Source organism: Channa argus, chromosome 11, assembly GCF_033026475.1.
Source record: "Channa argus isolate prfri chromosome 11, Channa argus male v1.0, whole genome shotgun sequence".
NCBI lineage: Eukaryota > Metazoa > Chordata > Actinopteri > Anabantiformes > Channidae > Channa > Channa argus.
In genome coordinates, this window is record NC_090207.1 from 10,683,299 (window position 1) to 10,750,719 (window position 67,421).

General features: G+C 38.0%; 3 protein-coding genes across 11 annotated transcripts in view; 1 reads left to right on the plus strand and 2 right to left on the minus strand.

The window, feature by feature from the left end:
• ipo11 (importin 11) overlaps positions 1 to 31,277 on the minus strand; it is a 106,463-nt gene extending 75,186 nt beyond the window's left edge. Inside the window, exons 1-14 of one of the 3 annotated variants that reach the window (XM_067522249.1) lie at positions 30,348 to 30,490; positions 27,864 to 28,013; positions 24,831 to 24,931; positions 21,638 to 21,710; positions 18,213 to 18,416; positions 13,612 to 13,744; positions 13,266 to 13,324; positions 10,453 to 10,501; positions 7,597 to 7,667; positions 7,249 to 7,441; positions 5,810 to 5,962; positions 4,869 to 4,912; positions 3,109 to 3,199; positions 2,256 to 2,303 (exon numbers count right to left, since the gene is read on the minus strand). In XM_067522249.1, coding sequence (XP_067378350.1) covers positions 2,256 to 2,303; positions 3,109 to 3,199; positions 4,869 to 4,912; positions 5,810 to 5,962; positions 7,249 to 7,441; positions 7,597 to 7,667; positions 10,453 to 10,501; positions 13,266 to 13,324; positions 13,612 to 13,744; positions 18,213 to 18,416; positions 21,638 to 21,710; positions 24,831 to 24,931; positions 27,864 to 28,013; positions 30,348 to 30,377 — 1,399 coding nt within the window. In that variant the 5' untranslated portion in view covers positions 30,378 to 30,490. Of the gene's footprint in view, positions 1 to 2,255; positions 2,304 to 3,108; positions 3,200 to 4,868; positions 4,913 to 5,809; positions 5,963 to 7,248; positions 7,442 to 7,596; positions 7,668 to 10,452; positions 10,502 to 13,265; positions 13,325 to 13,611; positions 13,745 to 18,212; positions 18,417 to 21,637; positions 21,711 to 24,830; positions 24,932 to 27,863; positions 28,014 to 30,347; positions 30,491 to 31,138 lie in introns of those variants that run through there. The other 2 variants (XM_067522247.1, XM_067522246.1) reach the window with 2 other exon arrangements.
• Positions 31,278 to 33,310: 2,033 nt separating this feature from the next.
• hsd17b3 (hydroxysteroid (17-beta) dehydrogenase 3) lies at positions 33,311 to 42,447 on the plus strand. Of its 3 annotated transcripts, XM_067522257.1 has the most exons (12): positions 33,667 to 33,805; positions 35,996 to 36,199; positions 37,976 to 38,022; positions 38,143 to 38,218; positions 38,335 to 38,442; positions 38,571 to 38,638; positions 38,756 to 38,800; positions 39,011 to 39,045; positions 39,161 to 39,242; positions 39,326 to 39,391; positions 39,498 to 39,647; positions 39,831 to 42,447. In XM_067522257.1, coding segments are annotated over exons 2-12 (807 nt in total). In that variant the 5' UTR covers positions 33,667 to 33,805; positions 35,996 to 36,198; the 3' UTR covers positions 39,960 to 42,447. The 3 variants fall into 3 exon arrangements, with proteins under 3 accessions (XP_067378356.1, XP_067378358.1, XP_067378357.1); XM_067522255.1 differs by lacking the exon at positions 35,996 to 36,199 and having other exon boundaries at positions 33,311 to 33,805; XM_067522256.1 differs by lacking the exon at positions 33,667 to 33,805 and having other exon boundaries at positions 35,825 to 36,199.
• A 5,992-nt stretch (positions 42,448 to 48,439) lies between these two features.
• Positions 48,440 to 60,170, minus strand: ercc6l2 (excision repair cross-complementation group 6-like 2). Of its 5 annotated transcripts, none has more exons than XM_067522251.1 (20): positions 59,917 to 60,170; positions 58,881 to 59,302; positions 58,650 to 58,766; positions 58,294 to 58,487; positions 58,030 to 58,123; positions 57,811 to 57,878; positions 57,475 to 57,682; positions 57,198 to 57,338; positions 56,912 to 57,028; positions 56,697 to 56,816; positions 56,527 to 56,598; positions 55,970 to 56,115; positions 55,723 to 55,818; positions 55,465 to 55,564; positions 55,218 to 55,370; positions 54,754 to 54,840; positions 52,405 to 53,458; positions 52,167 to 52,321; positions 51,789 to 51,946; positions 48,440 to 49,935 (listed from the first exon to the last, which is right to left on the minus strand). In XM_067522251.1, exons 1-20 carry the CDS (start codon positions 59,942 to 59,944, stop codon positions 48,702 to 48,704), a joined length of 4,764 nt encoding a protein of 1,587 aa, XP_067378352.1. In that variant the 5' UTR covers positions 59,945 to 60,170; the 3' UTR covers positions 48,440 to 48,701. The 5 variants fall into 5 exon arrangements, with proteins under 5 accessions (XP_067378352.1, XP_067378351.1, XP_067378353.1 ...); XM_067522250.1 differs by having other exon boundaries at positions 51,789 to 51,949; XM_067522252.1 differs by lacking the exon at positions 58,881 to 59,302 and having other exon boundaries at positions 51,789 to 51,949.
• Positions 60,171 to 67,421: the final 7,251 nt, after the last annotated feature.

A 67,421-nucleotide genomic window follows, 5' to 3' on the forward strand; every position in this document is an offset into this window, starting at 1 on the left:
AACTATAAAAGGTTCTTTCAGGCAGAAATTAGTAGCAGTGGCAAAATGCAGAGGATGTCACTAAAACGACAGAAATCTAAAAGAAGACATGATATAGACAGATAAAGGGACAAAATTCAAAAGTGGAATAGATGTCGGTTACTATTTATATTATTTATTTAATAGTAATGGACAGAGAGAAACAGAGACAGAGAAAAATTACAAAGCTGCAGAGAAATAAAAACTTTTTATTACTTCAGTTCCTCTTCAAGTCTAGGTATAGTGTGAGTGTAAAATTATCGTAGTAACATAATAATGTAATACTAGATCGTAGTAAATAGTATAACATAGTAAATAAAACACTAGTAATTAGTAAAGTAATAAAAAAAAATTTTTAAATGTGAGGTTATGACAATTCATTTTCCACAACACAATATAGTCCATGCCAGTATCCCAGACCATGTGATCTCCCGTTGATACACACACCTCACAAGTTTTTAAGCAGCCCAACAACTGCTTCGGGATTTACTTGTATTTGTCTAGAAGACAGAGCTGACCTCCCAAGTTTGGCTGTGCCGTTGTATATTCCAGAAGGCAAGGCAATATCTATGAATATCTACTATATGGCATAGACAAACAATTATGTCCTGATTTACAGCACAGACATGACTCAAGCCAGCTAATATAGCCACCTATCATCTACTTTACTTTAAACTTTCCCTGGTATGATTAGGGTCCTAGAAGAAGGCTCAGTGCAAATCAATCTAAATTTGTCCTGATAACCTTGATCATATGTCAAAATAAATCTATCCTGATGAGAGCTGAGAGCAGGACTATGATAAGACAAATACTTACCATGCCCTTGTGGGGCTTGATGAGTAAGAATATCATTCAATTGCACAGTGGCCTAACACATTACAAAGACACTTTATAGTGGTGTTCCTTTTAATTTGTCACCCATCTGTAATAAAAAAAACCCACACACCTACAGCACAGCTATATTATTCCTGCTCCCTTAAATGTGATGTTCATAACCTTTCAACTGTGATTAAGTCATCCCGAGACAGACTGGTCACCTGACCGGGGTGTACCCCACCTCTCGCCCAATGACAGCTGAGAAAGGCTTGTCCAATGGGTGATCCGAAAATTGCATCACACATTACTAAAAGTTTACTAAAATATACTAAGTAGATCTAATGAATAATATTTCACAAAGAAAAACTTAATGCGGCTGCCAATGCAATATGATGGGACTGATATAGGTGCTACAAACATTTAAACACTGCATCATAGATGTCTGTGGTAACACAAACTAAAAAGTCTTAGCATGTGGTTGTGGTTTGGTCTATAATGTAAGATGAATGTCTTTACAGAAATAAGAATACAAAAATACTGCAAATACTGCCTGGTTCAGTGTTCTAACTTAATAGTGCAAGCTTAGGCTTATGTCAGGCCAGGGCTCCGAGGAACACTGGAATACAGCAGTATTTGTACTAATATAATTATAATTTTATTTTTTATTACCTTGAAAAAGAAATCTGCAACTGCTGTTATTAAGTGTTCCTTTAGCTCCTCACTCAGCTTCATTTCAGCTCTCACAGACTCAATTATCTGCCACAGCTGCTGCTGCTACCACAGCAGTTTCATCATCCAGCGATGTTTGCCATTTTATCAACACTGTCAACAAACTGCTGAGATCTCTACGGGCATCCAGCTTTAACAGAGGCCCCTCTTAGCAGGCGATCTCAGCTGTCTGTGATTTAGTTGTGTATGCCTTAAAATCACTAGAGTGTCAGCCCTGACCTGGCAAAGAGTTATGAATACTACAAAGAGGTAGAGAGAGGGAAAAGAGTGTCTGAGAAACAAAAAGCAAGGGGGGAAATGGAGGGGGCGTAATAAAATATATCCATGAACACGACAGATTCATTGAATAAAATCCAACTAAAAGGACGAACATTTGGTAAAGATTTGTTTTTATTCTGATGTTACATCTTATCCTAAATGGTTGTTGTGCATTTTGTATTTTGCTTTATTTAAATTCATGTTCCTTTTTACCCTGTTTTCACTCTTGCTCCGTTTACACTATGCTTGAAATTCTCCATCCATTGTCCCTGTCACCAAGCAAATCTGACAATCTATTGTGATGAGAGTAAAATATCTGGTTGAAAATTAGACTTTGATATTCTCATAAGCTAAGATCGGCTATTTAATACACTTGCCATGACAGACGATAGCAGTTATTGAACCAGCAAGAGTCGCCAAAACATTTGACTCACCTGCATCCTTCATTAGCAACTGAACAGGGTCTTCCACACTGGTTGGGCCTACAAAATAACACACATTGAATCAGCGATAAGACATGATACTTTTATACTGTGCTAGGTATAGTATTGTAGTAATATGTGTAGTACAAAATTTGTTTTCTGTGGCAGCAGAATATCTGTCACAACTTAAAGAGCTATAGACTCCACTTAAACATTTTAATGGTTTGTTTTCTCGTTCTCTAATTATCTTTGTTCAGGTTGCTCAAGTTTAAAAATCAATAGCTCACTTCCGTTAACCATAGGATTAGAGAGAACCCACTTCCATTCTATCACTTGAACACGAAAAAAGCTTCTGAGAGAGGCATGAAATCAGAGCATGCTGTCTAGCAATAAGAATATTTCCGCAATGCTACTTTAGCAACAGAACAAGAGCTACGTGCAAGTGCCACCAAGAGACCAGTGTGTGTTGTGTGGGTTGTGACTAAGTAGAGAGTTGGAAGTCGCTCTTATAATGGAATTTGTCACTGGAGAACTTGTGCTGTTAAGCTTTAGGATGATTCATATTTTATGTGCATTGTCGATATGGTTCCTTTAAACCAAAAGCAACTCAAAATACTGTCTTAATGCACACACATTAAATGAAACATGAAATACATCTAACTAACCTTAAAAGATATAACCCATCTGGACAACATTACAGACCTCTCAACATAACCATAAAATACTGTACTACTGCACCAAAAGACTTTTTGCTGAGCTGTATTAGAATTACAGATTTAGTTAAGTGTGCCTAATATACTACCATGCTGAAAAGAGAGAAGGCTGTGCTGGCATGTAATAATACTTGAATAGAGATTTTACTGACCCTGGAGATTCTGAACCATATCCAGTAGCACCGGTGTCAGGGTCTGGCTGTAGTTGTGGAAGATATCCAGGAACAATACTTCTGTACATGGCTAAATAAAGGAACAATACAGACCCAAGAAAGTGTTTTCACATAGTCATTCATTTGCTTTTTCTCCTGAATCACAGCTTTAACCAATCACACAAACAAATGACATTCGTGCTTACTCTCTACAACCAAATATGTGTTCAAATACATAAGTATCTGACCACCCACCTTTAGTAGCTTATTGGTTTCAGATATAACAAAAAACTGAATGTTAAATTAATGTGTAAGAAATCTAATAACATGGTCTGAGCCAATTCATAAATACATGCTGTGTCCAATGTAATGTACTCTGAAAGTTTTCTTAAAATCCAGAAATATACAATTATATGCAGATGCTATGTTACTCCAAAATATAAACTAAAACATTGTGCCCTATAATTAACCTTCCCTGCTTTGATCTGCAAAGATGTCATTATAACAGAAATTTCAATCATAAGTGACTATGATGACTTCTGCTTTGTGAACTCCCTTGATATAATGAACTCAATTATAAAAATGCGGTACATGAGAAAGGCAACACAAACAAATACTAAAATAGAGTATGGTAAAAAGAAAAAAAAAAAACTTAGGATATACATACATTTATAATTAAAGCACTTTTAATTTGAAAGCTGGTAGTCAGCTTATGTATTTGGACAAAAACTGTCACTAAAAGACTGCAACAAAAACTGAACTATTAAAATGAAACACTAAATTTAAAAAACGAGAAATCATTATTAAAACTAATTTGTAATTATTAGCTATTTAATAAAAACTTTTAGACAGCAGGGGCACTTTACTTGTGTTTCACTCTGCTAAAAACAAATAAGAGCTTTTACAACAAGACCTTGAGGTTCAGTGAATGAATGGTTTAGCATACTTCAAAGAAAAAAAAGCAGGGCAGTGATTAAGTGATGAAAGTAAGTACAACGGAGTGCAACACAGTTAGGAAGGGAAAAGAAATGAGAAGACAGTAAAAATAAGACAGTGGATAAGAAATTATGTAATGACTCAGAAAAACAGCTGAAGATAAGCCTCCACCAACTAGCTAGACCCAGCCACAGAGGCAACCTATGCAAGGATGCTCTGATGTATGGAATTTGCTCAGTGCCACCACATTGACACTGCTTTTTCTTTAGACTATAGAACATAATATAAAAAATTAAACAATTGTTTTAATTGTCAAGGTTCAAGTGTCCTTGAGCAAGACATTGAACCCCCAAGTTGTTCTTCATGTGCATCTATTGTTAGTGATTTGTTAGTGGCTTTAGATAAAAGCATGACTTAATGTAACTTTATTTTTCTTTAAATGTACATTTAGCATTATAAAGTTCTGTTTTTTATTTAACTTATTAAAGTTTAGTCCTGCTACACTAGCCATTCAGTTTTAGACAGAAATTCTGGGGACATTTGTGGTATCCTCTTCCATCTGGAACTACAATATTGTATAGAACATTTAATTTTAGGTTATATGTTGGGAGTTTATTTTGATTTTTTTGATAAAAGTCTACTGTGACCTCAATAAATAAACAAACAAAAAACCAACAACAATCTGCATTATAACTAAATGCTTATCAAGACTCATCTGAAAACCCCTGATGCCTCTACAACACAGACAGAGGAATGTTATTCGTCCAGTCACTCAGATAATTAAGATAAAAGCATAACATGATCGAAGGTGTGTCTTTACTTACCCGTAGACTGTATTTCCAAGAGTCACCACCTGTTTCTTCAACAGCTGGATAAAGGACAAAAATTAGAAAATTTTGAGAAATGCTGGCCTGGATATTATGGTTAAGGCCGCACAGCAAAACCATCATACATACTATCTAAGCAAAGCAAGAGAAAAAGATCAACGGCTTTTCATCCCTATAGGGATCGCCACAGTGGACCATGTGTCGCAGACCGAACTGGCACACCGGATGCCCTTCCTGCCACAACCCTCCCATTTTATCCGGCCTGTGACCAGCGCTTGGGGGTTAGGCAGGGCCATGCCTGGTGGGGTGGGATTTGATCCCCCTGGCTTCTGTATCCCAACCCAGTGCTCTATCAAGGGAGCCACTAGGCCCCCTCTGCAATGTTACTGTAAAACTGATTCCAAATTTCAACACTATGAATCAGGGCACTGGGCCCTTTTGTTTTCATTTTCATGAAGTGTTACATCTGAGGGTCAGTGTTGTTCCATCAAGTCAGTGAGGGCACTCGTCTGACAGGAAAATAAAATCTGTTTTCAAGCGTTCAATTGCTGTCAGAGCTAAGACGAACAATGTTGCTGCTTTAGATAAATCATTCTCTGACCATCTTTTATATGCATAATGACATGCTCCATTACATTAAACAACAATGGATTAGCAGTGTTAATGTTAAATGCCTGTTGGTTCACATTCATCTGATGCTGTTCAAGAAACTATTGATAGGCTTATTATTTAACCCTCCTGCACTGATACAACATCACAACTACATAAATATATATATCTATCAATATAATCAATGATCAAATCTGGTAAAGCCAAATTGCTGATTTAATGGACAGTATATGTTCCTAAAGCATGCCTTTGAAAACATCCTGCAATAGCATGCTCAAATTAGTCCACACATTTGGCTTCAGCATATGAATCTGGGGATGTGCTATTACCAAAGCTCTCAGGGTCCTCTTCCCACATTGCCAGCTCTTCCTCTGTGAGAAGGAAGTAGTGTGAGACGAGCCGGCGTCCAATCTCTGTCAGTGTGGGGTGTGTGAAGAATTCCGTCTTGATCTTGTGAGCTTCCAGACTCTCTGGCTTGCTGTCTAAAGATGGTAAGTAGGGAGAGATAGAGGGGTAATGTTGAAATTAAAAAAAAACAAACATTTGCATTACATTTTCAAACTGTTTAATACATGTACCTAAATACAATCCAAACGTTGCAGTAGAGTCATATCACCAGTATTATCCTATGTTTGTACTTTAATTTTACAGTGGAAATCACAGCAATGTCAATACAATAAGTACATTTAGTATATAGGATTTGTAGTGAAGAAAAAGGACTACGTGCCAACAAACAATTAATGTGAGGCAAATGCCTTTGTTATAAAATGGTAAACAAATCGGCCAAAAAAGCAGTTTAGCTAATCATCAAAATAGTAATTTATTTTAGTCACAACACAAACTTGAAAAATGATAGTATATTTTATTACAGCTTGTTGTGCAAATATCCCTGACCTGCTGCTCATCTTGAATTTAAGTTAAAATGTGGATAATTTAAGAATGCTTACTAAATGCCAAAAAGTGTTTGCATGTAGGGGGGAAAAACTGACAAATAAATAAAATGGATTCTACTTCCAGAACCAAGCCACTACCCAACCTAACACATACTGCTAGCCATTTGCACTTTCAAACCTTCCCTTTACCTGTGACCCCAGACCCCTATGTCACTACTAATGCAGGCATGAGGACCATGTTCTAATAATCTGACATACATGGATCTTCCTTGTCTGTCTATTTGACTGACAGCATAGGCCTAATTAACGAGTTAGTCTACTGCTCTGAGCTGATCTATGTCAGTCAAGGCTGAACTCTCTCTTTAGTTAAGTAACAGATCAAAATGCTTTGTTTTGCTTTTTGTAAATGAGAAAATGAAGGTAACCCTAAGGTTGCACAAAAAAACAAAACAAAAAAAAAAAAACACATTGGAATGTAACCAAGGCATTAAGACAAGAACCACAAAAAGGTGGCTCGGCTCCCTGTCAAATAATAATAGCTTAGGGGAACGATCTGCAGTGAAACATACCAAAGACCATACTAGCTGGCAGAATAAAGACAGGGTGCTGTGCTCTACAGCTAATGAAGCACTGGAGGCTTCTGACAGCTTGAAATAAACATGAGGCATGGTGAGTATTGGTGATGGTATTACAGCTTTGTGCTTTCAAAACACTGTCAGAGATCAGCTTTGAGGAGCTAGTGGCATTTTCCACTGGCTGCTCAATCAGACTTAATATTATGATGTGTTGGTCTAGCTTTTATTTCAAAATCTGAAGTTCTTGCTTTTTTCTCCCAACTTCCCTCTCCTCTCTTTTGTTAAGTTTTCGTATCCTACCATCAACGTTCTTGGCAGGTTTGTAGGCATCATTCTTTACTATCATCTTGATGAGGTTCATGCACTGAACAATGAAACGTTCAAAGGTCACTCCCTCTCCTGCAGGTGTGAATACATAGCTGACAGCAAATTCCAAGGAACGCTGGATTAGGGGAATAAATGCACATGGATGGTACTCCAGGAAATCTAACAACTACATGAGAGAAAAGAAACATAGGAAGGAAAACAAACATAGAAAAAGAAAGGGAGAAATGTAAATATTAATTATAACTGGTCTGCAAAATACTACCTATTCATTAATAAAGATTTGATTTCATTATTATATTATTAATATACAAGTCAACTCACAACTTTAGTGTACAGTATGATCGTCTTCTCTAGCTTTTCTCTGCATGTGCTCTCTGTACCAACTTGCCGACCTGAAACACAGAAAAAGCACAAGGCATTGTTACTTAACAGGAGCACTTTATTTCATAACCAGCACCATTGAAAGGAAATAATTTGGCAAAATAAAGACAGTCCAGAGTAAATTATGTAGGTTAACATCAATATTTTCCAAAATGTAAAACTATAGACATGAAAATACACCACAATATTCACTTAAAGACATTATGTCTTTGGGCAGTGTTGGGCTCTATATAACACTTACTCTACGCCTTCATAAAAAAGCAAGGCATTTTAATGGAGGCACAGGCCTCCATTAAAAGATTGACTGCATCAAATGTTGATAATGAGATTTTAAAGTGAGTCACAATTAATGCACAGGAAACCTTTTTAGTAGGACATGGAACATTAAATGAAAAATGATAACCGGTGTCCAGATCTTGATCTTACTCCTGTATGTAAAAGGGTAGAAAAAACTTCTGTTGTACGAAAAAGTAGGATGGTAAGACAAAAGGATGATGAAGAAACTTTCAAAAATTTAAATGTATTGATTTACCAAAATAACCTCTTTTCTCTTTTTTAAGATCAAATGCCCACTAAGATACAGTAATAAAAGAACTCAAAAGTGACTCACTCCCTCTGATGTAGATTTTAATCCATAAAACCACCCATGATGTTAGAGCCAGTATATATGTCCTATATAGTTTACATCACTGTCAACTGTATTGATCAAGTTGGCAGAGGCCTTAACAGTCTCTGACATTCCTCCAATCAGCATCATCAACAGTGAACAGTGAGGGTCACAGTTTTTTCACCCTGTATACATACATTGATTTCTTTCATCAAACCGTGATCTAAAGTGACAAAGGATTGATTAAGAAGGTTAAGCGTCTCAAAGATTGCCCTGTCTTGCTTTCAGATTTTAAATAGTTCAGTGACTATGCAGATCAAAACTAAATCAAACAATTTTACTGACTGTGTCAATGTCCTTTTTTTGCTACTTTGTAGAAGTGATAAAGCTAGTAATGTAAGCGCATGTTGTGCAAAGTAATCATGGCAACAAGATGATAATCAATAAAGCATACTAATCAAATCCATAAAGATGGAAGATAAAAAAGAAACTAAAGGGTATTAATTATGACTACTATAGAGACAGAAAAATTTTTTTAACAAGGCTGACACAGATAGACCGGTGACCTTAGTTTGAAGACAGACACAAAACGGAACAGCCAGATATCTGAATGAACCACAAAGGCTGTTAAAAAAAACAAAAAAAAAAACACTGGTTTACTGTATAGAGCTGACCTTATCAGACTGTGCAAAGCCAATATTTCTCCTCAGTCCGGATGTGAACTGCCTTTCTGTTTCTTCTATCTGCCAAGACCAAATATCAACAGGACCCTAAACCCTGGCTCCACTGTGATCAGGAGAGATTACATATTGAAAGTGAAAGTTGAGGCTCAAGTCTCAAATTATATTTTTTTGCGTGGACCGCTTCCTATAGCATCTCATGGAGTTGAAGCTGTAGTATCTCACTCACTCACTAAGTGTTATGACAAATGTATTTGGAAAACAAGAAATAACTACTGATATTGAGATCAGACAGTGGAAGTGGGCTAACCTAATGCCACTCAGTAGGTGTTTCCTGTGAAGGAACTTTCCCAGAGACACAAAACCTTTTTCTCTATTTTAACCACAGAAAGGAAATTATGGGTAGTTGCTGTGTGCTACACCAAACAACAGAATCAGGAGTGAATTATAATTAATTACAATCAGTGGTTTAGCAGACATTTTGACCCAAAGCAACTGACAGTAGAAGTAAGGAGCACACACCAGGGGCAATTTAGGGCTTTTAAGTGTTATTCCCAAGGACACTTGGAGTCAGGAGAAACATGTAGCCAACATGCAGCCAATCAACTGAGGTACAGAAACAAATACATAGAACAAGGGATTTTCTAATTTAAAAAAAAAAAAAAAAAAAAGTTTCTTTAAATTGCCAAAACTTTATGGTTTGATGTTTTGGAAGCACAAAAAATGCAAAGGGATGCTTGGTGTTCAAGTCTTGCCCTTATGGAAATTGAATACCTTGAGCTATTTGTTCTAAAATGGACAATATTTGCAAGTGGCAGAAGTAATTACCACTCAAAGTGTGTCACAAAGTAAAATACACTATGATTTGTCTCCTTGTTACTTTTTTCCCCCAACATAAGGACAACAGTCCTTCGATTGGTTCCATGGGTAAGATCACTGTATCCAAACACAATAAACAATATTAACTGAGGAAGTTACAAGTTTATGATTATCTTTTAAGTAAAAAAAAAAGTCTATATTAAGATGACGAAATTGCTGTTGAACCAGGAGGTTGGGCCACAACACACCACACACCGAGATTATTTTCATGCATATAACTGATAGAACATTTGTGAAGGAGAATCAGCTTTATTTGATAAAAGGCATAAGGGTACTCAATCACTTTTTGATAACTTTATTGCTTAGATTTTAGAAGAAAGTACATTTTATGTGTTCTTTAATCTGCTCCAGCAACTATAAAGACTCTCGTTCCTTCAGTGGTGATAGAACTAAAAGTAAAGTGAGAGCAACTTGTACTACTTTGTGTCCTTTAGGATGACTCAGCCTAAACTTTGAATGTGGCATCTATATAATGCTATGCTATTTGGGACCCTGCACTTTGGGTATCATGAAGTATCAAGGACATAGGCTTAAGTAGCTGGTTAGATCCGGCACTGGTAACTAAGTTTGTTTACTAAAGAAAAAGACTTGGATCAGAAATTGAGGACAGAGAAAGAAACAAGTACTCACAACACTCCAAGAACTGTTTTAGCCTTTCAAACACTGCATTCAGGAAACCCTGAAAAGAAGGAGATGAAGATAGAGTTAGATACAAAATTTAAACTCTTGGCATTTTTAAGAGTTGAATCACTCATGATTGCTTCATGAATTATGCCCAGAAGTGAATATATTAACAAGGGAATGACTTGTGTGTGTGTAATAACTGTGTGTGTCCATGTGAGAGTGGGCACACATCTGTAGGGAGTATAAATAAAAGCTAGCAATTTTCTGTAGCCCGTTGTAGCTTTCCCTTACCATGGGAAATAAGGTGATAGATGGAGATGAAATCTGTTTAGTTCTGCATTAATATTCAGCCATGAGGTCAACAACAGTGTCATTAATCAAACACCAGCCTACACAACCCAGCCACCAACAGTAGCTCCTACCAGTGTGTGTGTTAAAAAGACGGGGTCACAAGGGGAGCTCATAAGAGAAGGTGGGAACTGATGGAGAACAAAGTTCATAGAAGATAATTGTTAATCTAAGTGTGGGAACAAAAAGAAAAAGGGGGACGCAAGGTGGCTGAAACAAAAGTGGCGAAAAAACTGCTGCAGCATATATGAAATTATAACTAATTTGAAACAAAGTACAAAAAAGTTTTTACAATAGATGAAGGGGAGTGAGGCTAACAGAAATGCAGGGGGAAATTCATCCAAGAGGACCAAGATAGAAGAAACAGATGGAGGCATGTCAGCAGTAGTGAGAGAAGGTTATTATATACACAATTTAAGTATATAACTGAATCATTTAGTTGTGTGTGGTTATGGCAAATTGCTTTTGAAAGGCTCAACTGAACGTGCCCTTCGTAATATAACATTTTCTTTGTCGGCAACACAAAAAAACATTTGCCAACTCCTGGATGTTGCAAAAGTTACCCACAATTTTGGTTCTGATGATGAACAGGCTCAACTGACATGTCTATGCCAACATCCCTTCTGCAGTGCTGGTTTGACAATCAAGGTTGGGAGAAAAACATTTAACTGCAATATACACACTTCAGAATTTGAAAAATAATTTTATCTAACCAGAATACTCCTATCTCCTTGCAGGAGGTCCACATGTGAGTACCATAAACCACTGCAAAAATACTGTAACACCTAGTCCAATACGGTGCCTAAAAAGATGGATGGCTACATTGCCTAGACTGGAATTTGAACACATTGCACTCTAACTAATAATACAAACAGAAAACATGTGAATGAATAAGAAAGAATGAACCAGAACGTAGATATTGCGCTCCAAAGAACATTACAAAGCAACAACCTAAACTACATAATCAGTCTGCAGTGAATGACAACAGGAGGTTTGACATGCTAAGAATACAACTTGAGAATTTCACATTAAAATAACGGAAACGCATACAAAAACAATCTAGAACATCTTGAACAAGTACTCACACAAACAATGGGCATTTTAGGTACCAGAGAATCAATCATAAAATTCAATTTCTTTAAATAATTACAAACTACCAAAAAAATTAATCAAATAGCCTGTAGTGACAGTGTGCAGGTCTGGTAGCACTGCACTCAAAAACACCTGTGGAATTACACATAAAGAAACACATTTCAGTGCATGTTGGATATTTCCACTTTCCACTGATAAGGTAGTGGAAATGCCAACATGGCATTTCTGTCACTCTTGAAATATACCCTTGAAACAGATTTAAAAATAAATAATGTAATATTATTTAACAGCTTTTTTTTCCAACATCACACCCTTCAACACAGGGAGAGCAAAATGAAAGATGACATGCCATCAACACCTTGAAGACCTTATCAGTGGGAGTGTGACACATTTTCAAACCATCACAGAAAATATCTGAAAAATAGTTGATATTTTATCTCTTCAAACACACCAGTTTATTTACACCATCTGACATCATACAATATTAAAAGGAGCAAAAAGAATTTCCACAGAAATTCACTAAAATTGTAAACTGATTTAAGGTATAACCTGACTCTTGGGAAAAGACCCCAGTTAACAGTAAAATTAACTTGATCCAATTGCAAGAGAGAGGAAAAAACAAACAAATCTATGAATTGAATATAGAAGTGCTACAATAGAGAGAAAACATCAGAGAACAAGGGAGCCCAGCAGAGTAACACTATAAGTAGGCTCGTATTATTAAGGTAGCAATGCCGTGATTGCATATACTGTACTTATCTGAGCATACAGTATTTTTTGTACTTGATTGTCTTAATGTGTTGTACTGCCTATTAAAACTTAAGTTGTAGTGCGATGTCATGCACTGGGAGCTAAAGACACACAGTTGAAGGCAAAGCTTGCATGGGAACAGGTGCAGAAACTATTACAGTTACAATAGAAAAGTCGTGATTTAAAAATCAGAATTTCAAAGTGACTCCAGCTTCTTACTTATCAGCAACATTGTTTTACTAACTTTCTCCAACAAAAATTCAGCTACAGACGTTTGTTCACCAAACAGAAGTAGTCAGAATGTGACTAAAGTTGAAAGAACTGCAAATGATTCTATTAACAGTGAGACACAAGTGAACCAAAGCCCCATCCAGACACAAGTTTAAGTTTTTTTTAAACTAAGAGATTTAGAATAAATTGAATTAAATGTTTCATGGATTTGGACTTTCTTCACAGAAAGTTGGAGAAGAAGTCATTCAGAACTCTTGACTCTTTGAACCGAGACAAGGCTTAAGGCACTTTCAATCATCACAGTCATCCACATTTGGCACACTATGACTGGAGTCATTTTCCACCCAAAGACACTAGCAGAAAAAGATCAGCTTTTCCAAAATATGAGTGGTTCTTACCATAACTTCCATATTCTGTTGTGGCTCTTGAAATCCGTGGACAGTCAACTTGCGAAGCACTAAGATAGGCAGACAGGGAAATAGGTGGAGTATAAAGATTGTCACTGACTGCAAATTAACTATTAACAAAGAAGCACATATAATTATTACCAAGTTCACAACTTGTCAGATTTATTAAGTTTTTGATCGTAGGTGGAATTTTGATAAAATCCCCATCATGGAATATGCAGTTTGTTGTTAAAAGCAATGATTTATTTAACATTTTTTAATCATGTAGAAAAACCACAGTGTTTAGAGTGTTGTTGTATATCACCATGTGAGTTTGTGTGCATTTAAATGTTGCTACCTTTAAGAGAAAGCAGTGTCCTCTCCAGTGAGCTGAGCGCTGCAGCTTCATCTCTGGCATAGATCTGCTGGAGGAAGCAGTCGGTGTGATGACTCCACAGGGAGCATGCAAAGCTGTAGATGCCCGATGCCAGCTGCCAACATACACAAAAACACAACAGTCAATCATAGGCAAAACAAAAAAATAAATTTTAAAAATTGATTCAGCATCAGTGATCATTCAGCAAAAGGCACTTAAGTTCATAGTTAATGAGTTCAACAAATTGAACTTAACTGCAGACCAGATTTACATACATGTGGCAGAGGTTCACAGCCAGGTACAGTAATGCAGATGTAAATATAAAAGCAGTAAAATAACAGAGGGACCTCTGAGTCATATGTGTCATTTAAATCTAAATTAATATCCTGTAACATTATTTGAGGCCAGACCATCTTACATCTTTCCATGAAGGCATTCACCTATAGAGGCAAAACAAGATCAAAAAGGTACACAAAAGTGCACTTTGCTCCATCAACAGTGTAGAATGCAGTCTGGCCCAGGAAGTCAGACAAGAGAACAAATCAGGCACAAATGACCATTGGATTTTGCTTTGGTTGGTGTTTTCATACAAAGAATATACAGACCAGCAAAAAGGTAAACATTTCATTCCAGTACCTATTCAAACATAGTGATTCAATATTCAGGCATTTCAGTGTGATAATGCTTAAAAACTGAACTCTCTGTATCTATACTGTTTACTGTTAACTTCAAACTTGATCAAAGGGTCCTTAGAAACTTGTATTGGTAATACTACATAGAAAAATTGCATTTTTTAATTAACATTTAAATCTACAACACAATAAAATATTTTTTAGGAATACTATCTGCAGCCTAACCATGTGCTCTGAGTAACACTAAAGTGTCGAGTGGGGGAATTCTGCGACCCAGATTGGTGGGGCTGGTGAAGTGTGCCTGCTAAAAGAGAAATCCCTCTTTTGACAGCACAGCACAGCCTTGATAGAACCTTAAAAGAAAAGTGCAAGAAGGGCAAGTTTCATCTTTGGATTTCCATTTCCCATTTCCCAGATACCAGACTAATCCAATGTAAGGGACCTAAACTGGAAACAATCGCAAAGTCTTTTCTTGACTTCCTAACTCTGGAGGTTCTGTTTTCAGAGAGTAAACTGATATGTGGGTAAATCTTTTCTTTAAAATTTTTCTTTAGTATCTAAACATATTTTAAGTATATTCCACATGGCAAAATAAATCTGCACTACTGGATATGGCTACGAATGATAAAGGCTCAATGCACAGCCTTTCCCAAATGCTATTGGAAACATTACATGAATCACCTATTGATGCCAGAAATTATGTAATCAGTCTACAGTTGTCCTGTAGTGGACCTCCCCTCTATTTCCTCCACAGCAGAACAAAGGTTTAGCTCCTTGTGCCCCATTTTAACTTGCCAAGCCAAAAGCTGTGCAATGGTAGCCCCATAATATAAGGTACTGCATTTGCAACAAACACCCAGGTTTTTATAATAAGTAGAAGTTGCTGTTAACTACAACTAAACAAATCGCTCACAACAAACCCCAGACTACATTACATTAACACCACAAAAGATCATAACAGTGGACTAGTAGTTTGTCATAACGAACACTATAGCCTGTTTTACATATGAACTTCAGTCAACATCAGGAGAAATGAACCCAGACATTGTCCAGAATTGCGTTTCACATTGCGAGAGATTGCACAAGTGAGAAGACCCCTGACAGAAGGCCTGAGTGTATGCATTTGTTTGCTCCTCTTTACAACTGAAGTCAGAGACAAATTTCAATAAAAGACAACAATTTCCTCCATTTGTGAGGTTATTCCCTATTTGAGCAGGGACTGAAGTCATTCAAAAAAATTGCAGTATATTTCATTACAATATCTGTTTATGAATACCCATCATGTGCATTATTTTTCCTCCATTTCCATTTAAACACGCAAAGCCAGACACTGGTTATTATACTACCTATTCCTATCATAAAGCAAATTAAACTAGTACATGCATAAGACTTGAAATCAATCCACTCTGCTCCACATAGCCCTTCTTCTCCCGGCTTGGCTGTGCCATACTCAGCACTGCAGGTACACATTGTTCTAAAATTACAATAGATGAGAATGCCCACAAACGACAATTTAGAAGAGTGAACCATGCTCAAAAACCTTTAGACATAAAACTCTCTGCTGCCAGTACTATTAAATGATTCATGGTCACAGGAGGATTTACCTGGACATCCACATTAAGTTAAGAAGCATTTTTTTAGTAAAATGTGTTTGAGCCCTATAAAAAGCTATGTACACAGATATACACTGATCAACCACAAGATTAAAACTGGTGGTCTTAATCTCATGAAGAAAAAGGGTCAGCATGGCCTCTGAGTAGTCTGTGGCTACAGCAAAATGTGATACATTGTGTCCGTAGTTGGTAGAAGTACACAAGCTCAATCCTCAAGTAAAAATGCAAGTAAAAATCTCTACTGCAGCTACCACTTGAAATCTTAAAGTGGTTAAAGTACAAAGCAGATTTTCTACATTTCACATAAAGTACAAAAGGTAAAAGTACTCCATTAAGAAAACAATGTATTTTAAACAATGCTGATTATGGTAAAACATGTACAGAAGGTAATAAAAAGAAAGGTCAAAGATCACGTTTGGTAAATGAGGAGCTGATTTTAACCCTGATAGGTGGTTCCCCCATAGTGAGTGCGTTTACATGGACTTAAGTAACCAGGTTACAGAAAGCAGCATTTTCCGGCATTATACAGTTAAAATCTGTGTGCCAGGCCTCTAAAATAAGTCAGAGGTGGAGGAGAAATTAGGTTTCTTAAGTGCATGTTAACGCCGTTCCCCGATCACCTGAGAACACTGATTTCTCCAAGTTCCCAGGTTACTGCAGTGAGTGATACATCAGAACTTATTAGTTAAGAACATTGTAATTAAAACCATATTATTTATTTTTATATTAAAATCACCAGGTGGTGTTAATGGTGTGGCGGACTGATGAAGTTGTTTTTGTAATTTGCTTGTGGTTTGTCAATTTGCATTTGTTTTCTCAGTTTGCAGTGCTTTGAGCTCTCAGGGCCACCGTAGAATAGAGAATTTCAGCAATTAAAAAAAAACAAAAAAAAAACGCTTTTTAGAGAACATGTTCAACAATATATCACTAACAGAACAAGTGTTTGTGATGAAAGAATAAGAAAGTAGTCTCATGTTACCCCAAGTACTATAAAGGGAAGTGAAGAGTGCATTGAGGGAAGCATTAAAGGGAAGCATTAAAGAGTGGGTATGAGAATAGGGCTGTGCAATTTGATCAAAGTTTTACATGCCAATACACTTCAATACACTAGACTGTTAGCATGCCATCTAAAATTGGGCAATTATGTGTTGTATTTAGAATTATGATAAACAGAGGCTTACCATAAGACAGATAAGGGAGTTTTGACAAGTCAAGCAGCATATACAAACAACCAATGTAAAAAAAAAAAGAATAACAAACAAGGTACAGAAATGTTGACATTAAAATGTTCCAATTAATAAATAACATCTTCACATCAGTAAATCTTCACTTTAAAAACAAAACTTAGAGGTGAAGAGTGAAATTAACAGTGTAGCGCTGTCCACTGTCTCATCAACTTCAGTGAATAATGTGTGCCCTCACACACTGGCCACCAACCAGTACAGTGACAGGGGAGAGAGCATTACATGGGCCATTTAGCATCAAAGTCATCAGTGCATCATTTAAAAACTGCACTGTTTAATGAGACTCTTACTGCCTTTATTCCTCATATTGCCTAAGGGCACACATTTTGGCATAGAGAATGCCTCTGCATGACATCCAACTATTTGGTCTCAATCACTGCATCTGATTTTCACTGGTCTGTCACTGTCAGTCTCTTTCTCCCTCTGTTGTTCACAGTCTTCTCTCTGTTGGTCTCTTTGATGATCTTATTCCACTAAACCTGTTCCCTTCATGACTGCTGAAGTGTCACATTCTTTAAAGCTATAGATGGCAAAAAACAATTATTTGTCTGATTCACTGCTTCTCTGAAAGTAGCAGAACTCATACAACTCTCTATATATTTCAATGTCTCACACACACACACACACACACACACACACACACACACACACACAGAGAACAAGAAAAAAGAAACACAGTCAAACCGAAATATCATGTTCCAGTTGTGCATGAAGACACACTCACATACACTCAGAATCTGACTGCTATAAATCTCATTTTAACCAAACAGCATCTCCTACAGGTAAATTATTTAAATAAATAAAAAAAGAAAAACACACTCTCTAAAGAAAATCTTTTCTTATTTGTATTCAAAATGTTTTGTGGGAAAAAGAGCAGCATGAAAGGAACATGACCTAACCAGTGGACAGAACGGAACAGCACAGGAAGAAAGCAAACTACAAAAGAAGCATAGTTCGCCTAAAGTCAGCTGGTATTCACATCTATGCAACTAATATATCAAGTGTAAAGATGACAAAGCCAGAGAAAGTGCAAGCAATGAGATTTAAAAAAAATAAAATAAAAAAAACTAAGTTTGTAAAAACCATGGACTTACATCCTGGAAAAGCCGTCTGTCCTGAGCCAGACGTTTGGACGCTAGGGTTTTTGTGACATGATAGAAGGTTAGAAGTGCTCTGTGCTGCTGCAGGCCATCCTGACCCTTCACGGACTCAAGCAGAATAGGGATGAGCTCTGGCCATTGCCTGGGGCAGTCCAGACGGGCCACCTTGGCTATCAGTACAGCAATCTGGGTAGCTATCTGTTGAAAAACACAGAAAAGAAATATTACCAAATGCAAAGCATCAAAACAGCAGAAAGTGGTTAAACTTCAGGGTTATTTCACTACATACATAGCATTCTGAATGTTTGATTATAGTTTCATTGTTATAAACTAAACATTAAAGTTTAATTTAAAACAAGTGGTTAGACACAAAATATGAAATCATATACAGCAGTTAACATCCTATCTCTCCTGTTACAGGTGAAATCAGTCAGATACAGTAGAACCAAATCCTCTTCAAAGCTGTGCTTGTACATGTTCATGGCCCATACTACAGCAATGAAGAAAGATTATATCAAGTCTCAAAATGTGTGCTGAGACACTGTCATAGCTCTACTAGTCAAGATTTTTTGTTGCAATGCTAAATGCTCTAGCTGAACAATTATCATTCAAGCCCGCCAATTTCTTTGACATTAGCATGAATATGCAGTTGTACATTTGTATCTACATGTAGTGGAGATGAGGTTTCTGATGTCAACAACAGATTATCTACTTGAGAAGAGATTTAGCTAAAGGCAATGCAATCTAATGCAGCAGCCCTGCAAGAAATCCTACAGCTATAACATTTCCTTTTTGTTCAAACAGTTTTGTGGCGGTGCTTAAACATTATGCCATTATCATTTCATTTCCAATAATGACAAAAATAATAATAACGCTGTTACAAACTGAAAATCCCAAACAAAATACAAAAAGCATTGCTCAGTCAGCAGAGCAGGTATCCCACAAACTGCAGGGTCTGTAAATTGATCCTCAGCTCTTCCTAACCACGACCATGGACACGACACTGAACTCACAACTAGTGTACTCCAATATGTCTAAATGCAACAACTTTAACAATCTGAACTAAAAAATACATAATAACTAAGCATGCACATTTAGGTTAAAGGTTTTTTGTTTTTTGTTTTTAAAGGCCACACACAAAACTGGATTACCGACACATGTATAAAACCCTGAAGTTTTGTTTTGACAAAAAGAAGCTGTGGAGCCATATATGATGTTAAAACGGCATTCACCAATTGACTTAGAGACCAAGACCCTCCACTGGTGATATAGAAACCAAGATGTTGATGTCCCCATGTATTACAGACTACTTGCTTTTTAAATTATCTGTTTGTTGCAGCATTCTCCTAAAAGACAATCTCTATATGCACAATTAGTGCTTGTAATCATCCTATAAATTGTTTGTTTTGTTTTTATTATTTGTGTTTAGTGCTGAAGTCGAATTTGCCATCGTTATAAGCCGGGCCTTGTGACTGTTTTCATATAGTACATTACTAGCTGATAAAAACAGCAAAGATGTCTCAAGACACAGAGATGGACAAGGGCACATTTTAAAAGCATTTGTATGAACTACAATAAATCTAATCAAATGGCTGATTCTTCTTTACTTCTATTCTACTGACATGGTAGATGCTAGTTCTGTCCTCACCAGTGCTCATTATACTAATTACTGCAAACTGTGCTAAACATAAACTTGTCCATAAAAAAAAAAAATTATTTTGCAGGTTTTGAGGGTGAGACCAACCAGATCCTCCTCACCAGCATTAGAGCACTCTGTTGCAGTTGCGAAGGCATGTAATTAATTTATGGGTGGCAATTACCTCAAGCAATCAGTATCACATTAAGCTGAAGACTCTTACACTTATTTTAAAGAATGTCATTCATCTGAAATATTCATAACTGCTGTATTTAAAGGAGATGGGACCTGCTTTGTCAAAGTCTACTTCATTGCCCTGGCAAGGTCACACAATAATTAAAGAGCAGCTGGGATTACAAATCAAGATGGTGTGTGATGTCATAATGTACTCTATGTTAACTTACATCACTGCATAAACACACGACTAGATTCTAAATGCAATATATAAAAAGGTATACTTCATGTTTATGACTACTAAGCCTTTATTAGTGGAACATCTAATTTCTTACAATAAAGACTTTCTATGACACTGTGGAGTGATTGTATTACTATGATTACTATTGTCTTCCCCTTAGACTAGTAAAAGTACAGTAATATTGCCAGCATTGTTTACATTTTATGTAGGATAAGTATAAAATCTGTTAACACAACCTTCTATTCTCTCTTGGCGTCAAGGTCATTATAATACAAAGGCAGTGTTTTCCACAGTGTAAATTTATTTTGGCCCACATAGATTCACACACTACTTTCTTAAAGCAGCAGTGTGCAACTTATGCTAGTGCCAAGATGAGGCTTGGAATCAGAACTCGCTGCTCTGAAACAGCTTTATTTCACTAACTCATCAGACTCTGCACAGCCCTTCAGGTAGTTTTAGTTATCAAATTACAATAGTTAAGAATGCTAATAAACATATTAGTCAAGCAGAAATCCCTGCTCTTTTCTGATTAGTCAGAAGGGAGACTTTCACTCAAGGTGACCAGTGCTGTTAAATGAGTCTGTGTCATAACTTTTGAAAATGTGAAAAACATTGCATACTGTAATTTAAGTGGGAAGAACTGGGCTTTTAAAGGTTTGTCATCACCTCTCGTGGTTGTGAAAGCAAAATGGAGGCAATGGAAGTTTTCAATTAAGTTTAGTCCAGGTATAATTATAATGAAGTCAACTTTTTATTACTGACTTTAGTATTTTAACAAACACGCAGGGGCTTATAACTTGCTCAAAGTGCATAACTCATTATGTGAGTATCAGTATGTCAGCTTGCCTAAGGCCCCAATCAGAAAGAATGCATTTTAGCAGTCTGGGACAGACTGAATGGGATGTGTCCAGTTGAAAAAAAAGTTCTGAGCAGAAAATGCCCGTTGCAATTAATGTTCATTTTATAATCCAATCAAATTATTTGAGAAGCTTGATGATTGACAGATTCAGACAGTTTAGAAGACTGTACTGAATCATGCTAAAATAAGCCAGAAGCCAACTATCACTTATGCTCTGTACTTTTGGCTTTTCTGTCTTATGTACCCACTTTATTTTTGTGTCCAGCATAGTTGAGAGTTTCCTCTCACTCTTAATCAGAGTTACCCTCCACCTGCCCAGAAAACATTGTATGGTAACCCAAAGCTCTTTAAGGCAAATTTGAAATGTTGGGTTTTATAAGGCAACAGGAACAACACTTTGACAGCTTTATGATTTTACTTAGTTTCTTAGACTAAATTTCAAGGTAATTTAGTCAGAATCAATGCTTTATTCAATATATTATGCTCTAACATTTTTTCCACTCACTAACCTGATTGACAGGCTCATTGAAGTTTGTGATGAGTCCAGCCCGCAACGACATCTTCTCTTCTTCTGATAATGCACTGTGAAGAAATCAACCAATATATGTTTAGAGGAAGAATACACTGGTCAGAAAATGGTGACATAGAGAGACAGAGACAAGATCCTAACTTAATACAGACATATACACACAGAAAATACAGGTATTAATAGATGTAGTTAAGTAAGCAGTAAACAGAGTTAAGTAAAATTGTTTCAGTGAACTTTATCTTGACATTATGCTAATAAACTTTTTAGTATAAATGACCACAAAAAGAATACAAAAGAGTGACAGACCCAAATATTTAGAAATGCAGGGATAATTGCAACTTTTTTTTTTTTTTTTTTTTTAAACAGGGGAAAAAAATAGAGACCATTTTCAAACTTTAGATCTTGCTGAAGACAAGCTTGCTAACCACTGAGCACCACATTGCATTATGGCAACAGGGTGCCAGCTGTCCTGGCATTGCTGAATGAAGCTCATGTCCTAAATGACTCCGTACAATTTAATTGCAAATTCTAGCCATGCAAATCACAAACATTAATATGGTGAAGCTATGAATCTGCCAAGTTGTTATGGGATCAATTAAATCCCTGTGAAACACTCTATAGAGCAGGACCTGCCAGCTGCCTGATTTAATCAGTAAGCTTTGGATAAACCCACTGTTCTACTCTAAGTCACATCTTGTAGTTTGCAACACAAGTGTTTGCAAATGGAGTAGGGGGTGTGTTTAAAAGAGTGACAGCGTGCATCTGTCCAAAAAATAGAATATTTTCCTATAATTTACTTTCCCTCAATTAAAACTGCTAGAGCTAGAGACAGATTTTGATAAAGTGGGAGGGTGTTTGACATGAAGAAGAGCAAAGAATAAATCATGCTACAACCTTTGGCAGAGTGTGTGAAGTAACAAGACCAGATTTACTTAGCACACATTTTGGCAGTCCAGGAGTAAGGCGGGCTTTAAAGAAATATGGAAAGAAAGATTAAAAGCTATATTAACATAAGAAAGTGTGTGCGTAATTCTTGTTTTTGTGTTTGTAAGCAAAATGAGCCAAAGAATCTAAAAAGTTGGGGGGGGGGGGGGGGTTAAACCCAAGAAAGGCACAAAAAGATAACCGGGAAACATAGTTCCACTTTTGATGAGACAGCTTTTAGTTTTTTAGCTCTGGGGCATTGGTTTGTCTGCCTGGGGATGTGAGAACAGCTAAACAGCATTTTGATATTTTAAGACATAAATATAAACATTAATTCTTGCCTGGGTTGATTAGAATGGTTATTACTTATCTCAATTATTTATTTATATTCGTCATTATTTTTATTTGCTTTCTTTTACTTAGTCTTTATCACTGTCAATTCATCCCTAAATGGTCTGCACTTAAAAAGCGCTTTTCTTTACACTGCTTCTCATTCACCTACTCGCACTCACAATCACACATATACAATCACACACCAACGGGGGAGCTGCTATGCAGCTGGCCTTCACTCACTAGGAGCAACTAAGTTCGGGTTCAGTGTCTTGCTAAAGGACACTTCCACATGTGACTGGAGGAGCTAGGGATTGACAACTGCTCTACCTCCTGCACCCCCACATTCTAGTGGTGCTAAACAAATGTTTTTATTCAATGTTCACAAAATTCATGACTTACAATTAAAATAAATTCCAACCTCACAATTTTGACATTATGAACAAATGGCAGGCCTGGGTACAATCCCGGATAACATTAATAAAAAGATATGTTTTATATATTTTATATATTATATATATATATTATATATATTTTATAACATTAGTTAAGCATGTGCTTTTTAGCTTAAACATGTCAAAACACCAGTTTAGCCAGTGTGTCCTGATACTTTTTTCCATGTATTAAAAATAAAAAGGCCTTTTCAAAGCAGCGAAATCAAAGTGAAAGGAGGTCCTGTTTAGTTCTTGCTAATTAAGGGGCTGATTCAAATACCTCACATTATTCAGTGGTGTTGAAATTATCAAATTCATAATTTTATTGTACCTGCAGAAGGAATATTTTAAAGAAATCACATGTAGTCATGGCTTTTTGTTGTCAAAATAATAGCATTGTTTGTACTATCGAAAAAGAAAAAAGGTCTTTGAGGAACAAAGAGTGTAGTGCAAGACGTAGAAGCTACCATTGGATGTTGTTCAGAGTATGTGGGTCATGTTCTGAAGCAGGCGGCTATTAGCCGAGTGTGACCATCTGCTCTGCCTACGATACAGACACTGACATTACTGCTTTTTTCATTGGCTTTATCAAATTAATATAAAACTAAGAGGTGCCACTATAAAAGCATTTTTTTTTTATTTCTCCTTTCTGATTATGTTCTTAAAGGACAATAATTGTTTGTTGCTACCTTAGATGCAACACATTACTGTAAAAATCACAGTAATTACGGAATATAAATGCTATGTCATATGGCCTGTGCACATCCACTGTGCTTTCACATGGAGTAGCCAACTCATGGATTAATAGCAATGTTCCCAAGGTAATTGGATAAATAACCCAAGGTTCAAAACCCCCTACACAGCACTTGCATTGCAAACACAATTCAGTTTACTGAGCTACTGATCAGAGTAAAAAACTTTGGTCAGATGAAAAACTTTAGAAAGAAAGAAGAGAATAACAATAATCTGAAGTGGTCAGAGTGGCCGCAGAGCACAGAGGAAGCGCTGATTACCTTCGCCCTGCCAATGTACTGCAAATTTAAGAGCAAACTTTCAATTCAAATCTAACAAAAGCCAGTTAGTCAGGTGCCCAAAGACAGGCTGTAAGCTTTGAATATCCAAAGCCTTGTCTACCACCAGACAAAAGAGACACCAAGTATAAAATCAGAGCACAATGATATGAATAATCAGGGTGGAAGGTAAAAATGAGAAAGATGAAAGCTAAAAAGTGCTGGAGACAGAATTGCAGATGTAAGCTATATAAATGGTAAAGAAAAGACATTGTAAAAACAAAGACGACAAGGAGACAAAAATGAAAAGCACAAATACAAATTTGAGATAAAAAGACCTGAGGAGAATGGCAAGGCCTCCAAAACAGACAGAGAGATTAAGCCTGAATAGACAGCATTAGTGAATGAGACAATGAAGAAAAGAAGACCGAAATAGAGGACAGGAGAAGAAATCGTCTAAGTAGGAGACACTTACTGAGGCGCTACTCTCCTCCAGTATCTGTCAATGCCATTTTTGAAGTACAGCACAGCCAGCCACCTGACGTTCACATCCAGCATGTGGTTATTGAAGATATTCTGTGAAAATGAAAAAAAAAAGAAGTAAAAAAAAGAAGCTTGTCCAGTGTAATACAAGGCACACCAAGTTTGTGATCTAAAGTGTCATCGCACAAATTTTGGTTTACTACCTACAAGTACAAAAATTTCTGAAGTGTAAAATGTTGATATAACCCTAGATGACCTGCGTGAGTACTGTCACACTACTCAAAGTCATTCTCCTATTCACTGCAAAGTCAGGAGCTGTGCAGTAATATCAAAGATCATATTTTCTGGTTTAGGGGTTGCGGTGTGGGAACGAACATGACTTTTACATTAAAACAGATCTGAAACATCTCTATCGAGGGAATAGAGGCTACTGACAAACTGGCACAATGTTTACCTGAATACCAATTAAAAATCATCACACTACCTGTAGGAATATATTTGATGCATCAATTCAAATGAAATTTAGCTGACCTGGCTGGTACTTGATTTACTGATACTGTCCCTCCTGTATGACTCTGTAATTAGGTGCATAGACATAATTATCATGAATGAAAATAGGTAGGGCACATGTGCAGCTTGGCTTAATTGCTTTGGACCACAGCATCAAAGGCAGCCACACAGACACTGAACAATACGAACCATAAACACAATTTTGTCAAGAACATCTTCTAAAATGTCAGAGCATCTATGACTACAGAGACAACAAAAAACTAAAATGTGAACATGATCTAAGCCTTCACAACATCAAACCGACCCTTCTTTTATCAAGATGTCCCATAAACGTTCAATGACAAATCATTATTATTATTATTATTATTATTATTATTATCATTATCATCATCACTTTATCATTATTCGTGATTATGATAATAAAAAAGTTAAGATTAAGGACAATTATTTTTTGTGTCTCTTTTCCATAATGCATCCATGACTAAAATACATGAAATAATACTAGTCTTAATGCTTAGCTAGGCAGAAAACATTCTATGCAAATTTTTCTACTGAATGCACAAGGATGAAATCGAAATCCATCTCATCATTCAAGCCTGGATGAGACAGTAATGCACATTTCTCAAAATTAGTATTTATTTATGGGTAAACATTGGCTTTAGGAGAATATAGACCAAACATTAAAGTGGTACTTAGGATAAAAAGAATGACCACAAATTAAGCTGTGGCTTTCTTCCATATGTTTTAAGTAGCAGGCCCCCTACTGACTGCAATGAGTATCAACATAGGATGCTTATAAATGGAGCAGCTGACCAATCCACTCAGCAGAAGCAGCATACAGCAGAAGGTTAAGCCCATCCAACTCACACAAATGTAAAGTTTTTTCTTGACTCACTTCTTTGCTAGACGCAGTAGAAATTGAAAACAATTCCCAGAACTGAGAAAACCAAACTGAACGTTTCCAAATGTCTACAGCAAAATTGATTTTTACAAGCCATGGTGAAGGGTCAACACAAAACCTAGTCTAACACCTGTGTGGAGGCTAATCCCTCCACCTTTACTTGATAACTGTGTTTTTTTCCCCTCTTCACTTGGTCCAACATTGAAAAATAAAAAATGTGCTCATAACATCTGAATACATGATATATACAATGCAGATTTGAGTACTCCTTTAGCACAAAGCAATCCCCAGCCGCCTGCCCTGTATCTCTCCATTTCCCTACTTCAAACAATCTTGAGATTTGTTGCTGTGATTACATATATTGTCTAAAACTGCCAAGATTGTAACACATCAACAGAATACATATAACCACTCACTCTGCTAATTCTATCCAGCTTACAAAGTATGTATGTGTATTTTATGTTGGCATGCCATTGAGAATTCTTGCTATTTTTTGCATAAATATGACCTAAAATATTACATGATTGAATAACAAAAATACATATGGCCATGACAATCATGTGAGAATCTGGAAGCCCCTGCCTTACGTAAAGAAGAGAAATCTAGGTTTTCACTGTCAGAGTCTCACTTTGACAACACAGGTTTGTAGAAGGGTGTTATGGTATACAGAAAAGAAGACCTAAGGGGAGGAGCTGGTGATGCTCACCAGGTTGGAAAGGGTTAGAAAAGAATAAAGAGAGCAGAGTCCAATAATCAACTGTCAGGTTGATCATGTAAAAACAGAGAACATTCAGTATCACTACTACCCACCCCAGAAGCAATCAACTAACAAAGATCACACCAAGAGCACAGAGGGCAGTAGCCTGAGAGGTCACAAGTATCCTATTGTAACATCTAGGAAATTAAAAGCTTCTCTTGCTGAGGCTAATGTCACAATGCCACACAAAGAAGACAGAATACATCTAAAAGAATTATCAGTGGATGGACGAGATCAAAAGAGAACTTTCTGGTTTGAATGGGAAGCATTTTGCATTGACCAAATACCCTTTTTCCAATATAGGAATCTTACACCATCTGTGAAACATAGTGGTGTCCCATGATGTGGGTCTGCTCTTGCCACTATTAAGCTAAGAATTCTAAGTTGTACAAACAAATTCTATAGGAAAATGTCAAGATATTTATTAATGAATTGAAACTCAAAAAATATTAACCATAAATAAGTTCTGACCCTAATTCTATAGAAATGCTTTAGAAGGAGCTGAGAATGTAAATAAAATGAAATACTCTAAGCCCATGTGCAGGGTTGATATACAGATTACCAGAATCATTTACTTATAAGTGCAAAAAGGGGTTCACGTCAGTACCACACGAACATTTTTGTATAATTGTCCATATTAAATTAATTAACATGTGTAATTACTTTTCTCATTTGCTTAACTGCGTTCCCTTCTACATGGCTCAAACTATTAGGCATTACTAATGAAACTCAGAACATACAAACTAAATTACACTTTCCTTTCAGCTAAATAAGCCACATTCATTACCATCTACAATTAATTTTTCAAAGTTTCCACTCTAGCAGACCTATTTCAATTATTTTATAATATCTCTCACCAGAAGGACTGAGTAGAAGCCTGGCTGGGTCTCCCACTGTCTGAGCTGTTCCTCTGCAGGCTTCAGCACAGCTGTGTCCTGGCTGGTAGCTTGAGTTAAGGCCTGCAGCACCACTGTACTGGCACTGTCCATATCCATAGCTGGATATTTCTGCAGGAGAATACAAAATGAATAGAAGGAGGGAGAAATAGACAAAATGAAACTTTTATTGCTTTTGAAAAGTTCTGGCAGATATAAGGATAAAAAAAACAAACTTAATATAACCATAGGGATAAACAGCATAATAAAACATTATCTGAAAGCAGAGCCAGTCAGATTACATCTACAAAAAGGAAATTTTCTTTTCTGCTCCATCTGGCTATATCTACCCCATTATTGTATATATCCATGGACACAAAAGTCACTGTCAGCTATAGAAGAAAAGCACATTAGATAGAAACATTGCCAGTCATCTCTGCCATTCAATGAGTTGTTCTATATAATGATAGCATTTAACCATCCCAGCTTCAGAGACTCAAAGGCAAAGGTTCAAAAGTTTCAAAGGCAGCACCTGATTCTCTAGCTTCTTCGGCTCAAAAAACAAACAACATTTGCAGAATAAAAACCATTGTAGTAGCAGCCCTTCTTTAAGATTGTGAATAATTTTTCCATCATGTAGTTATATCTTTAATTATGGAGTAACTAACGTGAATGTGAACAAAAAACTTACATGTCATACAACATATAAACTCCTTCAGCTTTTAGTGCATTCATAGGAGGTTCACTGAATATTTTGAGAAGTATGCGATAAAAATGTAAAAGCTTCAAAAGCAACACATCCATTAGGTCTGTCCACTATTCATGTCAAATTACTGCAGTCAGGAACTATAAGAAGCCGTTTATTCCATATATTGTTAAAAACAATGTTTGGAGAAACTGTGAGATCAGTAGAATTAGGGTGGTGGAGGGGAGTTTTCATTAGTAAGTTTCAATAAGCAGAGGGAAAAAAATTGAACAAGGCTGCCATCTACAGCCCAGAAAAACATATTCATTACCTAGATCAACTGTCTGCGTTTGTAAATGTATGTGTATTATATCTCTGTAGCATGTCCACACAAATATTTTTAACCAGACCTGCTGTCACATAACAGTCGTAAAATGACATCAAATAAGACGGACACTTTGAAGGTCTAATTTTGGTTTTAGAGTGTGATCATAATAAGAGTAGTACCATTCCATTCTTAATGAAATAAGTAAGAAGAAGATTTAGGTCACTGGTGATAGTCACACAATACTTGAAATGCAACAGCCTCCAGAAAAATGATTTTCTATGTAAGAGAGGATCAGATAAAAATTAAACAGTGAAACAATTCAGTGAACACACCATACAAACCCAACAACATCGTGTTATATTTCTGCTTGTATATAGTATAACAATTAAAAATAGTAGTTTGCGGTAAATGATGTTAGCCATTACCAATTACCTGATGTTTTATATTTAAACAGATACAGAGAGGATCAGCATTGTCTGGCTAAGGAATGGGAAGCTGCAGAAAGAGGATGGACAGAACATGATACTGTCAGATTAAATGTTTTTTCTACACTAACGTTTTTATCTTTTTGTAGTAACTTCGTACTAGCAATTATTATTTATTCTATTGTAAACAACACAAGACAAAGCTTGTGAAATTCAGAGCAAAGTGTAAAATATAAATATGACAATATTTTTAAATAAAAACTTAATAGGAAGAAAATAGTTGCAGTGCACACTTTTCGTTTTTGTGTGCAAAGCAACTGCACTAACACAGATTTTGCAAACTGTCTTTGCATACTGCTGTCCTCAGCTGAGTGCTTTTCATGCATACATACTTCACAACACAGGCATTGAGGACTTTGGCCAGAAACACTGGGTTCCAAGATTTTTGTAATGAGATTAGGAGCGTTATCTTTACATATTTAGAAAAGCATAGTTACATCTGTAATCTGTCAGGTTTTTTGAGGCACTGTCGAGACGAACAAACAAATTAAACCATTACTTTGCAAATTAGGCCTAATACATGCAGTAAAACATACAGTTTTGGTACCTGTCCTAAATAAGTCTCACTAATCTTATGTTCTCAGGGCTGACACTGTCCTCATGAGACCCATAAGATTTTTTTTAATTTGCGAAGGATTCAATATTTTACTCAGATGGAAAAACTTTTTAAAAACAACAGGCAGTTAATTGCATCACTCAAATGCAAAGGATGAAAATGGCAGTTTTTCAGACCACCTTTAACTGGCAATGGGGGATACTTGTTCATGTACAAAAAAACAAATACAGTTTTATCTTTGGTGAGTTTTTCATGCTGCCTTCCTAGCAGTCGAGACATTTTGACATGTCATGGTACAAGAATTACTGACAGCTAAATGCCGACAATACCGACATTTGCCTAATACATTCTGTGCTGTCTAATTCTGTAATAGCGTGTCACAAATGCCACTCCGATTTTTTCATGTACTTACTCTTTCCTTGGAAGCAAGATGAAAATTCATACAATATAATCTACTGCAGAGCAAATATGCAATCGCTACACGTTACTTAGAATAAGTGTCTAATGTTTTCATATGCTTCTGGCTTCTGTCGCAAACACTAGCTAACTTAGCTGTCAAATGCTGGCGGAGTGAGCGAGCAAGCTAGCGGCACCACAACCTAATAGCTAACATTAATGAGCGTCACATGACGGTAGCGTTAGCTCGAACCACTACAACATGATGATTGATGTGACAGAGGCTAAGTTACCCTAGCCTGGTCCTAGAACAATGTTACGTTAGCTATGCGCACGTAACAGTAGCTACACAGGCTTCTCCCCTCAGCAAAGATACACTGTTATGGTGGTTTCAACATCCTGACAAAGATACACTACGATACAATGTTTACGAAGTGGATTAGCTAGTTTGCTATTTAACAACCAAAACAAACCAAACAAGTGTGGGCACACAGCGGGGCAACAATAACATCGTTACATTGAAATCATCTTGATCCACAGTTGACCCTGAAATATTTGCAAAGTCTTTCAGCTTACTGTGTGTGACCGCCTATTAAAATACGACAACCGCCCATTCAGTAATGAATAGGGTGACAGAATTTCCAAATCATACCGTTACTTGCCCACAAAGCTAACTTTGGGCTAACTAGCAAGCTAAACTTATTCAATGCGAAACGAACGGCCGAGAATGTCCGAGGTGTGGAACAACGCACCTCCTCTCAATATCACTCATCTGTGGCAAAACAAAAATTAGAATATTAGACTCACCTAAAAGGAAAAACGACACAAAAACAAAATATATGTTTGTAATAGTGGCTACTTATGCGCGGCCAATGATAATGTAGTGAGAAATGGAAAACACACGTTTGTAGGAATGGCGCGAGCTACACCGCCGGCGCGTACTGATGACGTGGGGGGCGTAACAAGAGTTCTTCGTCATGAATGAAGGCAGCAAGCTTCTCGTGTGAGCTGTATATATGAGCAGATCCCATCACTGCTTCTCATAATCACTGTTGTCTTTAAGAAACTATACCTAGTGTATAGAGTATTGTGGAAGTATTGTAATCTTAAAAAGCAGCTGCAATCCAATTCATAAAACTGCGTTTAAAAAACAAGTGCCATTTTTTTTTCTAATCAAGCAGTGTAGTCTTAAGTATGAATTCATATGTTCTGTTTGAACACGAAATTTAACAAACACCAAAGTACCAAATGTCCACATATTTAAAGTGTGAAAAATATGACAGCTTCTTTTTAGCAATTATCCATGAAGAAATAAAACATTTTAAAGCTACATTCGGAACAAAGATGGAAGAAATGGAACCTGTAATTCGTGATTACAATTAGATCTGAATTGATCAATTAGCCTTATCAGAATAAATTATGTGATATTTAAATAGTTTATTTCCAACTGTACAAAACCCAAATTAATAGTCTACCTGTTACTTTTACTTTATGGTAATAGGCTACAAAACAGAAGGTCTTCATAATTAATTCATGTTTGTCTTTTTTGCATAAAAATGTCTTTAAAAAATTGTTCATTGTCAAATTAGTGATAGACTAGACTAATTTTCCATTAAATATTATTTCAGCTCAAGATTTTTATCCAGAGCTGAATAAATTTATTTTAGCTTTTACCTGAGCTAATAACTTTTACTGCACATTTTCATTTCACATTTTCATACTACACTATAACATATCATATAGAACTCACTTTGCCCTAAATCAGTCAACCTTCTCTACAATGGCCAAATCCCACCAGCCATATTATAGAGCTATTTGTGCTATAAATTGAATAGAAAATTATCTGATTTGCTCATCTTGCACTAGACATTGTCTGATCAGCCATCACTAAGTTACATTACTAAGCAATTTTTTGAGAACGTGATTTCAAAAGATACACTGCCTTGATATACTACTACCTTAACAAGAATAAGGAGTATTTTAGACAACATTTTAACTGAATCTGAACTTAAGGGCAAGTCTTTATATATCGATATCTATTGACATAAAAGGTTGCACATGTAATTTGTGTAGAGTTAGACTATAATAGAAAAGACAAACTATTGAAATATGACACATTGAAAAATTTCCTTCATGGTTAAATATCTTCCAAATCAAAAAATAGAAGACTAACAATTAGCATCCTGGAACTCCCCATACCAAAGTTTCCTGGGCTCAGTTTCCACATTTTCCATAAATAATAAAGCTATTTTTACTCCCATCCCATGAGGTCTAAATATAAATGTAGCATAATATAATAAATATAACATCCCCAAATAAGTATTGAAGATAATTTACTCAATCTTCATAACTTTTGAAAGCTTGTTCTTCTATCTGATAATGAAACTTACTGTAAAATGCTAAGCAGATTATCTGTGATTATGCTGATATGACTCATGTTTGGCATGAAATGGATTTCAATTCACAAAATCTTTTGCTGCTGATTAAAATAATTTGATATAAACCATAAATGAAACACAATCAGTCAATAAACACAGGGGAAAAAATACATACATTTTAATTACTGATATTTAGATAATTACAGCTTCACGTCAGTGCAGATGTTATTTTAAGAATCTTCACATGCCTAACATGTGACATGTGCCACATGGCATAGAATAGATTCTTAGCAATGGAACACAGTATGAGTGATACTGTATAAACTGATGATATTATGTTCAGAGAATCGATCTTGATGGTAACTAACTAAAAATTAACTCCGGAACCAATCAGCTGTGCGAGCCAGGCGTTTCCCATAATGGCCTGGGGTTTTGTAGTCGGTTGACTGCAACTCCCAGCAGGCTGGGCCATAAACTGCACCTATTTATTTTGTTTTTATTTTTTTTTTAAACTGTAGCAAGGTTACGTTTCCCTACGTATGTGTGACGTCAGTAGAAATCGGGATCAAGTCGCGCAGAAAACTAACCTGCACGCAGATTCTGCGCAGAACGTGCTCATATGGAATAAACCCGCTTGTGTAGTGCACATTTAACCAAAACCTTATTTGTTTTCTGGCTTGCAGGACTTTTCCCACGGGCACGTAATTTGAGTTTCTACGGAATCACAGTTAATGTTTTATTACCTCAGTTCAACTAGTTCAGCATTTACGCGCCAAAGAAAGAATGAGATGAGTGTCTCTCTCTCTTAATGTTTTTGCCTGTCTGTGTTGGAAGGGGTGTACTTGAAATGGGAGTGTCGTTTGGCCCTGCTGTCGTTTTTACTTTCAGTGAATCACTGAACTTTTAACCAGAGGCTTTAATCCTGACTTTGTTGTGCTGTCAGCCATGGATATAATTGAACTGTTTTGTATCTTTTTTGGTGCTGCACTTGTTGTCTACTATGGAGCGAAACTGCTGCTTTTCAGTAGGATGTTTTTTCCAAAGCTGTGGTTTCCACTGCCGAAGACCTTCTTCGCCTCTCTGGGAGAGTGGGCAGGTGAGCTGTGCGCGTGCGTGTGTGTAGCTTTCTAAAGTCATAAGTCATCGGTCTAGTATTACATTTAGTATCAGGACAATTTATAATATTATATTTTTTCAATGTATAGAAATGTTTAAAATATTATAAAACTACATTTGTGTCTTTTTGTTACATAATCATGATGGTTGTGTGAATGCATTAAAATGCATTGAAAGTCCAAATGTCAAAATATGCCTATTCAAATTTTTAAAAACTCTAAATGATAAAGACGAGTTTCCAGTTCCAAGGTAGTTTAGATTTTTCACATTTACACAAGCTCACACTTGCACACTGCAATGTGTGAAAAAAAGGGCAAGTCCTGACTTTCCTTTGGCTTTTTTCATACCAATTGAGCTGCTACATACATTAAGTATTGTTATTAATGTATCTACAGATCAGAAGACATTTCTGCCATTTTCTCTCTAGTAGAACAGAACATTTATTCCGAGTTGGTCTGCAAACTTAGAATAATCTTTGTCTGTGATGTCAAAACACTAATAAAAGTATAAATTACACTGTCCTCCTACAGTGTTTTGTGATTAAGTGCCCTTAGGGTAAGGTGACACGGGATAAAGGATAATGCAAAAGAAATCTAAAACTGTGGATATTATTAGTTTTCCAGAATCATCTCTGAATGTCCTTCAGATCTTCTCCCAGTATCTACACTGAAACGTGTCTCTGCAGATCCTGAGCTGTGTAATCATCTTAGGACATCCTCTTTGGCATCATCTAAAGAGGTTATTCAGTCTCTCATAGTGCTAAAAGCAGCTTAAAAAAAACTTCTTTTAGCAGAAGAAAGAAAGAAAAGAAACAGAGTACTGAGCTGTTTTTTTTCTGTCTTTTAAAGATTGGTTTCATTCCATTCTACCACAGGAAAAAACAGTCATCAGAACAGGATGTTCTGTTCTGTAGAAACTAAATCCCTAGGAATTCATTTGCCTCTTAACAATCTGATAAAACGCATTTACATTAGTTTATTTATATATTTATTTTCAGTTTTAAGTATGTGTGTTTGTGTGTGCGTGTGGTTGAATAGTTTTTGAGGACAGTGGGTGCTTCTCTGAGGAATATCACTTTAGAGGAGACAATAAGTAAGTTTTTGTAATCAAGCCAGAAATGACATGCAACTTAAAATTAGTTCACTCCACTCCATGCAGCCATCCCTCTCACTGCTCCACCACACTTTTTCCAGCCCTACGCTTACTAATAGTGTAATTATGGAATTATAAAACATAAAAATTCTACTAAACTCGTTAGTCTTGAAGAAACACGAAGAACTTCTCTGACAGGTTACAATCCACAAGACTGCTGCCAGTACAGTTCCAGGAATGTGGGTCACACAGGGTGGGGGGGTTTGAAATTGTCATTATTGCTTTACAACTGCTTTACTGCTTTCCAAACCATTAAAGTAATTTCTTTGAAAGACTCGCTTCCCTTTCTTTTCACTGGTACTCAACCGGGAATGGGGAAAGCACACTGAGACAATTCAACACTAAAAAGAATAAGACTGGACTGTAAGGAGCTATAAGGACTGCTGATGTTGGGCGCTATCACTTCCTTTGAAAGGCCTTTAGGAAATGATCTCTTATTGGTCCAGCAACTCAAAAAAAATGGGAATTTAGTCTTTACTTTATCCTTAACGTACATCTTAATCGTATCATTGCAAATTAAATTGATAAAACATTTTATCCAAAATGTTAAATGGTAAAAAAAGATCCAGAGTCAGGAAAATCATGTCACTGTTGAAAATAAACACAGGTCTGACCAGCATTAAATCAATTCCCAACACATGAGAACTTGACACTATTTTAATTTTCTTAGTAGCAGAAGTTAGTAGTGTAATTATGGGGTTACAATACTTAAGAATGCTACAAATTCACTAGTCGTGTGAATTGTGTAGCATTAAAACACGGATAACTTCTGTGACTGATTAGAACTCAAAGGATTTCTGCCAATCCAGTTCCAGGAATGTGCGTCAGTGGGGGGGGGGGGGGGGGGGGGTCTTTTTTCTGTAACACATACTCGCAGTAAAAGAACTGCAAAGCAATTATATGCAGTTTTCTGCACATATTTTAATTTTTTTGCATTATCTTAGCTGCAAATGAACATTTTTTTGAACATGAAGTCTATCGCTTGGACTCACAGCTCTGCTTCTTTAAACATCTCTAGGAATGTTATGCTGGCACTGAGGGTGACCTCAGTGCCAGCCCTGAGCCCGGACAAAAATGGGCAGGAAGGACATCAGGCATAAACACATGCCAAATCAACATGCAGAACACATTCTGCAGTGGCGACCCCTGAAGGGACAAGCTGAAAACCATTGATCTTTTGATTTACATTCATAATCACATTGCCCCTCACCACAACAGTCCAGTAAGTACTGCACAGAGTTCAGTGTCATGTTTTATTTGAGCTTTATTAATGAACACGACTCAGAGATTCATGCAGCTGTTTGGGAGAAAGTTGCTTCAGAACTAAGCTGATTGCATCATGGTCACAGGTGCTTCACACATGGACACAAAGTTCCTCAGTTCATGTAGGAGTAACTGTTTAATGGTGGCAGCAGCGCTACAGGACCATAAATATTTGGACACAGTTTTCATCATTTTGACTCAGTATGCAAAATGAGACAATTAATATGTGCCGTGTCAGTTATCTGACCTGAGGCCATCTGAGGATGAATTTCAGGAGGATGAAGTTCCCCGAAGGCAAAACATCCCCCAAAACAAGCAGGAACTGACAACACCTGCTATAAATGCCTAACAGAGCATCACCAGGGAAGAAACCGGGCATCTGCTGTATTTATTTGTTCCAGACTTTATAGAGATTTGCAACCAAGCATTTAAAGTCACAATTTAATGTATGTCCAAATACAGCAGAACCCTTAAAACTGGGCGTCTATGGATTGTAAAAGAGGAATCCTTGAAAACTGTTCGAGTCTGTCTTATGGGCACCGTAAATGTACCTATAAGACTGTAGAATGACAGAATAATAATTTGCAGAGCAAAGGTACAAATTGCAGGGCATAGCAAAGCAAGTTGAGAGAGGGATGAGCAGAGCAGAGTGGATTGATGTAAGTCTCACATTAGTAGAAGCTTAGTGTAAGTTGCATATTGTGGTTTCCATTTAAACTCTGAACTTGTCCTTTTGGTGTAGCCATCACTCCAATCAATACACACCTTGTGATGATAAATCCAAAGATGTATTACTTTAAGTCACGGGGACCAAAATGTACAGGGGTCCCTTTGTACAAAATGTTTTATAGCTGATCTGAAAACCACTTTCCAAACCACTAAATGGCTTTCTTTGAAAGCTGCTGCATTTTAATACATTTCCTCCCTTCCCTTCCATTTCACTGCAACTCAACAGGGAATGGGGAAAGCACGCCAAGGTTTTTTCACACTAAAAAGAATAAGAGAACAATGATTGTTGATGTGGGGCTCTATCACTTCCGTTGAAAGGCCTTTAGGAAGTGATCTATTATTGGTCTAGCAACTCAAAAAAATGTGAATTTATTCTTTACTTTATCCTTAACACACATCTTAATCGTATCATTGCAAATTAAATTGCAATTATTTTTTTTTTATCCAAAATGTTGGTAAACAGAGCCACCGTCAGGATAATCGTGTCACTGTTGAAAACAAACACTGGTCTGACCAGTATTAAATCAATTCCCAGCACATGGGAACTTGACACAATTGTTATTTTGCAGAAGCAAGAGAGAGGCACCCAGTTTGTCTGTTTAACAAATGAAAAGAGGCTAACTCCTGTTCTGCCAACCACTACCTTCCACCCTATCTGATATCCTTTTAAATATTTTCTCTAAATGTTTTAAAATGGTGAAAAAAGGAGGCTGTGATTTTTGCAATCGAGGTTAAAAGGTCGATGGGAGAGTCACGAGCACTAAGAAACAAACAGTTCCTGTTTGTTCTGAGAGAATTCTTTATCAGAACTGGGGAACACACTGTGTTAGTACATTCTGTTAGAACAGAGTGGGTTATAAACAAATACAGACAGCTGTATTTGTCTGAACTAGTTTCTATAAGGATTCTCAATGCTCTTAGTTTTCAGGATATAAATTGCAGGATAAAATTATTTGATTAATGATGGATTTTATCTGGAACACTAAGTTGTCCACCCTCATTTTAGTGGTGACCGGGGGTTCAGAGGGCATAGGAAGAGCATATGCATTTGCAGTAAGTATCCGACAAGCTATAAGAACACCAAAAGTTCATAGATTTCGAAAGGTCAAAACACCAAATAATCTGTGCTTTACTTTCTCTCCCTGTCTAACACTGCATTATGGCTTTCATCAGCTGGCTGAGAGAGGAATGAATGTGGTTATCATGAGTAGAACCAAAGTAAGACTGGACCAAGTTGCCAAGGAAATAGGTAAAAAATCACTTTCTGCATTTATCTGTCAGATAGTGTCAGTTTTTAACATTTGGATCTACAAATACAAATAATATAATGTATATCGCTGACCCCACAAATTGCGCTCCTTACAGGGGATACTACAGGGCAGACGGTGAAAGTGATAGTAAGTGACTTCACAAAAGAAAATGTCTTCAGTGAAATCGAGGCTCAGCTTAAGGACCTAAACATTGGGGTTCTAGGTTGGACATATTTATATGTAATGTTTGAAACATGGTTGTGTTCACCAATACCAAATGTAAGAACATATATTTTATTTGCTAGTTTTCTTGCTCTTTATATAACTGGATTTTTTTATTTTCTTTTTTAGTAAATAATGTAGGCATTCTGCCGAATGTAATCCCCAACAATTTCCTTGACTCTGCAGAGCTGGACCAGGTTAGTGGTACCTATAGTTAAACTGTAATTCAACTCTAGTCATTCACTGTATCCACCAATTTCCCTTAATCATTAATGAAGACAGCTAACTTGGGACACACGTTTTTATCTTTCCAGGAAATTACAAATGTGATAAACTGCAATGTGAAAACTATGGCCAAGGTAAGATTGTGTATTTCAAAATACTATAATGTATTTCAGTTCTTGCACACTAAGTCATAGTGACGGGTGACTGCTGACATACTGCATACAGAAATAAATACAGTTTTTGACTATATGAATTTGATCCAGTGAACCAATTGAAATTACACATTATTATGAATGTGCTCTCTATCCAAACAAATAGACTTCTCTGACCTGTTTTTTCTCCAGATGTGCAAAATTATCCTTCCGGGCATGGTGAACAGGTTTTTCATCCACTTTTGTTTTTTCTAATGTGTAATATGCTGAAATCATCACATACTGATTAACTTTGAAGTCCTGGCCACTAATGTAAAACCCCAAATTTCTGTGAGTCTACAGAGGAAAAGGGGTGATTCTGAATATTTCTTCTGGGGTCATCTCTATTACTTTCCCTTTGTACACCCTGTATGCTGCATCTAAGGTAACCACAACATCACTAGTATACCTCTCATCTGTCCAAAGCATGTTGTATGATGACTTATGTTTTAATGTTTGTTTCTCTAGGTGTTTGTAGAACTATTTTCTCAAGGTCTTCAAGCTGAATACAAAGATAAAGGAATTATTATACAGGTTGTTAACTGTATAGTACTTAAATGCGTTTGTTCCTTCTTGAAATCTTTAAAATCATGGCATGTCAATCAAGTAATTTACATTTTTATTGTTCTTGTTTTCCCAGACAGTGGCTCCATTTGGAGTCTCAACTCGGCTAGCAGCCTACCAAAAAACAAACATAGTGACTCTGTCTCCACAGGACTTTGTAAAAAGCTCCCTGCAATACCTCAAAGCTGGAGACAAAACACACGGGAGTGTCTGTCACACAGTTCTGGTAAGACTTTCTGGAACAAGCATCTGATAATGCCAAATAAATGCTGCATAACATGACAGACTTGTTCTTGTAATTAAGTGTGTGTGTGTGTGTGTGTGTGTGTGTGTGTGTGTGTGTGTGTGTGTGTGTGTGTGTGTGTGTGTGTGTGTGTGTGTGTGTGTGTGTGTTGGTATGGGCAAACAGGGCTGGTTGTTGCAGTCTGTTCCTCTGCAGGTTTTCTACACAGAGTCCATGCTACAACGTGTACAAGACGTGATCAAGATAAAAATAGCACACAAGGCATCCATGACTGAATCAAGTGCAACTATTTAAAACTAGTTATTTGATCAAGCAGGAAGAGTGTTTGGGTCAAATATTCCTCACTTTTAAATAGACATTGTCAAAGCTGCAGCATCAGCTGCTGTTAAGTTAGTGCTTACACTTTTTATTAGTTTTTTATCCATCCATTTTATTTCAAAAATACGATTCCTCCTCTTAGAATAGGAAATTCCTCCATTCATTGCCTATTTTACCGATCAGCCACATTTACAAAGGTGATCTTAATAATGTCATCAAGGATAGAAGTCAGCACAGCCACTCTTAAGGTGTCTGCAGCTCCACAGCCCCACATGCAGCAAAATGTGATACACTACCTGCAGATGCAATAGAAGTACACAAACTCAATACTTGATTAAAAGTGCAAATATTGGCCTGAAACAATTCCCACTTCAAATCTTTAACTCAAGTAAAAGTACAAAGCAGATTATCTAGATTTTATTAAGTTCAAAAAATCACATAATCTAGTAATAAACCACAAAACTAATTATGGTAACTATGGTAAATAATGTACCATAATTTATAATAACTAAGGGTAAATTAAAAAATGTTATGTGCTGACAGGATGATACATCCAAGATGATACATCAGAATTTGTTGTTCATAACATTTTTGTGCTGACCCCAAGGATGCACAGTGTCACTGCTTTGTTTATCTTTTTATTTGATGTTATTATTATTATTTACATGTCATTGTTGTCCATCTTAGCATGAATAATTGTGATACAATTTGTTGTATCATCTGTATTTGTTGTGTATTTCATTTAATACATGTCAATGTAATTGTGTAATCATGTAAGTTACTCTAGAATTCAACTGTAGTCGCTGATTAATTTGAAAATTAATATGCATTGACTCCTTCCATTTTGGGGGGGTGATAGATCCAATTAAGAAGCCATAACATCTTGATGTTTCATTCAGCAACCAAACCCACATGAAATTAAAATAAAACAAAAAGCTAAATCTACTATACACCTATAGCACAAGTTAGCTCCCCAGTACATCTTTATACAGACATTAATTGCATTACTCTAGTTAATGTTCTCAAAAAACTATATTTACATTAATATTAACATTTATTCTGACATCTCTCAAGGGGCGACTGTAGCTCAGTTGGTAAAGGCAGTCGTCCACGGGCCACAGGGTGAGTGGTTCAGCTATATGTCGAAGTGTCTCTGGGAAAGACACTGAACCTAACAGCCTTTTCCCATGCCCAGCAGTGCCCGACCAAGCCCGGTAGAAATTGGGGAGGGTTGCATCAGAAAGGGCATCCGGCGTTAAAAAAAAACTCTGCCAAATCATCATGCGGACAATGATCCGCTGTGGCGACCCTGAGCTCACAGGATAAGCTCAAAGGACAAAAAAGAGGAGGATGAAAATAACAGCTGCAGGTGCGCCCGTGTGTGTGTATTTTACATCATCATGTGTCATCAACAAAACAGGATGGTTCCTCCAGTTCAGCAAGACACCGTCACTCATATTCACTCATATTCTAAGATTTTACGATTTGAAAGATTGGTCTGATTGGTCCTTGGTCTAAAGGAATGTGATTAATGCATTGACATTACTGACACTATGTGCCTAGTTCTCCAAAGTTGTAAATCTTATAAAGGAATATGAGTGACGGTGAGTCCGGGGTTGTCTTGCTCTTGTTATTATCATCCTCTTCTTCCTTTCTGAGTTGGAACATTTGATCAGGTGAGTGCACTAGCAGATGACTTAGCTAAGGTGTCTGTCACTGCTCTAATATCCACAAATCCAGTGGGATGCAGAGAAGAATTGATGAGCTTCTACGTGGTTCCTGAGTAATGAGAATACACCTGAGACGAGGGTTTGATTGCCTGCTGCTTACAGGATGATGTACAGTGTTTAAGGCATGCAAAAACATTCATACCAGCATTTGAATTAATATGTGTCACAGAGATGTATGAGCTAAATGAGTGACTAATCACAGATGACTGGGCCGTTTAGACAGCTATGATTAATTATCCCCCCATGAGAGAGTATGGAAAAGTGACTTGAGAAAGAGAGCGAGAAGGGAAGTCACAGCAACATGGAGCCTAGATGATACATGCTTGGATTTTAAAAGAGAAAAGAATAATTTGATGCTTATTGTGATGGTTACAGAACCTTTACAATAGGTACAACACTATTAAAGCTTAATCGAGAAATGAAAAAACATAATCTCAGAATGCACAGCTATATTTATTTTCAAAGTGAGTATCCGTAATAGTTTAATCCCGACTCTTTAAAGTCTCCTTTAAATCTGTCTCACAGCTTCTTCTGTTGTTAATATTGTTGCAGCCATGCACTGTAATGTAGTTTATGGTATGATATTGTGTCAATGACACTGACAGACGTATTCAATGGCTTTATGTTTTGTTTGTTTTACTTTTGATCATGTTTCTCCAAAATTCAACTTGTATGTCAAGATGTATTGATGTGATTTTTTTCCCATTGGGTTGAATAAAGTACATATCTATGTATCTATCTGTTGTACCATGTATAGATAGACATAGAGATACAGATACAGATAGCGATAGAGCTAGAGGGCCTATCTTAGCTTTACAATGGGCAAGAAGCAGAGTACATTTGAATTTAGGATTTGAACCAGGGATCCTCTAGCTGTAAGGTGGCAGTGCTAAACACTCCACCACTGTGCTGCCCTTAACCCATTTGTTTAGGGAATTTCTCTAACTGGATACGCAACAATTATTATCCTGGACAGGCTGCCAGTCTATGTCAGGGCCAATACAAACACAGCTTTCCTCAGTTTACAACAGAAAAGGTATTGTGCAAGTTAGCGGATCATTTGCAGACTAACTTGTGTCAGCCCTGGGGGTCCTCCTACTGGCCTCGGCCCCCAAGCAGTTGCCTGCCCTGCCTGCTGGCAAAGAGCCCCTCTGCTTCTAGCTATGAGGTGGCATTGCTCAACAGGCCTAAGCATATTATTACTGTCTTGTATTCACTCTGTTGGTTCCTCCACGAAATACTCTGTGATTGTGGTAATATTCAACATGATCACTAGAGGGCATGAAGGGTAAAGGTTTCACAGTGCCCTCTGATCACTGCAAGATGGACTTGCAGCAGGCTGATCACACACAAGGCACACTATCACACACAGAGACACGCTTTTTATTAAAGCTAATGGTGTAAAAAGTCAGGTTATTTCAGATTGTTTATTGCTAAGCCTGTATTTTATCAAAATACCAAGACACTGACAATATTTCTGAAGAAGCTGCAGTATCTTACAAAACACTAAAGTCTAAAAAGCCACGACTAAATCCAGTCTCAATCCAGCACAAAACTCTTCATGTCAAAACTAGTGAAACTACTCTTTTTTTTTATTAAATGTAATAACACCTCTCTTCACCACTGGGGATTTCCTTAGAGATTTTTTATCTGTTATGTTCCAGTAGTTGCATCCCTATCAGGCTCCCTCAGTGTGTGTGTGCGTCACCTGCAGCTACAATCAAAAGGTGTTTAACCTTGTTACTCAAAAGCTGGGACTTTCCTCACCTGAGGTGCTCTGCAATTTAGTGTTACCAAAACATAATGACACCTTTTAATCAAGCAGTTTCAAAGTCACTACCATCAAATGAGATTTTCAGAGTTGATAAGATTAATACTTTAATAATAGCAGGTCAATGGTAGCCAAGAAGAGGAAATCCTTTACAAACTAGCAGTGTGGGGGGAGCTTCTGTGCTATATCTGCAGAATAATGGTTTTACTATCAGTGGCATCACATTAGTATTAAGTGAGAGTATCTTAAACATGTCTAATACCTGTAGAAGACGATTCTTTTACGAAGGGGTTCATGGAAGTCACCATTTTCATTTTAGTGGCTGACCATTGCTTACGTGGGTGGTCGGGGCTTTGAGTATGGTCTCTTCACAAAGATTGTGTATTTATGTGTGTGTGTTTGAACAGGAGAAATAAAAGGAGAGAGGTGCTGCCTTTGAGGATGCTCCCTGTGTGATTCCTCTCTCCTCCCTGGACACTGCTTGCTTGTTGTTTCAGTAAACAGAAGAAGCCAGAGATGATCCAAGAAAAGCACTCTGCCACTGCAGCCCACCCAGAAGCCAAGGTCAGGACCACTAACCTTCAGATACACGCACACACACACCCACACACCCCTAAACTAAACCCACCTCGCACGTTTTCCAGGTTGATCCCGTAATTTTAGTTTAAGAGTGGAACTTATTCACCTTTATAAAACATTCAATCTAATATGATAATTGTTGAATCAAAATAGCCATTTTACCCACAGCACTACTGGATACTGAACACCCAATAAAAATACTTGAGGGAAATAACAGAAAGCTATAAAGCCCCAATAGCCAATTACATACACTATATACATTTTTGACTCCATATTTCCTTCAGTGGCTTTCTGTTTGAAAATGTTCCATCTTTTGAACGTGCTGGGGTTTGACAGCAGGACACACCAGCATAAATATTGGAATATTTACACAAGAGTTGAAATATTTCTGTCATAATTGCCACTTTGCTTCTGAAACCTTGTTGCTGAGCACACAGAGATTCATCCTCACAGAGAGGTTTTTAGGGGTAATTGGTTCTCACAGGAGTAACAATAACTACCACTTCCCTCCTCTTCTGGACAAGGGTCTTTGAAACTCAAGAAGATAATTCCAACCATTAAACATTTCCAAAAGACAGGGCTGTCAGGGATGGCGTGCACAGCAAACTACCACCATCAAGAGACAGCAAACAAGACAAAGGGAAACAGGAAAAGTGGATACAGTGTAGGTGAATAGACAGCATGGGGGCGGAGAAAGGGTAAAACGTGAAAAGAAAAAATGAAACAAAGATTAAAAAAGAAAAAGTAATGACAAGGGCATTCTCTGATGGCCCATTGCTCACATATGGCCAGGCTTTGCTTGTACAGCCTCTCTTCAAGGCAAAAAGCCCAGCAAACATAAACAGTACGGAGGCTGCAGCTGGAGCAAAGAGGCAGCCGCTTGCTTACGGAGACGTCTCTACACTAAACAAAGGATCGAGTGATGCACAGGCCTTTGGATGTGCAACAGAGACTCAGGCAGCGCAGACAAGCCTTTCTTCCTTAACGTTTATATTTCTGCTCTCTCAATATTTACCCCATGGAAAAACACACAATTTTCCATACCTTTTGTTCTGAAAGAGCTAAACAGTAGACCTTCCTCTAAACTCCAGGACAGGGTCAAAGAGGACAAGTGTCTTTCTGTACAAAATAAGAAAAGAAGATGCATTGTATTTTCAACAACTGTACAACTCTGTCTAGAATTTCATCACTTGCCCACTGTAGGTAACCTACAGGTGTGGAATGAAGCGCATCTCGCTGCTTTTCATACAAACAGCCCATTTCCAGCTGTGTTCATGAGAAGCAAACAAAATGAGGATTGATCTCACTTATTGTGTGTGCTACTGCATTAGAAAGTTAGTTTGTACAAGCATGTGTGCATCTACCCCTTTTATGATGGGGCCCAATGGGGAACGGAAGAGTCCAGGAGCCAGTGAATTAACCCAAATTATAGCTAACAGTTGCCTGGGTAACTGGATAGGAATGAGGGGCAAATGGTGTGTAATTTCCTAATGAACACGGGGAGTTCTTTTTTCACATTTAGAGACCTCCTCAGCCTGTTACCGTAACAACGGGAGGACAATGCACGCCCCTAATGTAGTTATTTTCTTGCTGAGTCACCTAAAAGTTCTTTTCAAAGGCCTTAGATACAAACTATTTATCCTGTTTTCTTATAAACACCTATTACGGTGACATAAATCAATGTTTTTAAGGCTAATAACATTGTTGCAGTTGCCCTGAGGAGATCTACACACATACTTCTTGAAAGGTTAAGACCCTGACAATTTTCAGTTGTGGAAAAAAAAACAAACAAAAAAAACACATTAACACAATATTCTGCGCAAACTAGAACAGTTTTTGGTGTTCTGTATTTGTTTACGCCGTGCTGTTCTTACTGGTTTTGAGTGGCTGGGGCTGAGTTAGTTGGCTGATGCCACACATTCTCTACACAATCAGGTTTTCCCAATATTTAAATCAGACGATCGTTTGTTTAATTACTGTCAATCAAAAAGGACTAAATCACACTTTCTGGACAAAGCCGATTAGCCATCGACTTGAATGTTAAACTATTAAAGTCACAGTGAAAGGAACATCCAGTGCTCATACCAAAGTTACTTTTCTGGAATAATCTGAACATGCCTTACTACTTTGCTGCTGCAGTAAAAAGCAAAACCGTAAGACATCAAATACATTTTTCTACAGCAGAGGGTCGGTATATTTATTTAAATATACATATTTAGGTAAAGTAAAAATGTTTCAAGATGTCACACTGGTTTTATCACAGAAACATTGTCTCCTTTTATCATTGGCAGACCACACAGTGGATCATTCTTATTCACCTGTAGTATACACCTCTGCCGTTTTATTAAATTATTAAAAACTCCTCAGACGGACTCACCGCGCCACTGGGTGACATGCATCTTCATACAGAGATGTGTGATCAACAAATGTTATTCCATCATGTGGACTGGCTTGCTTCAGACTATTGAGTTATGGCAAATCAGGGCACTCTGTGTGTCTGGATAACAGAGGTCTTCTGTACAGACAAATAACCAAATGAAGGTAACAGATAAGCTTTGACAGGTAAGTGGTGGCCAAATAGTTGTTGGTTTAAGTCTCCGAATGGGAATTTGTAGAAAATACTGTTAATTAGTTTTTTGTAAATCCACTCTCAAGGACACGAGCTAGCTTTTAATTAGTGACAGTCTGGAGACGTGAGCCTAGAGGCCCAGGTCAGAATGGGTCAACACTCATTCATAGCTTTTGACTAATCAAATCAAACTGGGTGTCACAGACTGACTTCTACAAATACACAGAGAGCTGGAGCTGTCTCTCTGCCAGTACTTCTGACAGTTCAAGTTTACAACAGACACCTAGCTTATAGTGGCAGGAAATATAAGCACACTTTCCACAGAGAGACTTAAAACTAATACAAGAACCAGAAAAACATGTGGTTCACACAAAATGTAATTATTGCACTGACTTAAGACATTGTCAGTGATCACTGTGGTGGCTGCACGTCTCACTCCACATCCCTGGAAGAATGCTACAGGTAGCTTTAGGAATAAGAGAGTATTGTACATATGTCATTGAACCATGGTACCTGGCTTCCATTAGCCTCCCACCAACTGTCAGCCACTTGTGGAACTTTGTGTTGTCAGCAAAATGCAAAGCCTCTCTGCTATCTCACTTGAACGGCACTATAACAACAAAAAGCCAGATAGGAATCTGCAGATCTAAGTTGTGGGTGAAACAGAAAGGGAAAAGCAGAGAGGGAAGGGTGTGGGGTTGGGATAAGAGAAAGGGCTTTTTATTCTCCACTGTCTGATTTGAACAGGTGTGACAGATGTGTGGCCTCAGTATGTGTTTGTGTAAAGATAGTCATAATGTACCACCCAGAAGAACTACACACTTGCGCTCTCTCTCACACACACACACACCTACATTTCTGTGCTACATTTTCTGTTGAGGCATGCCCTCCTGTCTGTTGTTTATTGATAGCTATCAGCACTTTCTCATTTCTACTCAACACAACGCTGCTCTCTCTGGGGTCCTATTTACTTCAATGTAACAGCTGAAAAAGGTCACACACAGCTGTGGGGTCCAGCACTCATTAGCCATTCACACATCACACAGAAAAGGGGGCTTACTTTGTTTTCATATTACTGCAAACCTTGATTTGTCCGCAGCTTTTTTGACTTTATTTTAATTTTGAAGACAAACACTTGCATTCATAGTGAATAAAAGAACGAATTATGGCATTAATGCTACTTTACATCCAACTTCTCCCAACCATAGTCGTTTCACAGATTATGCAGCAGCAGCAACACCTTTCTGTCTGAGGGGGCATTTGAGGCACAGCTGAGCAGAGCCACAGATCAGATTACTGTGCAGTGCACTGTGCAGGGAAACAAAACCATCTCAACAATATGCACAGTCTACTGAAGAGGGAGAGATAGCCAGGGGTTCACAGTGACAGATATTTTAAGTGATAACTCTGCAGGGCCACCAACAGTTCAGCTCGTAGCAGCTATGGTATCAATAACAATAACGGCTAATGCCTACAATGGGTTGGTTCTCTGTGTCAAACCCACCACTTAACATCATATCAGGTGCAGCAACTTTGAATTGTGGAATTTTCCTACATATGCGTAAGAGACAAAAACACTTATTTTCAAAAACGATTATTTTACCTGTGGTAATTTGAACGTATTTTACTTTTTTTTTATTAGTACTGGATCAGAGACACCTACCTTTTAAGCAAACAGGCCAATCATCTGATGGTTTCAGCTTTTCCACTATGAGAATGTATCTATGTTCTTTGTCTTACGCTATTGTAAACTGAATATCCTCGAATTGAAATTGTTAGTAAAGAACATTAATAAGTTATAGAGAAGCACCATTTTCAATTTTTTTATATTGCATTCAATATATAAATGTTAAAGTGAAGACACCGTAACAATTTGACGAAATGCAAACACTTGGCTTAAATTGCAACCTTTACAACCTGCTTGTTAAACAGCTCAACATCATCTTAGTTTACCATCTTAGCTTGCTGACTCAGTGAACACTGAAGATTTTTAACATATACAATATGTTGAGTTTAAAATATCTATTTTATATGCAATAAGAGTCTTCTTTTAAAAAGTTTCAAAATTTTTATTTCTTCCAAAGGAAGTTCTCATTAGTCTTCCACAGACTCTTACTCTCCTCCTCTTTAGACCTACTTCTAGCTAAAATATTTGTGCTGATGCAAACTCTCTGAACTTCCTCTGGGTCGGTTAACCTGTTGATGCTCTCTTCATTACCCTCATTCAGGATGTCCCAAAAGTCTTTGCGACTGCCCTTTGAGGCCTGAACTTGTGTATTAGCCGGATGTGTACTTGTGTGTGAGCTTGGAGAGGACGGGGAGTCTAAGTGGCATGTTGAACCAGAATGAGTATTTAAAGTGGTTCTGGTCTGAGATGGTGTGGAGAGACATGCCCTCACCGACAACGAGGAGGGGATAGGGGCTGTTTTTGGGGTGCTCTTGGGTTGTGCTTCCCTGGGTTTGGGTTTAAACAAATCATCAAGGATTGAGGTGTCCCCTATCAGATCTGTGAGAAAAGAGTGACTACTGCAGGCAGAAGGGGTCTGTTGAGGAGGGAAATTTTCACTCTGCCCTTGAAAGGTTTCATTAGTCCTGGAAGACAATTTCTGCTCTTGCTGCTTTCCCTGAGCTGTGGGTTTGGATAACGCAGTGGACCTGCCATGGCTGACATCCCGAGAAGAAGGGGTATCTCTGTCTGCGCGGTTCAGCAAAGCAGCTGTCTCTCCAGACCCCAGACCACTGCTACTCGCTCGATCCACACCAAGACCACCACCAGCTCTGTAGGTTCCAGAACTACAAACACTACCCCTCTTTGTCCTCTTGTGTCCTCTGGCACTGCAGGCAGTCTCCCCCCCATCGTCTGACACAGGGCTTGAAACATCCGTAAGAAGGTCTAGAGCATTCTTCTGCGGGACCCTTTGCTTTTTCCTGGACTCTGGAACTTCATTTTGTGGGTTTCTAGACTTGTTTGCTTTAGTTTGCAGTTGCTGGTTCTTTGGAGTGTACTTAGGCTTTTTTGTGGCCTTTGGAACATCATTCAGTGCGGTTCTGGTCTCTGCGTGAGATTTTGTGGCAGCTGTTTTGGTGGATGTGGAGGGGGTAGATGAAGAGGAGGAGTATTGTGCTGAATCAGGTTGTGGGAAGGTTTTTGTGACTATCTTAGCTAGGTCAGGGTGGTCCAGCGAGGTGTAATATTGTCTCAGCCATGCCACTCTCTGGGATGAGTCTCTTTTCAGGATCTCTACTGCAAAATCATTAACTGAGGGAAAGTTGAATTTTTTTGCCATTTCCTCCAGCTGCTGCCTACAGACAAAGACACACAGGACACAGATATTTGTGTGACAAACAAAATATTTCTATAAATAAGATTCCTGCTAACCTCCTCTGAATCTGCACAATCTCTACACATAAAAAGTTAGCATTAGGCCACAACCTGGCACAAAGTGCCTCGCATCTTACTGTGAGGTAGTTTAAATTAAATTTAAAGCTTTTAAAAAGCCACAAAGGCTAAACTATTAATCAGACATTCTGCGGGTCAGTCAGCCCTAGCCTAAGATGAATAGTTCTCATATTCAGGCTCATTTCCAGATAGCAATGTAGTACGAGGTGTTTTTCCCGAGCTTCTAGGCAGCCATTAAAACTGTGGTCTAACTAAACTAGGAGACAGAAATACTTCAAAGTCTTTGGTGGTACAGCAGCATTATGGTGGTGTTATTACCATTTGTGGCTTTCACTGGAAAAACAATAAATAAAAGTAGGCAGTAAAACAACATGCACATTAAGAATACCTTCTGTATGAGAGTGCACCGTACCTTTCCGTCATACTGCCTTTGGGCAGTCAGCGTTCTCTCGGGAATGCTAAAGCTCAGTGAAAAGCCCTAACAGACGACCTAAAGAGATGCGTTTCTTGCAACATTATTCACCGGTACTCAAACTAAAAAAAGAAACAACTCTGTAGCCACCAACTGGTGTTCTTGCTGTTCAATATGCTGTTGTTTATCATGTGTTGTGTTTCTGTTTATTGATTGACTGTTGTTGTGGCAACATGACTGCTGTTGCATTCAACTGAAACATCTATTTACCATGTTGCACATGGTCCCTTTTAAATACTTTAAATCATTTACAGCAACGTTAATTGAGTGAATATCAATATAAATAGTGTGCAAAGTATTCTGACTCTCTCTGGCAAGGTTCTGGGCAAAGACACAGTATTCCCTTTGGGAAGTGAGACTGGAGGTACAAAAGTGCCTGTGTAGTTGTTTATGTGTGTTTGGAAGGTAGGGGGCGGAGGTGATGCAGCAGGACAGAGGTATGTATTTGTGTACTGTGTGCCTGTATGTGTGTAAATGCTTGTTAGGACTTGTGTGAGTATTAGTGTGGATTTGGAAGTCCTCAGGCGATCATTTTTGGATGCTCTCAGGAGGGTTGTGGTTGTGCAGGGGAAAACTCCTGCACTATTAGGCCTGAACATAACAGGGTAATCTTAGGCATGATGCTGGGAATAGGTGGAAGAGAAAGCTCAGAGGTGGTCTCTTAACACACACGCAATTCCTGAGGCCCAGTTGGGGGCGCTCAAAACTATCTGTGGTGAGCTTTGGCGTAATTCCCTGCACTGCTAAGAATGCATTTCTTCTTTCCTTCCCTCCACATTTTGCAAGAATTTTCCTCCTTTTATCTACTTTCTACTATATTCCAATTCAAACTTCTTCTTCATTACTCTTTGGTTACAGATTCCCTCATCTAGCCTCAGTTTTCCTCCGCAATACCTACCATCGCATCTTCTCTACTTTCTTTTATCTTTTTTCTCCATCAAAGGGCAGCTGTAGCTCAGCTGCTGTAGGTCAGTGGGTAAGGAGCCTTCCACAGACCACAGGGTCAGTGGTTTAACTCCCAGTCCCTCCTGGCTACATGTCGAAATGTCCTTGAGCAAGACACTGAACCCCAAATTGCTTGCACGACAGCCATCGGCATCGGTTTGTGAGTGTGTGAATGGGTGAAGCGCTTTAAATTAAAGCACTAGATAAGCAGAACATTTCAAATCTGATCTTATTTTCTACAACACACTTATTTGATTTATGTCTTACTCTCAGCTTTTTTTGCGTCATCCTAGCTGCTTTTGCTTCTGTCCTTTCCTCCCCTGACACCCTATTCAGTACCTGCATATAGCCTGGGGGGTCTCTCCCGTGATAAAGGTGGTGTATTTGGTGTGGTCCACCCTCTTGCTGGTGAAGGTGACTGGATGATCCACACTTGGCTTCTTCAGCCTGACAATGGCAGGGCAGGGCTGACTCTCTGGTGGACTCAATGATAGTCTCTGCTATGATTAAGAAAGTGGATGTTATGTTTTTCTTCAGACACAATTTGTGTTCAGACATGAAGCTAGCTTTAATCAATTTGCTACCGTTACTGCTGTTATATGGAGAGAGTGCACAAATAAATTATTGAGGATTCAACTTATACTTGATAGGAGTGCAGTGTCAGATACAACCCCAATAATTTAAGAATCAAAGAAGTAGTGCTAAGGTCAAATGTACCTCCTGGGTACCAAGAAGGTGATTGGCTGGGAGCTGAGAATACATCCTGCGTTCAAACACGTCCCGTACAGCAGCTTTACTGATCAGCTCTTCTGCTTTGCTCCCACCCACCACACGCTGGTTAGAGTGGGTGTACACCACCTCTTGTAAACCCCCTTTAAACAGATATACACGTCATTAATTTTGAAATTTCATTAATTAAGAATATTAAAATACAACCGCAGTTACAGAATCTGACCTAGCACACTGTCAATGGTTCCTTGATTTCTTTTGGACGTTGGGGAAGCCTGGGTTTTCAGGCTGGTAAATGAAACCGGATTGAGCATCCCTGCATGTCTCGCTGTCTTGTCTGTCGTTGGTCTTCGCCCCTCTTCAAGCATGTCTACTGGGGATCTAACTTTCTGGGGAGATGTTGAGCGACATCCTTTCTTAACAGGAGTGAGTTCATCATCAGAAGATGTGAATTTCTCTATGTTTTCGGTGTATTTTGATCTGGCCTTGTTCCTTACACTAGCACTTCGCCTCTTTCTATTACAGTCAAGTCTTCCTCTCCTTTTATCTTTATGGTGTGAATCTGATGCAACCTTCTTGGACCACATGGTTTCCTCTAAATCAAAGTCCTCAGATTCATCAGAGTAACCTTCCAAGCGGTGCACTGTGGAAACTGTGGTGTTGAGTTCAACAGGCTTTTTGTCTAGTTTTGTCGAGTTTTCATTGCTGTCCTCATCTGCTGTAATGTAAGTCCACCTATTAAGGCCCTGTGTCTGTTTTACAACATCACCCCTCTCTTTCAGCAGAGAAACCCTTTTATTTCCTCCATATTCACTTCCTTTTTTTCTGTCTGAACTACTGGAGATGTTCCAGGTTTTTGTTCCCAATTTAGGAAGACAAACTGCACTGTTTCCTGTTTTGGAGATGCCAGAGGTGTTACTATCCTTCTTTCTTACATTTATTTGCTCCTTAGCTTCTGTGTCGGATGGGCTAAATTCTACACTTGGACTGCTGTCCCCATCACTCAACTCTGGGTTTTCATTAGCCTTTTCGAAGAGTTTGGAAAAACCATGTTGAAGGAGATTCATTCGACCAGGACCAGTAGCAGCATTGGCCTCCCTGATGCCATCTAGTGCATTAGGGTTTGAGCGTCTCCTCTTGAACCCCTGCCTCTCTTCATCCTCTTCACTTCCACTGCTGAAGTCCAGCACCGCTCCGGGGTTCTCTGATGCATCTCTGTCTTTCTTGGCTGTTTCATAGTTTGGTACAGGCTCATGTGTAGATGAACAATCTCCAGGTCCCTTAAATGAAATGTTAAAAACAACCAGATGAAGAAAAAAAGGTAGGTTGTACAAGAAGAAATCAATGATACCTACACTGCTGGAGAATGGTTTAACTAGAAAACTGCAACAAGAAGTTAGAAATTTTTCACTTCCAATGTTCATCCCATCTTTCAGTGGACCAGCCCATGTGAGATTTCATTGTATAATATAAAACAGATGTTTGCAACAATAAATCATTATAAACATCAGTGTTACATATATCCTCCATGATGATGTACTATGAAGAAAACAAAAAGGGTCATAACATTTCTGGAGAGACCACCAACACTGATTCTAATTTTGCAAAATTTGCCAACTCTTCCCCGATTCTGCATGTGTGTGTTTTTGACTACGTGCATGTGTTTTTTTTAACACGCCTCAAGCCTCGTTTTGTACGTGTGAAGACACCCCAGTGTATTCTATATTTTTGAAAGAATCTGAAAAGCCTCAGCGGAGCAGCAGCCCTTTAAAAAGACTGCACAAAAAGTGCTGCACAGTGCAGGCCTGGCTGGGAACTCGATGATAAGGGGTATCACAGTGTAAATAAATAGCTGAAATGCAGAAGATAGGCTTCAGTGTGGTCTGTTCTTTCCATAAGGACAAGCAAATAATTTTATCCAGTGGTTTCACACAGCATGAGAGAGGGAGACAAAGGGCACCTCATCTTTTAGGTTCACTAAAATACAAAGACTGGAGTGTAAAAATGTTTGTGAGCCAAAATCTTAAAGGAATAGTCAACACAAAATCTCTTGCACTGCATTTACTAAACACAGTATTTATGCACCAAGCACTTGGAAGGTTGCAGTAAAGTGTATTTAGAGCAACCTGCAGTGTACACTTTAGGCTTGGGCGGCCACCATAACTAACTGCTTGAATACAAGCAAATCACATGTAATGTGAGAAAACTACAAAGTTTTTACAACCATTTTAAAAGCATGAAAACCATTTTAAAAGAATGACCATTTAGAAATTTGGGTGACTACGTGATGCTGAATAGATTTTGAGTCTCACTTAGCTCATCTTCTTTCTATACAAGCGGCATTTATCCAATGTTGACAATTTTGTCAGAGGGGCAATCAATAAATACAGGCCGTATAAGTATAGGCCATTTTGTGGGTTGGTTGACTGACAGAAAGGAAGCTCTATGTTTGAGGTATTCCCTACATCACATGGTAATGGGAATATGAGTAGGATGCCTGGGAAAGAAGATGGAGTGAGGGATGGGAAATATGAGTGCCCTATGTTCTGGGTCTCTGAGAATGGCTGTTACTCACGCTAGCTCCCTTCCTCTCCTCCTCTTTTTTCTGTGTGACAGTGTGTGTACTGGTTGTCACTACTCCGGCCTCCACTTGTCCTTCTCGCTGACAGGAAGAGATTCACATTATCATCCAAACAAGTACTACATTATACAACACATTAAAATCATCAACAAAACACTGATATTTTCCAACTGTACTATTCATATTATTGTATTTTTTGGTATGTAGCTAAAGTCTCAGAGGAAAGAACAGTAAGTGCAACATACAGTAAGTGCTGTTTGCTGTAAGGTTAGTTGCTTTTGATTACTATTCTTGTGACCATATGACAACACAAGACTCAAAACCAAAGAATAGAAATAATGTTCGGCTTGGTTTGTGACACTCTGTATTGTAACTGTCAGTGGGACGAGGTGATTTAAGGTACACTACAATAAAACACTTTATTATTCAAGCAGAAAATGTAATATGAGCTTTCTAACCTCTAGTATCTGGCGGGTGAGACATGTCCCTTGGGTCTGCAGCCTGAAGAGGTTTTTGATTCCAAACAACTCTCCCTTATGGACACCATGCCCCTGCACTGCTTCGAAATACCGCCGGGCACTCTCCTTGCCAACAACTGAGCTCTGCAATTGCTAGAACATAGGAGGGAAATTTAAGAATATGCAGTTTAAAACGTATTATTTTGCCTGATTACATTCAGGTTATGCTGTCATGGTTGTGTGATACCTGTTTGTAAACTTGTCTGAGGTAGATAACCTCCTCTACAGTACCCAATGAGATGAGCCTGAGAACAGTCACATCTCTGCACTGGCCAATACGATATGCCCTGAAGAGACACACAAGGTGTACAATGAAACGAGACATTTACACTGCATTAGCTAGTACGTTCTTTGACCCAGCTAAGAAAAGCTACAAGACTAAAACATTTATAGCTGAATACAGAGTAAAACTGTAAAATCCGTAAAGGCATTGCCCACAATATACCTGTCAATAGCCTGTAGGTCATTTGCTGGGTTCCAGGTGGGATCAAATAGAACTACCACATTGGCCCCTACAAAGTTTAGACCAAGACCACCTGCCCTAAAGGAACAAAGGACAGTTATCTATAAGTTCAAAATGAATAAATAATAATAAATACAGCAGACATATTATATTAAATATTACCTACAGCCTGTTATGATAGAACTGTTAGGTCTTAATTTTAGGCAAAAGGTCTAAAATGTAAACTAACATGGTGGAAACCAGGCAGAGGTTGGTGTGAGAGGAGCTGTTGAATTCTTTGACAATCTGGATTCTCTCTTTGGATTTGGTGGTTCCGTCCAACCTGCTGTAGTCCAGGCCTTCTGCCATGCAGTAGCTCTCCAGCACATCTAACAGCTGCCAGATTAAAAACAAAACACACAGTGGTAAATGGTTAAAAGCATATTAATCAACTGGATAAAGTGTGACTGTGCCACTTTTATTCTCTTTAATGGTCTAATCACCCTCACAACAACCCAAATGTTACCTTGTGTAGTCTAAGTCATGAGATAACCATGTCTCCAGCTACGACTTTTTATCTAAGCAAGTCATCTGCTCTAAAAGCGATGGCAATTAAAAGGGTGTACAATCCTAGTGTTTGTGTTTAAAGGCCGGAAGGCTGTTACTGGAGAGCAAAGCTCTAACCGTGACATAATCTCAAATCTCTTTTTGATTACATCAGTGAGCATCAAATCATTGTGCTACGGAAAAACATCAAGTCTCCATGTGCAAAGGCACTGAAACACAAACATTCAATACAGTACTTACCTTGGTTGAGAAAGAAAAAAGAAGTACTTTGTCTCTCTTTAGCATATAATATTTGAAAAGCTTCTGTAAAACCTGCAATGAATACAAATATGTTAATAGAATTATTTTAGCTTAAGCTGAAACAGCCCATGATGAGAAAGTGGCTAAGCTTTTGTTATCCAACACTGTACCTTCATTTTTCCACTGTACACTGGGTCTGATAAGGCCTCAAATGCTTCATCTTTGCATCGCTGCACAAAGTCTGGAAATTTTTGGAATACCTTCTGACAAATGGTCCTCACATATTTTTCCTAGATAAAACAAATAACTTTTGTTAGTGAATCTAAAGCTCCCATCTCATACATTTAAACCATATTTAAAATAGTTAAAGGATAACATTTTCAACCTGTTTCTTGCTGGTTCCTGTAGTGGACTGAAGTAGTGCCGCATGGTTGGCAACCTTCCTCAAAATGGCCAAGTAACTAAAGTATAGCCCTTTCATGTGGACACCTTCAGAGTTTGTCTACAACAGAAAAAAAAGAATCCTTCTTTTTGAAACCATACCACATCCACATGTCTTGAACTTTTAATGTTGATCTATTGAAAATACAGTAGCTTAGCTCGTACACTCATGTCCAACTTAATACATTACATGGCACACAAGTGCACACATGGAAAAGTGGTGAACTAACTTTATAACAGCAGTTTCTACGTGTATGTCCACTTTGACAGTCACATTTCTCTGAAGACCTTAACAGTAATGTCACATCTTCGGTGTCCAACACAGTCTGATACAAAGTCTGTTGAAAGTCTGTCAGAGAACAATACACCACCTTGGATGGGACACAACACAATGCTTTGAGACATCATACATTTTCATTTCAATTTTATGATGATTTCCATAAAAGTGAAAACCTTTAAAAAGATTTTAAAGTATGTATAAGTATGGTTTGACTCAGCCAATCTTACCCTGTCATCCTTCTTAGGCAGTTGTTCTTTGATAAGAGCTTTGGTCCTTCTCAGGAAAGAATGAGAAATCTTCCTCACCAAGGCTCTGACAGTCTTTCTCCCTGTAGCTAGGTCACGTTTGGTTGCATTGTGCCTCTGTCCTTGCTCAATCGGATCTGAAAACTTGTTCTTGAAATTACCTAAGCTGCCAAGACAACCAGGTGTGGCCCTACATAGCATGAAATTCACAAAAGCAATTACAAATGTGCAAACTAAAATCACATTACCTCACACTAGAACAAAATGCATGGAAAGAGCAAATGATAAACACTGTAAGACTGAAGCCGCTTAACGCACCAGTCCATGACGCACCACAGCTCTTCAAGATTGTTCTGTAAGATGGTGCCAGTGAGGCCAATTCTGATCTGTTAGAAAGTAAAGTTCAGCCTTTTTACTTGTTATTGATATACACCACAACACTCCACTATTCGTAAATCCACGCAGACTCCATTCATTACTAGTTACACACCAGCAATAATATACTAAAATAATCATCTAAATATAAAGCCCCCTGACCTTACATCGCAGCTCCTTCATGGCCTGAGTGATCTGAGAGTTTGGATTTTTTATCTTGTGGGCCTCATCCACAATCACAGCAGACCAGTTTATGCTGCAGGGAGGGCAGAGATATATTTTAGTTACAATTCACTGTACCAGAGAAACAGTCAGATACAAAAACTAATTATGTCACATTTTTGAAAAATAACGAAGAGAGTATACAAAAAGCATATTCAACAATCTATGGTACCTGTTGCTTGTGTTTAGTTAATGTGTTCTTACTCATTAAACTGATCCAGACAAAGCCGCAGAGTCTCGTAGGTGGTGAGAGCAATCTCAGTACGTCCCCTCTTGATGCGAGCCAGCTCCTCCTCTTTCCTCAGCCCATGGACCACCACAACCTGGAAGTGGCCCCATGTGTCCAGTTCATCTTTCCAGTTATAAAGAACTGACAGCGGGGCAACAATGAGGAACACCTAGACCAAATACGAAAATCATGTTGACAAATGAGTCATACAGGTATCGGTACCTTCACACCATTGCTTCAAATAACTGTATGCATCTGCCTTTAGGCAATACAAAAGTAATGTATGGCTCCTAACAAGACAGTTTATGATTTATAACATATCAATACCTACTTTAGTGAGTTTACTTTGATTGGAAGGCATCTGACTCTGCAGAAACTGCGGCCTGTTGTTCTTGATGTCCTCCCATGTGCCCGTTTTTTGCAACACAGCAGCAAGGAAACCGATGACCTGTGTAAGACCAAAGACAAGGAGAGAGTAAAAGCAAGAAAACTATGTTATAAAGAAATGCAAGCATGTTAACAGTTTTGAAAAAACGTCTCACACAGGACATGCACTTTATACCTGTACAGTTTTTCCTAGGCCCATGTCATCCCCTAAGATACAACCTCTGGAACAGATGAAGTTATTGAAAAGAAACCTGATACCATCTCTCTGGTAATCCCTCAGGTACCTGTTGATCGTGTAAGGGACTCTGTCTCCTTCGACATCACTCAGCTCTAAGGGGATATTTAGCCCGGGGTCTGTCACAATGCTGGGAAAAAAAGGTTTTTCCTGGGTGAAGTGATTCAAGCTGGGTCTCAAGAGTTTTGATACGGGTATGGCTTCTTCCTCCTTTTCTGCATCCTTGTTGTGGTCTGCAAATATCACCCATGCTGTGGTTTCATTATTCTGAAAGTTGGTGCTCAATCTTTGTATGGTGCCTTCCAGCAGCGTGCCACTTTTTGCGTTAGGAGCCAGACAACTGTCACCGTCACGCCACAGTGCTGTAAAATGATAATAAAATTGTACTAATTTACTGTGCTTTGTAGCAAACCGTAACCTAACAGCATAAGAGTTTGCGCATTAAAAGGTACATCTATAACACAGATGCATGTTGTCATAGTGGTTCATGGTCCATATTCTGAAGTAAATCTTATCATGGTTTAAATAAAATAAAGAGCACATATTTAACACAAATATCCACTAATCTCTAAAGAAAACATAGAAACAAATATTATTGTTATTCTCAAAAAGTATACTGGTTAATTAAACGCTACTTGTTAGGTTCACAAAGATGTGGGTCTTGACTGTCCTGGCCTTTAAAAGGTTTCCCTTTCAACACACTTTACTGACATTTAAGGGGTTTTGTGCAATTTACTTCAATACGCGGTCTGTGAATTTCCTCCCCCATAAAAGACTGAAAGTGCATTAAGAAGTGAGAGCCAAGTTGAACAAGACGAATGAACACAAGCAGGCAAAATCTAGTTCAACGTTCATGTGGACACCAGAACGATGTGTGTTGCACTTATAATGGAAATAAGACGTTGTGACGATTTATTAACAAATAGTGGGAACAGATAAGAGGCAACAAATAAGCAAATGCTTGAACGCAACAAACCTTTTTCATCGGCAGAAGTTGAAGCCATCGGGATGCACAGTAGCTTGTTAGCTTGTTTGACTTAGCCAACATTTACAAAAAGGTTAAACACTGAAAGCGAAAGGACACATGTGTAAAGGCACAGAAGCGAATCTCACGTAAGACGAATCATCCGAAGTAAATCGACGATACTTCATCTTCGTTTAATGACATTTTTCCCTCGAAAAAGGAAAAACAGATGCACAAAATTAGTATTAGCTTCCCTGCAACTGAGTCTTTATCTATTATTACAACCAGTACCGCACTTTCGTCTTTTTTCACCGCGTTCAAATAAAAGTATAAAAAAGAAACTCCGCAAATTATACATTGAATAAATTAATATTTTTTAAATAATGAATGTTTTTATAATTTAGACGTTTTTCTCTAATATACTTCACCATTGAATATTGTACCGAAAGTGCCGAGTACAAGCTAGGTAAAAAAAATACACTAACTGTTCAGTGATTTAATTTAATTAAATGTGGTAATATTATCCGAGTAGCAGTCATTATGAAATAACACATTTTATCAGTCACTCATAATCAGATGAATATGTTTATTGTAATAGCATGCAGTTTCTGTTTGATATTGGCTATTTTTAATCTGCTAGAATATACAAAATATCTCCAGTTCTTTTAAATAATATTTTACACATTATTAATAGTCCTAATGTATCATGACTTTCTGTTGTGTTATTGTCTAACCAGGGTGATCTTGTCAAAAGACTTTAATTGTCATGGTTACAAGCATCCAGAAGACCTTTGGAACTTTCAGAGTAGTGTCTCATGTGTGAATAATACCTGGTCTAATCACAAGATTATTTGATGTTTCAGTTCACTAATCGTAATGACTAAGATGATTGTGTCATCAAATAAACTATTATTAAATACTATTTACTCAGCCCAAAGAAATAATGAGTCTGTCATTGGGGCTCAGGGAAACGGTACAGTGAGGATGCAGACAAAACACCAACACTGAGAATATTCTTATTGAAGTAACTAGCTCAGTGCTCAAATGACTCAACACTCCATAGAAAGTAAACCATTTGCTAAAGACACACAAAAGACCTGAGAACTGGTGGTCTATGGAAATACAATAACTGCAAGGCAAAGAGATTTGGGTTGATATGATGGTCATCATTAAGCTCAACTTAAGGTTGTCTGTTGCTTAGCAAAACAGCCTTGGAAACACACAATAACACTGTTTCAGTTCTCCATCCCCAATTTGACTTCCCCTTAACGTTGGCCATAGTTCTCCAGATGAGGCACAACTAGGTCTGCTTCACGATGTGGTACACTGCCATACAAAAATGGATCTTTTTGTTCCTGTTTTCTCAACACTGGGAATTTATAGGGCAGCTGCTGCAGATGTCTCATAAAGAAAGTCCAAACACTGATGTCAAACAGTTTACATATTGCACTAAATCTCACACACACTTGTTCTCTCTGTGAACCACAGGGGCCTTCCCTGGCCTCATTTACAATAATACATTATCACTCAAGCAGATAGAGTTGAGATAAATAGATTATTGGCTGCAGATAAGAAGTTCTCTTCAACAGTCATTTTCACAGATGACTAGATGATTTTGTTGAGTGACCATGTCAAGTGGGCCGTGTTGGCCTTTGATTTTATTTTCTGTATTGAAGAGTTGCTTTTTAAACTTAATCTATGTTTAGAGGGGAAAAACTAGACCAGTATGACCAATTTTTATGTAAATACCTAAATGTTTTTCATTTATGAAGGGACTTCTCTCCAGCAGATAACCGTTGAAAAACCTGCTACAGACCCAGATTTGAACCAAAACTGTATAGATTTGAATCTAGAAAGAGCAACACTGATTTCAGTTGAGGTTTTTGAAAGAAGTGAAACGCAAATTCAAACGTAATTATGCAATTTAATTATGCAAATGTAGTAAAACCACGGTGTAAAAAATCCTAATTGGTACATTCATATTTAAATTGCATTCCATAAACATTGCAAATACTGTGTGATTACATTAGATATACTGTATATGTATAACATGCTATTACTATAATTGGTAAAGGTGTTAGTAAAGTTTTAATGTCATACCTGTTCAAAGCAAGGAAAAAATTTGTTTTCAAAGCAGTGGCCAAAGTATTTACTCCTAAAATGTGGTGGAAGGTATTATTAAACAAAAAAATATATATAATAAGCACAAGTACATAAAGTTACAGTACAGTATGTTTAGTTGTAAAATGTTCCTTATTTAGTGAGGTGTTGCCAGAGGCTTCTGTGACTCAGATCTGCTCAAACTGGCAGCAGTGCAGAGACATTTCCTCCTAAAGTTTTTGAACAACCTCACTCTTCTAACAACTCAGAGGAGGCTAAAATCCTGGTTTGAAGCCAAATATTAATACATGGATGTATTTTCAGTCCGGTGCTCCTTTAGTAATGGAGAACACATTACTAAAGCACACAAATAACATTAGAATCAGCTGCTTTAAGTCATCACTGTTTCTGACTAACAGACTAAATAGTTCTCTGCATTAGTTGAGATGATGTACATGATGAGGAAGCAGGTGAAGGGCTGGATGGAGAGCAAAACCATGAAGAAGCAGAGTTGGAAGGACGCACTCGATTATAACACCTGATTAAATTTGCTTAGTCACTTTTGAACTCCACTTTATACTAATAGTCGTGGACACAGCTTTATTACCTTTGTGGTTTTGAGGTCAAATTCATCACATTTAAATCTCTACATTCTGAAAAGGAACTGTTTCATAATTGCTTCTAATAAGGTCAGGATTCTCTTGCATGCACCATGAAATTTCCCCACTGGCTTTCCTGAAACCCACCTGGGTTTACTTATGCAAACTTATTTCTGTGGATGAGGTGTTTCCTGCAGCCAGCCATAGCTTTAATCTCACTCAAATTTATTTGGTTGAAACAAGGTTTAATTTGGATAAAACTTTGTTTTGGACCAGACGTTTGCTAAACTTCAGTTGTTGTGATCAGTGGTTGGAGAGGAAGACCTGAATGGAGGTCTTGTCCTGTTCTCAGAAGCTTTGGAAACAATCCACCTATGTTCCTCCAACTCTCTCATGAGTCAGAGGGTCTGCCATGGGCCAAAAACAATTACAACCATTCCAGAAATGACAGTTTTAAGCTTCATATGCACTGATTGCAGAAATGGAAAATTAGCTTGTGAATTCATGCTTTTCTTCTTGTTTCTCCTCATTTCTCTTCTCTTACTTTCCCATCCAGTTGCTTTCTTCTTGGTTTCATTATTCACTTAATAATTCATTTGTGGCTCAAGTGTTTCTTCACTTAAAGAAACTGAAAACAGTTGGATTTGTGTGATATGACAACATTTCCTGCATGGCTTTTAATCAAAAGGGCTGAATAATATTGGTTATGAATGTTTTGGCTACTTTCCTCTACTCTGATCTCTCCCCACCTAACTTGACCACACGGTAGTTGGGACGTCATTATACTGTACAGTTGCTTATGATTAAATATGATGATCCTCTAGTAAGCTTTTTTAACATTATGACTCATCCTTGTTGTTTTGTACCAGCTACTGCACAGAATGGTACAAATTAGATGTTTTGTACTAGTTTTTTTTATTTCCAAGCCCAGCTTTTATTATTTCAATATCTACTTTATTGTAGAACTCATACTAAAATAACCATAATTTTGACAAATGATTTTAATTGCATGTGCTTTTTTTTAGACTTCAACTAGTTAATTATATTTCAGTTAAAATCATTTGTTTCTCTGAGATAAAGACATGACAACACCATTTATTTTTTTGGATGAGACAATGTCTCAAATTTGATCTTTATTAAGACTAATTTAAGCCATGATGCTGCAATCATCTTATTTTGGTCATTCTCATCAATTTCAGGGGTTTTAGAAGAGGGTCACAATACAGTGAATCTCTATGAGAGTCACAGCTACAAGTAATGAAATGGGATACTGGACATTGAAGAATCCACTTGTTTGTTGCTTTGCCCTTCTTCATGCTGTTGCAATAACAGCCAGCTATGATTAGGGAATCCAGCTACATCTGATGCCCACTCTAGGACCACAGACAGAACTGATTCTACTCAGTGAGCTGATTTACAAAAAGCCTCTGATGACCCGAATTTGATGGCTTGTCCCTTTTGTCCTGCAATGAGATGGAAAACTCTGTAGAGCAACATTTATGACCAAACCGCCTCTCATTATGCTGCAGATCCATAGAGAAGCCTTTTGTCTGTCCACTTTGGCAACACTATGTGCATCAGCTAGAAAGTATAACAGCCTGTGTGGATCCTTGTGTTGAGTAGTTTGTGCCTTGCTGTCAAATACTCCCCAGGCCCTTTTAAAACAGCTGATAAAATGGCTGTCAACGCAGGACAGAAATACAACAGAAAGAAGACAGCGAGTCTCATTTCTTTCTCTGTTTTACTCCATTCTGGTCACAGACACCCTCCTCCTGCCAGGCATGGTGAACAGACACAAAGTGCTTGGTCTTGGAATGAAATATCTGGCTGCTAGACAATATTTCCCCCTCTTCCACTCTTCTGCACCACCCCTAACCCATCATGAACACCAACAGGGACTCAAAGAGCTGCATGACTGCACGTCCCAACAATGAGGCCACACAAAATGCACCAAGTCAGCAGAACTGGACGTCCATTTCTCAGGCGTTTAGGCATGCAATTATATTTCCCTCCACTCCCCACTTCACAATCAACATAGAGGGAATACAACGTGGTGTCTGTAGTAGTTCAGTTCTTACAGTGGAGGTATAGCTGCATAGCTACATAGGAGACATAGCTACGTGGCAAGAAAAGGAGGAAAAGACCTTGAGCCTGAAAACAGTCTGATGGCTGCCTCATATGACAATAAAATGTTTATGCAGTTTTTTGTTTGCTTGTTTTACCACTGGCAAGGTAATGACCTTACGTATGTGTGCTTGCACATGTATCTGTGTTTTATTGGATGTTATCTGGTGGGGAGCAGTCCTGCTAAGGGCCAGGCCATGCATCCAAGCATGCAGCAGACACAGATATTCACCATATGGGATCCAGAGGGGCCTGATTGCCCGGCCAAGTCATGCTTATGGATCATTTAGCACACATTGCTTTCTCCTTCATGGCTGCGCTGCATTTCCCCTAATACACAACTCAGAGATGGAAAACTTTACAGCGAATCACAGACAAAAGCCCCACAAGGCACAGAGGACTTGGCTAGAAGGATATACAAATCTGTATTTATTAGCATATAAGTCAAATTTTCAATTTCTTGTTATGTTAATAATTTATTTGATACTGTAGGATATTATCTATTTAACTCTGTCAGTGGCGCTATGGTTACATGTTTTTATACTATTTTGAAATACATTCCTGCACTAAGCGTACAGAAATATGGTATATACAAACTCAGCAGAACCTTTTTATTCAGTTTTCCTATTGGAAAACATACATTGAAATTATACTTCATTACAGCACAGAGATTCATCTTTTTCTGGACGTCTTTTTGTGCAAGTACTCCCACAGTTTTAAGGCCACCCGGGCGTCTTATCTGTCTGAATGTCTAAGTAAACAAGCTAAAACAAACACAGCACACAATTAATGGTGAGTGGGCGTTGTTATCCTGGCCATGTCCTCTCTGCCTCAGAGCTCCTGTTTTCCGTGTCCCTCAGTTCCTGGTTTACACACACCTGTACCTACTCTGCTGTCTCTCTCTGTCTCTCTCTCTCTGACCTCCCTCTCTAAGTTATTCATCCCTTTCCAATTCCATTGGTCTACTTTTACTCCATTGGTGCATGGCCTGCCCCACCCCACCCACTTACCTGCAGCTTGTTCAGTGCTTCAGTATATAAGCCCTCATTGCTACATTGGTCACTATATCTGCTTTCCCACATGCTCTGTAACTCAGACCGTCTCTAGATGTTACCCAGAGGTACTGGATGTAGGAAAGTGAATGTCTTGGTCGGACAGCCTGGATGTTACCTGGGGTTTTTCCTGCTTTATAATGAACTGAGAATGTGAGACTCGGGAAACCTCTTACTTTGTCCTGAATGTGTGAAACTACAACTCAACGTTTTTCTCTGGAATTCATATTTGAAAAGAATTGCTGCTCGATTTCATCTGCCTCATGGTCTTGCTTTTAAGTTCTTTGAGAGTTTATAGACTTAGTGAAATGTCTTTTGGTAATGTGAACTTCCCTCAGCGTCCCTCAAGTGAAGAACAATGAAAACTTGCCTGTGGGTAGTTACATTAAAGAGCCTTGAACAAATGACATGCTATTTCTTGTATTTTCTAACTTGATTTTTCTAAAATAATTACAGCCCTTTATGTTAGTGATACATTTGGTTAAATATGTAGGTTTGTCTCCACAAAATTCAGTGTAATGTGGTGGCATAGAGACACTGGTTAGCACACACATACACACACACACGATAAACATCAAGAGTCCCAATGCATCAGTACCCATGGTGACTTTCACCCTCCTATCTATCTCCTGTTTTCTCCTCCTATTATGCTGCTTCTCCGTATCTTCCTTCCTTCATCCATCCCTCCCTCTCAGCCTGTCTGTGTGTGGTCCAGAGACTGTGTAAACCCTTAGCACACACATGGTGCCACCCAACGTGACGCTCAGGCCTGCTTATCCACAGTATCAGCTACCATGTCAGACCAACTGGGTCATGGCCATATATGTCTTTTATACTTCCTCTAAGAAGGCTAAACGAACCATTTGCACTTACATTAAAAGACGATATGTAACCACTTTGATATGCGATAACTGCTAACTTATGTGTACCCACCCATTGTGAATCTGGCTTTCTGTCTTCGAGTGGTTTGTGGCCATCCTTGCATGAGAATTGGCTGTGGATTGCGGTACTCTCAGAGATGCTGATATAAAAATCTTTTATGCCATACTTTTATATTCTTTCACTGGCTGATGTACCCTCACAGTCATGAAAACCTTCATCAAAACCACTAATCATATTCCAAATATTATAATTTGATTGGACTCTCATTGGCGATCGGTCCAGGATGTATCCCCCCTCTCGCCCCAATGACCACTGGGATAGGCTCCAGCCCCCCTTGGACCCACATAGGGTAAGCAGTGACAGCTAATGGATGGATAGATGGATTGGACTCTCAAATCATAGCACCCCTGATTGGGATCACTAACCTATACCACTGAAATTCTCAAAGAGCTCAAGTTGCTGTACCGTGACTTTTCATTCTCAGCCACTAGAGGGAATCACTTTAACAAATTGTATTTCATGCAACTTGCACTGTTTGCACATCCTGTCTTTCACCTGGATGCTACAAAGCTGACTACTATCCAAGCAGTGTCATAATTGTACATACTGGTGCAAGAGAGAGATTAATCTCATTTGGCTCTGAGGCCTTGGGAACAGCGGAGGCGTTGAAAATAAAGCATTAAATCCCTGTTTCTCTGCCTGGCTGACTGGGTGGTCTCGCAGGCACCAGCATCATACTAGGTGACTGTGTTCTCCACAG

Bases quoted from the DNA above. Each gene is read 5' to 3' on its own strand.
- hsd17b3 (XM_067522255.1), top strand. From the start codon at position 33,655: ATGGATATAATTGAACTGTTTTGTATCTTTTTTGGTGCTGCACTTGTT. The intron at 38,639-38,755 runs GTTAGTGGTACC...TTATCTTTCCAG, and splicing joins ACTCTGCAGAGCTGGACCAG to GAAATTACAAATGTGATAAA. The intron at 38,801-39,010 runs GTAAGATTGTGT...TTTTTTCTCCAG, and splicing joins ATGTGAAAACTATGGCCAAG to ATGTGCAAAATTATCCTTCC.
- ercc6l2 (XM_067522250.1), bottom strand. From the start codon at position 59,944: ATGGCTTCAACTTCTGCCGATGAAAAAG. The intron at 59,303-59,916 runs GTTTGTTGCGTT...ATCATTTTACAG, and splicing joins AACTTCTGCCGATGAAAAAG to CACTGTGGCGTGACGGTGAC. The intron at 56,817-56,911 runs GTTGAAAATGTT...TGTTTTATCTAG, and splicing joins CAGGAACCAGCAAGAAACAG to GAAAAATATGTGAGGACCAT.